Source organism: Candoia aspera, chromosome 4, assembly GCF_035149785.1.
Source record: "Candoia aspera isolate rCanAsp1 chromosome 4, rCanAsp1.hap2, whole genome shotgun sequence".
Classification (NCBI taxonomy): domain Eukaryota; kingdom Metazoa; phylum Chordata; class Lepidosauria; order Squamata; family Boidae; genus Candoia; species Candoia aspera.
Genome location: NC_086156.1, coordinates 114,297,802 through 114,368,278, shown reverse-complemented (window position 1 = coordinate 114,368,278; position 70,477 = coordinate 114,297,802). Strand labels below are relative to the sequence as shown.

General features: G+C 41.2%; 2 protein-coding genes across 2 annotated transcripts; both read left to right on the top strand.

Annotated features, from left to right (window-relative positions):
- The first annotated feature begins 35,248 nt into the window (after window positions 1–35,248).
- On the top strand, window positions 35,249–57,085 carry LOC134497208 (vomeronasal type-2 receptor 26-like). The gene is made up of 8 exons (XM_063302881.1): window positions 35,249–35,539; window positions 36,581–37,021; window positions 37,267–37,494; window positions 37,871–37,997; window positions 39,374–40,267; window positions 46,049–46,068; window positions 50,275–50,340; window positions 56,879–57,085. The coding sequence occupies exons 1-8, from the start codon at window positions 35,249–35,251 to the stop codon at window positions 57,083–57,085; spliced, it is 2,274 nt and encodes a 757-aa protein (XP_063158951.1).
- An 8,519-nt stretch (window positions 57,086–65,604) lies between these two features.
- On the top strand, window positions 65,605–69,806 carry LOC134497207 (vomeronasal type-2 receptor 26-like). The gene is made up of 4 exons (XM_063302880.1): window positions 65,605–66,405; window positions 67,367–67,594; window positions 67,951–68,077; window positions 68,908–69,806. Exons 1-4 carry the CDS (start codon window positions 65,605–65,607, stop codon window positions 69,804–69,806), a joined length of 2,055 nt encoding a protein of 684 aa, XP_063158950.1.
- The last annotated feature ends 671 nt before the right edge of the window (window positions 69,807–70,477 follow it).

Here is a 70,477-nt window from a genome sequence, read left to right as displayed (position 1 = left end):
AAGCTCACCCCTCTGTAATCATTTTAACAGGCAACTATAATTAGATCCCAATTAATTGCACTCAGCCCTGATATTAAACTGGTATTAAACTCTTATAAGCACAAGACCACCACAGAGAAGGGAGAAAAAAATGTTATTTCTTCCACTTCTTCATCTTGTCCTTGGGACGTTTTGTGTTTAAAATTGATTTATCTGTCATGGTCAAGCTCTGTGGGGAAATCTCCATATAAGGCTCACTTATGGGTTGTTTGTTTGTTTTTTAGCCAATAAACAATGGATTTGGGAGACCTAGTTTTAAATTCATGGTCAATTGTTGGAGCCTTCTGCATCATTTTGGGGAGGCCACTAGCTCTTAATTTAACCACATCAAAGAGTAGTTTCCATAGAAACAAAATAAAGGGAGAATTATTACATATGCCTGATGGTTTAAATGCAAATGCATGAGAGAGAAACCTGGTAATTTCACTTAGAAATGTGGTTATGATTAAATATAGTAAAGAACATTAAAATAATGTTGTTTACACATTAGAGTAAACACATGCAGCAACCAGGGTTAGAATTGATAAAGAAGATTTTGCCTTTTAGGATTAACTATCAACAGTAAAGGTGTTGGCAGATTTTTGGGAAAGCCTTTGGCCCAGGAGAGATCAGAAAAGTCACACACCAGGCATTTCTATAAAAATAATTTTATTTACAGAAAGCAAAACATATTTAAAAGCTTCTGCATTCTTTCAGGCTCTCAGTGACAGCAGCTACATGCCTACACAGAAGGGAAACAGAGCCTAAAACAAGTCGAGGCAAGTTGTTCCCCCCAGGTACAAAAATTAACATTCAAAAAGGGGACAGTTGAATTCAACCTCTTCACCGGCAAAAATGATTAGTTACCATAGTAACTTTAATCTGTAGTAGAAAACATTAACAAAAGGAACCAGCACTCAACAATTATGCTGCAGGCTATCATTTGGTAGGGTAGCAATGAAATTTTCAGAAAAAAATATTCAAATGTTTCAGAGATACCTCCTACCATATTGCAGATGTTCTGACTCTTTATAAGATTCCACAATTAAGAAACCAAGTTAAGATTTCTCACAAACAACTTTCACCTCTTGACATTCTTATTGTAAAGCTGTGTATTGGGAGAAAGGAAGGTAACCAAGAAAAACAACTTGGTTAAAAATCACCTATTTTCAGTCTGAAAAGAGAAATTTCTGATTGAGTCACTCTCCTGGATCTATGCTTCTCTTTTGGAAATATCTCTTGCTTTGATGGGCCCAGCAGGAGAAAAAAAACTCATAATACAGATTATGTTTCCTGTGATGGGTGAAAGTTTTCCACTATTGAGGTTAAACATGTTCGGATGGCAGAGATGCTTATTTGAATCACTCTCTCTGTCAGATTCGTATCTCCCTGAACTCACGCTCAGTTCTTGGTGGAATGGCACATCTGTGTGGTGCTTTGTCATGGCTGTCTTCTGAGATTTCTTTGTGAACTCCCATCTACAGTAAATGGGATCTTTAAATGGCCTTGGATTCCTTTTTCAAGATCAGGGGTCATTCTTCTGGTTTTTTAAACTGACACTTCAGGCAAAATTTGTTGGAGTCCCTGTTTGATTTTATAAGTGGCTACTAAACACTTCAGTGGTTAAAGAACACCGGAACATTATTCTTCTTTGAGCAAAAAAAGGTGCCTTCAGTTCCATACTAAGCTGAGTAAAGGCATCAAGATTTTCTATTGCCATGCATTATAATACTTCTTTCCGTAGTGGAGAATAGATGTAGCCCAGTGTCCAGGTATTTCTATCACATCATGATCCTTCCAAGAAGGAAAGATACTCATTATTCCAATCTTTCTTTTAGCTCACTTATGGCTGGGCATATGCACACATATATACTCCAAAAAGCCAGCCGGGTCCTTTCATCTATGTACGTTCAGAAAGAAGTTGTACCATAGGAGGCAGGAGTTGAGCAAATTAGAAAAAAAAGTGTGATAACAATCTGATGATGATGGTGGTGGTGGTGATGATAACCAAGACAGCAAGCTGTTTTGTTTTGTTTTTAAATGGGCTTTTATGGTGTCACAATGCTTTGCATATGCAAGTCCAAACAGGCTTAATAAAAACCCATGAGCAAAGCCTGCAGTGAGTTTGGAGAGATGGATCTAGTCATCTGTCGGAACCATCTGCCAATCACAGCCATGTTATGTAAATCTATTTTTTTTTCTTGTTTGGGGAGGGAGGTGTCACATAAATTACCATGAATTAATGGAGGGGTCGTGGTATGGCAAAATGTGAGAATCACCAGTCATTTTCGACCATCTGCTAGCGTCATCCGAACATTGCGTGTTCCAAAATATCATCCATGTGGGTGGGAGACACGAGAAGACCTGCTAAATCAGTCCTGAGGAAAACCTCCACTTCATGCAACATTTCTTCTCTGCTTGCATTTCCTCCTCTTTCTCCGGCCTCTGATGGTAGAACAGACATACCTGCATTTTTTCCTGTCAGCCTGCAGCCGTTACAGGACTTGTGCCTTCAGTGTTATGCCTGATGCCTGCATAATGCATGATAAAGACATTCACTGTAGGTCCCTTTGGAGGTCAGTGAAATGTTGGGGGTGAAAACTCTGATTCTTCTTCAAGATGGTGGGAGAGTCCAGAGTTGTGCCATGTGCAGCTCTTGCAGCTGCAGGAGACAGGGCCATCCAGGGACGCAGGGTCCAAACCGTTTTCCCTGACGAGACCTGGAGGCTTCTGAAGAGCTTCCCTCGGTACTTTAAAGTACTTTATTTGCAGATACTGCAAATCTCGCTGCAAGGTTGTTATTTGCATCCCTACTTGCTTCTCAGGTATCTCGTGATTTCAGTCTGCACATGAAACTCACTTTTCCGCCATGTCCTTTGCAATCTAATTTCTTATTTTGTTAAAACGAAAAATTATTGATCAGGACCTACAAAATACTATTAACTCCTGTAACTGCCTGGACAAGTCCCTGCAGTTTTATTGTTTTATTCACGGCTTTATCACACATTGGCCTTAGAGCAAATAGAGGACCTACGTGGCATTCTCAGAAATAAAGTTAATGATAAATGCTGGGGCTTTGCGTTTTATCTTATCTTATTCCTTTTTCATTCCATTCCATTCCATTCCAGATTTCACTTCACTTCACTTCACTTCACTTCACTTCACCTATTTCTATTTCTATTATTTCTATTATTTCTATTATTTCTATTATTTCTATTATTTCTATTTCTATTTCTATTTTAAAATAAATGTTCCAACATACAACACCTTTGCCTAATATAGAGTGGAGGGGAGCTGTGTCAATTTGTCAATCTCAGGTTCACATAATAGCATTACATGATCCAGGAATCTGTGTTAAGAAAAACATCCACATGGTTTCAGTTTGAATTCATCTAGCAGGTGTGAATTGGTTTGAATTTTCTCCATGCTTTGCGTTTTGAAATGTCTGTTTTTCATCTTGGGACATGCACTCCAAAAATACGGGGATAAAATTCAAATCCTTGCAATGTAGTCATAGAGAGGATTATTAAAAAAAAAAAGAACAGAAACAGGACCAAAGATCGATAATTGCCTCATCAGAAATGCTAGATGTGAGGAAGGGGGAGATTGGGAGAACTACCACGGGGGCCTTCCAGCCTTTGTTTTTCAGCCATTCCTCTGGGAGTGTGTCATGTGCGCCGTTTCAATGTATTTGATGCATCGTAACGTTTCGCATGTCATTAATTGGATGCGTGTTTCCTTTATCTAGGGAGGATGGGAACGATTATATTTTGGCTTTGCTTTGGAATGTATTTGTGTTATCTACTGCGCTCAAGGTTACTTTCCCAGGCTAGCAACTCTGACGATTGCTAGCACCTGTGGCGGGCGGGGCTGTTACGAGGGAGGCGGGATACGTTTGAAGCAAGGGTTTAAGTTTGTATTTGGCGCGCTTTTGCTCATTCTCAGCTTTCTTTGTATTTGTCTTTAGTACTCTAATAAATCAGATTTCATTTAGCATCCTCTTGTGAGTCTGAGTATTTGGGGCTAGGGCAATCATTACATAAAGCTGAGAATCTCAGTTCCTAACTCCGCTGGCCCCTGTCCAGGAAAGACAAGCGTCTAACTTGTGAGGGAGAGAGCCCGCGATGACCGAACCCGACATCGTGATGATGGAGGAAGGGGAACCGGACTCGACCGTGAGGCCGTCCGGCCGACCGTCCCAAGGTGGGGAGCTGTCCGCCATCAGAGAGGAGGCGAGCTCCGGGTCGGAGAGCGAAGCCGGGGGGCTGAAAACGGCCCCGGAGACCACTGTGAATTCTCCGGGCGAGCTGCTCACCTGGGATGAGACCCGAGGAGATGCCACAGCAGCGGGGGGCCCATCCTGGAGGCAGAGATACCCCTTATCCCCCAACGTGGTGCAGGTGCAGCCAACGGAGGGCTCACCCACTCCGGATCGGATCCGAGTGCTGGAGTCGAAAATGGATTCGTTGGAGGCTATCCTGAAACAGCTGAGCTTGGATGTAACCTCGATGCGAGAGCTCCGGGAAGAATCCAGCCAGAGGCATTCAACCCCTTCCTCCCAGGGGCTGACCCCGGAACGGCGACGGGTGGTGCGGAGGCGCGAAGGGGACCAGTCGGTCCAGATGGAAATCGCAGCATCGCCCGGGCGATCGCCCCGGGGCCCCGTGCCGCCCCGAGTCAGGGAAGCACCAGCCGCAGCAGCACCGGTGGTGGGGCGCAGCCCGGCGGGAGGCGGCATGCGAGACTTCCCTGTCAAGTTTGATGGGGACCCGACCAAACTCTCGTTCTTCCTGACGAATGCGAAAGCCTATATGGAGGAATGGGGGGCGGTTTTCCAATCGGAGAAGGCAAGAATCATCACCATTGCCACCAAACTGAAGGGGAGGGCGGCAGACTGGTATGTCCAGATGTGCCAGTCGGAAGCGCCTGAACTGGAAAATCTCGAGGAGTTCCTCTGGGCGTTGAAGCAACACTTCGAGGACCCCTTAGCAAAGGAGAGAGCAAAGCGAGCCCTGAAGGAACTCAAGCAGGGGTCCCGATCAGTGGCCGATTATGCTTTGGAGTTTAAAGCGCTAGCTGGGAAGGTGGATGACTGGTCCCAAGCAACCATTATCGAGCTCTTCAAAGATGGCTTGAATACAGAGGTGCTGCGCTGGTCCCTGGGGAGGGACGACCCATACACGTTGTATGAGTGGATCCTGCTAGCAGGAAGGGCTGAACATGCCCAAGAGATCTTTGCCCAGCGGAAGACCGCCAAGTCGGGGCGGGAGGTGAAGCCCAGCCGCCCATCGATCACCGGGGGGAAACCGGGACAACGACCCTGGGACGAGGAGCGGGAGAAGCGGTACGCCAAAGGCTTGTGTCTGAGATGTGGTAAGGAGGGGCATCGAGTGGCAGCATGCCCGAAGGCAAAGGTGGAGGAACGGCCCGGAAAACCGCCGGCGAAGTCCCCTGCGTTGCCGAGGAAACAGAAAGCTGCGGTGGCTGAGACCGAGGGAGACGATGTGATGTTCTACGAAATTGAAGGGGAGACCGAAATCCCGCAGCCGGCGGGAAACGCCAGCCACCTGCTCTAAAGGGCGCCGCTGGGCAGGTGGTAGAGGACGGGCGCGAGCCTCCATCGGTGAGTGGCACTTACCGCATACTCATGGTGAAATTGAAATTGGGTTCCCAAGTCAAGACGGTGGAAGTATGGGCCATGATTGATTCGGGGTGTTCCCGGTGTCTGATGCACCCCGACGTGGTGGCAGCTTTGGAACTCCCCACTTTCCCTCTACACAGACCCATCGCATTTACTCAATTGGATGGGTCCATGGCAGGGGGCAAACCGGTCACCCATTTTACAGGGCGGGTAGCCTTGCAACTGGGCAGTCACCAGGAAGGGTTGTCTTTTGTTGTGGCTCCCGTAGGAGGGCCATTGGTGGTGTTGGGGGTACCATGGTTGGTGCAGCAAAACCCCCAAATAAACTGGGTTTACCGGACCATCACATTTAGGGATGGGTTTTATCAAGCGGCAGAGGGGAAGGGTGCCCCAGAGGAGATGGTGGGGGTTGCGGCAGCTGCGACTCCGCCTTACCCGGCCTCTCCTCTGGAAGGCTTGCCGGCCGAGTACAGGATGTTTGCTGATGTATTCGGTGAAAAGGAAGCTGACCAGTTGCCCCCCCATCGAAAGACGGACTGTGCCATAGAACTGCTGCCCAACACTCAATTGCCTAAACCAAAAATTTATTCCATGACGCAAAAGGAACTGACTCTATTGCGGGAATTTGTGGACAAAAATTTGGCGCGCGGATTCATTGAGCCGGCGAATTCACCCGTGGGGGCGCCGGTTCTTTTTCGCCCAAAAAAGGATGGGACATTGAGACTTTGTACGGATTTCCGCGGATTAAATGCCGTCTCAATTTCCAACAAATATCCCTTGCCATTGATAAAGGACATGTTGTCACATCTGGCCAAAGGCAAGATCTTCTCTAAACTGGATTTAAGAGAAGCCTACTATCGTGTACGAATCAAGGAGGGTGATGAGTGGAAAACTGCATTCAATTGCCCGTTGGGAGCCTTCCAGTATAAGGTGTTACCGTTTGGGTTGGCTGGGGCCCCTGGGGTATTTATGCAGTTAATCAATGAAGTTTTGCATGAACATCTGTTTAAAGGTGTACTGGTGTATTTGGATGATGTGTTGATTTATACGGAAACCATGAAAGAGCATGTAGCTCTGGTAAAGAAAGTCTTGTGTAAACTCAGATCTGCTGAATTGTATGCAAAGCTATCGAAATGTGCCTTTCATCAGACCCAAATTGACTACTTGGGGTATAGGATTTCTGATAAAGGTATAGAAATGGACCCTGCCAAGGTGCAGGCTATCATGGACTGGGAGAGTCCCCGTACCCGCAGGCAACTTCAAAGTTTCTTGGGGTTCAGCAACTACTACAGATTATTCATAAGGGGGTTCGCTGAGATTGCCTTGCCCCTAACGGACCTGCTTCGAACAAAAGGGGTGGGGGATACTAGGAGAGTCAAGAATCCCGGAGCGCTGTTGAGGTGGACGCCTGCTTGTCAAACGGCGTTTGAGCGGCTGAAAGCAGCTTTCGTCAAAGAGCCCATTTTACAACACCCTGATCCCTCAAAGCCTTTTGTTGTACAGGCAGATGCCTCCGATTATTCTATTGGTGCATTGTTGATGCAAAAAGACGAGGCAGGATGCCTCAAGCCCTGTGCCTATCTATCCCGCAAGTTCTCTGAGACTGAGAGGCGTTGGCATGTTTGGGAAAAGGAGGCATTTGCAGTGAAAGCTGCATTGGAAGCTTGGCAGCATCTGTTGGAAGGGGCAAATCATCCCTTCGAGGTATGGACTGATCATAAAAACTTGGAGGTACTTAGTACCCCTCGAAAACTGAGCCCTAAACAGGTTCGTTGGGCTCAATTTTTCAATCGATTCAATTTTCAGTTCAAATTTATTCCAGGGAAAAAGAACTTCTTGGCTGATGCCTTGTCAAGGCAACCTCAAGACTCTGGGGCGGCGCCAGATGTGGTAAGCACCCTATGGTCGGCGCCCCAATTGGGCATGCAGGCTGTGACGCGAAGCCAAACGCGCGCGCAGCAACCGCCCACCACAAGCGCTGCTCAGCCAAGCACTTTGTCAATTCCCTCCCAGTTGCAACAAAAGTTTTTAAAAGAATTAAAAACGGATACTTGGTTGCTTGCGAATAAGGACAATGTTACTTTTGACAGAGGCTTCGCTTGGAAATCCGACCGCCTCTACGTTCCTGAAAACCTCCGAAAGGATGTGTTAACACGTTCACACGATGACAAACTCGCAGGTCACTTCGGGTTTGTCAAAACCTTGCACCTCGTTCGGAGGCAATTCTGGTGGCCCACATTACGTAAAGATGTCAAAGACTACATTGCTTCCTGCACTGTCTGTGCAATGTCCAAGCGCAAGGTGGGCAAACCCCAAGGGCTGCTGCAGCCGGTAGCAGCCCCCTCTTCCCCTTGGGAAGAAATCTCCATGGATTTTATTGTAGAGCTACCACCCAGCCAACGCAAAACGGTCATTTGGGTGGTCAAAGATTATTTCTCCAAACAAGCTCACTTTATCCCCTGCGTGTCCATTCCGTCAGCGCGTCAATTGGCCCGCCTATTCCTTGTACACGTGTACAGGCTACACGGATGTCCCTCCCGCTTGATTTCGGACAGAGGTACACAATTTACCTCGCAGTTTTGGCGGGCGTTTCTCAAGCTGTTAGGCACGAAGCAAGCCCTCTCCACGGCTTGGCATCCTCAGACGGACGGGGCCACTGAGGCGGTTAACTCTACTCTAGAGCAGTACCTTCGCGCTTTTGTGAATTATCAGCAGGACAATTGGGTAGACCTTTTACCATTTGCTGAAGTGGCTTACAACAATGCAGTGCATCAAAGCACTGGACAAACCCCGTTTCGGGTGGCGCTGGGTAAAGACTTTGTACCTATCACTGATCTCCCACAACCTCCTGCAGGTGCAGTCACTACAGATGATTGGTCAACACAACTGGCTGACTCTTGGCCAATGATTCAAAAGGCATTGGCTGATGCACAGGCAGATTATAAACTGTATGCTGATCGGAAGCGAGCCCCACAACCTGTGTTCCAAGTTGGGGACTCGGTATACCTTTCTACCAAGTTTATCAAGTCTGCACAACCTTCAAAGAAACTGGCGCCTAAATTTGTGGGTCCTTTTCCGATTGTCGCTCAGATTAACCCTGTGACTTTTAAACTTGACTTGCCTCATAACCTTAAACGCTTACACCCTGTTTTTCATTGCAGCTTACTCAAACCGACTATTCCTTCTGATCGCTGGCATCGGCAACCTCCACCAGCAACACTTTGAAGTTAAAGAAATTTTGGACTCTAGACGCCTTCGCAATACTTTGCAATATTTAGTTCGTTGGAAGCATTTCCCTCATCCTGAGTGGGTCGCTGCTCCAGATGTAGCTTCCCCGGTTCTGGTGGCCCGTTTCCACTCCACTTATCCCTCGAAACCAGGTCCCTAAGTGTATTTTAGGAGGGCGGTATGTCATGTGCGCCGTTTCAATGTATTTGATGCATCGTAACGTTTCGCATGTCATTAATTGGATGCGTGTTTCCTTTATCTAGGGAGGATGGGAACGATTATATTTTGGCTTTGCTTTGGAATGTATTTGTGTTATCTACTGCGCTCAAGGTTACTTTCCCAGGCTAGCAACTCTGACGATTGCTAGCACCTGTGGCGGGCGGGGCTGTTATGAGGGAGGCGGGATACGTTTGAAGCAAGGGTTTAAGTTTGTATTTGGCGCGCTTTTGCTCATTCTCAGCTTTCTTTGTATTTGTCTTTAGTACTCTAATAAATCAGATTTCATTTAGCATCCTCTTGTGAGTCTGAGTATTTGGGGCTAGGGCAATCATTACAGAGTGCTAATAACTCTATCATTAAGTCATGTTACAGTATGTAATTTCAACACAGAAAGCCGGTCTGGCTGGTGGCAATTCTGCTAGGACGTGTGCCAATTGGTTGGTTGATAGGCCTAGAAATAGGAATCTTCAGGTCTGCTGGCCAGAAGGGTAAACACAGAAGTATAACTAAGGCACAATGCTGCAGACGTCTTATGACACTGTTGTCTCTTTCCCAGGAGAATGGCCCTGTAATCTGGCTTTAGATGTTTCCTCAGCCTCAGCTTTGAAAGCAAGAACGCTTCCAGGCCTTTGACAGTTGGACTCCCCAAGAGACCTTCTCACAAAGTCCTCTTTTCACAGCTGAGAAAGTCTCCTGCACTTCCTGACATGTTAACAGAATTGCTTCAATAACATTAGAGTGGCTCATAGAAATCAACACACACACACACACATACACACAAACACACACATTTGATTTATATCTCTGGAATCACAACTGACTTTTTCCTGCTGCTGAAAATGTGCATCTGTAGCTAGGACCGGCACTCCCAGCATTGCATAATAGAAAGTGGGATAAAATAATAATAATAATAATAATAATAATAATAATAATAATAATAAAAATGGTGTTCAAAGATTTAATGGTTAAATCTTTGAACACCATTTTCTGAGGTGTTCAAAGATTTAAGTGGAAGTATTAAATCAAAACCTTGCCAGGGTGAAGAAATGCACAGTGTTAAAGATAACACACACACACAAACAGACACATATACATTTATAAATTTAACCTTCAAAATATCTCTGTCTATGTATGTCTATATGCTTCTGTGTGTGTGTGTGTGTATTTATAGTATAAACATCTGTTTGTGCATGTGTGTACCTAGCTTTGTAGAGTACACGTGTGAACATACACACACATATACTCTAAAAAGCCAGGTCCTTTCATCTATGTTCATTCATAAAGAAGTTGTACCATTTTGGTTCCTATATGTTATCCAGATCAGCAAGTTGTCAAAACAACATAACTGTAGCCACCTCTTCACCTGTACTTCACCTGCAGAATTCTGGGTAAATTAAGGAAGTTGATCGACACGGCATGAGGAAGCTACGGCTCACCCCATTCCTAATGTGCAGCCACATCTGGGCAGCCAATCTGAAGGAAAACTGCATCACTCTATCCCAAAGCAAGCCCCTCCCCTTTTGGTGGGAATCGTGATGTCCCATGCATATACAAGAGAGGAGGAGCTTACAGAATAATGGAACTTTGGTCATTTTGAGAAAGAAGCAGGACCTTGCAGATAGCCATACTGATCTCACTGGATGGGCCACTGCCCAAGGTAGGTTGTTGGAGAAAGCAGGTCACTTTTCATGGTTGTCCAAAAAACAGCAAAAAAGAGAGGAAACAGAGTAACAGGGAGATGAGAAGAATATGAGGGAGAGCCTGGTTATTAGCTTTGACTATGGGTGTATGTCTGTCCTTAATAACCAGTCCAAGACACCTAGGCTGTCGTGAGTGAGGAGCAAAGAGCAAATGAGGCTAAAATGACCCCTAAAGGTTCTTCAAATGCCAGAAAGCTGATCAACATATTGTTGTCTGTAACTCACCCCCTAGAATGCATGCAGTATATAGACACCCATTTGGAATACCTATTTTTAATTTTCTATTACTCCATATTATGGGCTGATCCTATACTTATCTCTTCTCTGTTAATACCTTCCAATATACTCTTGTGGGTGTCACTGGAAGAAGGAAAAGGAAAAGGAGAATATAGAAATGATTCATTTAATTTTGTGCTCCGTCTTATAGCTTTGGCCATTTAGTGTAATGCTGGAAGTTGGATTCCAAATAACAGGTGGAGCTAAGACAGAAACTAAATGTGGATAGATTTCAATTACATTTATACACTGGTTTCCCTTTGGATCATGTATGTAAAATAATTTCATTAAAATCACTTCTACATCTTGGAAACAGAAAAAATGAACAATCCTGTACATTAAGAATCATATTTAACTACATATATTTAAAGTTTGTTTAAACTGAAATAATCCTACATGTATTACTTAGATATTCATCTTCTTAATTTGAACAGAAATAAATATTGACAGAATGTAATTCCTTTTTATTAACTGGTCCCTGTTGTTCAGTTCTGGCCTCAGCACAATGATGTAGCATTTGGGGAAAAAGATACATCCCAGTAAGGCAGCATTGGAGGACAAGATGGAGAAGATCTCCACAGCCACCATGGCTTTCCCTGTCGTGCTCAGGTAGCTTGGCACAAAGGACACCCACATGCTGCAAAAAGCCAACATGCTGAAGGTGATGAACTTGGCTTCATTAAAGCTGTCAGGCAAATTACATGCAAAGTATGACACAATGAAGCTGGCAAGAGCCAAGAAGCCCAGGTAGCCCAGGACAAAATAGAACATGAGGATGGAGCCTTCATTGCATTGCAAAAGCATGGTTTCCATAAAGGAGTGCATGTCTAACTCCAGAAATGGAGGAGAGGTTGCCAACCACACGGAACAAATGATGGCTTGGAAAAGAGGGCAGGAAAGAAGAATCAAAAGGGCCAGTCTTTTCCCTACCCATTTCCTTATCTGAGATCCTGGCTTGGTGGCCATGAAAGCCACAACAACAGTGATGGTTTTGGCCAAGACACAAGAAACAGCCAATGAGCAGATGATGCCAAAAGTTGGTTGCCGGAGAAGGCAGGTGACTTTCCCAGGTTGGCTGAGGAAGAAAAAGGGAGAGAGAAAGCAGAGCAAAAGAGACACCAGGAGGGTGTAGGTGAGGTCCCGGTTGTTGGCTTTCACTATGGAAGTGTCCTTGTGCTTAATAAAAGTTCCAAGAATCCAGGCTGTTATCAAGCAAAAAGCAACAGCAGCTGATGCCAGAGAGATCCCTAAAGGTTCTTCATAGGAGAGGAAACTTGTTTTTTTGGTGATGCAATGATCTTGCTCCTTGCTTGGATACTGATCTTCAGGACATTTGAAACAATCTTCCATCTCTACATTAGAAATCAAAAGAAATTTCAGGCAGTGACCAACAAAGTCAAACTGTAGTATATTTGGTGTTCATTCTGAGTTAAATCTATCCCTATATTTCAATGTTATACTGAAATATAATATTTACTCAATATCATAATTTCAATATTTCAATATGTCTCAGGAGCACAGTAAGGCACAAGCAGTAACTATTCCCATCCCCCCGCCCCGAGCAAGGCTGCAGAGCCAAGTCTTCAGGTTCTTCCAGAAGGGAGGCATGATGGGGTGAGCCTCACTTCCTGGGTGAGTCTTAATATTAGCCTGTGGGGGCAAGGGGATTTGAGATTTGAGTCTTCAAAATGGAAACATTTCAGATTTTGGAATTTTGAGAGGACTCTGAAAGTGCAGAGGAAAAAAAGTGCCAATTCCAAAAAAAGAATTGGCAGATGGAAATGTGGGATTTAGGAGCAGCAGAAGATTATGATAGAACTGGCTGTGTGGGGAGAAACCAGTATCCATCATCAAGACACCCTGAATTTTCTACTTCTGGAAGAGTAAGTTAGCATAAAGCATTGAACAAAGGAGAACCCATCTCAGATATTACTATTCAAATATTTCCTCCTCCTGTTCATTTTCTAGTGTTTTCCTCATCTCAGATGATATGTAACAAGGGTTCCAGAAGGCTCCTACTGAAATATTGGACACAAATGCCAAATCAAAAGGAATTTCTGTGAGAATGCCAGGATTTTGCAACTTTACATGGTCTTTATATATTTCTGAGATCATTTGTCAGTGACATTCATATAGTTCCCTTGACTTCATCTGAGGAAACATGTCTTTATCCATAAAGTACTCTAGTTATATGCCCATCATATAGTTACTTTCCTTAGCTGTGAGGGAAATATTTCTTCTAAGCCCATGTCACAATCAAATGGAGAACTTCACAACTGACCCGACTTATCCAAAATCTTTCCTTCTGGACATGGAACACAATCATAACAGCAGAATGGTTTCCCTTCCATCCTTCTCTTCCAAAAAAACAGGGTAACAGTACTCATTGCATAGAGAAATAGGAAGAACCTGCCAACAATATGAAAGAGAGCCCAGAAGGAGATCCAAAGTCTGTTGTGTTTAGATACATGAGAACAAGAATAACCATTAAAATATTTAAACAATTTAAGCCATAAAAATTGATAGGACAAGTAGGAATGTTTGGGGAAAAGTTGAATGAATTATAGTTTTTAAAGGAAAATAGAACTAAGAAATATGCTGAAGTATAATTGTGCATCATATTACTTTGAAAATATTAATACAGTGTTAATAGAATGTCCCCATGTTTAGACAAGTGAATGTTGGCATAATCATAAAAACAATAATAATAAAAAACAATAAAAGAAATAATAATAAAAAAGCCAGCTTTCCAATGATCCATCCCAAAAGAGGATGTCTTGAAATTTTTCTTGATCATACCTGGTTGAAACCAGGGTGCCGGAGAACCCTTTTTTTCATGAAGGACCAATTCTTTTCCTTTTGCAGCATTAGGATCTAGCCTTCCAACTTTAACCCTCTGAAAGGACCTGTTTGGAAAAGTGATCAGGTTGATAACATCAAATCCTCCTGTTACTTCCCTTTTGTCATTAAAGAAGACTCCTTCTCCAGCTGAGTTGTTAAAAGAAATGCCTTGGAGAAATGGGTGGAGCTGTTCAGAAAAAGAAAGTGAGGTGGGGGGAGACAGAGAAGAAAATAACATGGTCATACTTGGAGGAAAGAGTTCAGTACAGGTTACTCTGGATTCATTTGGCTGGGTGTACAAATTGGGTAAGAGCAATGTTTTCACCGCAGCTACTTAAAGCATACATATGCAGTGCTGAAATATCTTGGCCAATTTTGCCATCCTAATCAAGTTGTACTAAATTCTTCATGGAAAGGAAAGTGTAGTGAGGTTACCTGCCAGGGCTGGAGATCTGTGAGTCAAACCAATTTTCCCACCACCCTTTTGCCCTGGTTTGGTCCCTTTGAGAGTAAGGCCTGCAAAGAATGAGCCACAGCGAAGACACCATTGTAGATACTATAACTATGACCAGTCATTTCCATTTCAAAGAGAGGCCCAGGAAGTCTCTCCAGGGTCTCCTCCCCAGTGCATTGCCCAAGGTCCATTGTTGGCAATCCTGAATTAGGAAAGAAACAGTCAAATGCTTGCTCCCAAAAATCCTTTATAAATCCATCTCTTTTCCTCAAGTAAGGTTTTATGGACTGAACAAACGCCTTGAATCCCAGAACCTCATTTGATGGAATTTGAAAGGAAATGGCCCCATTGAACAACTGGAGGTTCCAAGTCTTCTGAACTCCTGTTAGGATAAAATCAAATTGACTAGTCATGATCCAAACCTTTCTAAAGGATATATTTGCTTTCAATACAGGATCCAACAAAAAAATGGCACCTGTGAGCCATACAAGCAACAGAGATTCTCCATAGATGACAAATGTCTTTGTCTTTCTGTCTGTGTAATGTCTATAAAGAGTAAACATGATACCACTAAATATATTCAAGTCATCAGTAGAGGGTATTCCTGGGACTTGTTGTAGGAAAGCTGAACAGATTCCATTGCATGAAAGCAAAAGCTGCATTTTCTGCAAAAATTGTTCTCCACTCTCACCCTCAGAAGCAAAGAGCCCAACCCACTTCCATCCAAACTGGTGTAGCAATCGGACAATCCCAATGAAAAGAGGAGCCTCATTTGGGGCCATAGAGTAAAGTGATGAGAATTGACTGTTATGAAACTCTTCTGGTGGATATGAACCATACGTAAGCTGAAAGAAAGTCAAGTTAAACTGATAAGTCGGTCTAAGCCCAAGTATCTTCTCTCTGTAGCTCTTTAGGGAACAGCTGAAAAATAATATTGCCCCTATACTACCAGTTCCTCTGTGTATCAGAAGATAATGCAATTACTGCAGTACTCATTCATTCAGAGAATCTATTAGGGAAGATGTTTGAGTAGAAACAGAGAAAGTAGGATGGAAATCCATGATGCTTATGCTTGCTGAGTGATTTCAAGTTACTCACTAAGTCGTGGTTTGGTGATAGTGGGTGAGTGCACTTGTGTGCTTTTTTGTCAGTTTTGACTCCTGAAGACTGCCTGGGCCAGTCAGCGAAGTTTTCCTGGCAAGACTTCAGAAGGGTGTTGCCATTTCCTTCTTCTTCCCAAGTCTGAGAGAGAGTGGTTGGCCCAAGATCACCCAGCTGGCTTTGTGCCTAATGTGGGACTAGAACTCATTTTCTCCCAGTTTCTAGCCTGATGTGTTGACCACAACACATCAGGCAAACTGGCTCGACTTTGGCGGTGTTATATGGGATAAAATGTAGTTCCCCATGTATGTATATGTATATTCTTTGGGCTTTAAATATCAACAGAAGACTTGGTTAATTTTCCCTATCCACAGAACAACCTGAGGAATCTTGTAGACATCTATAATGCCTGCAATATGGGAAGAAGTATCAGATCCAAGTCCTCCAATGATGGCCATGAGGTTCTTAGGAATGCCACATTCGTAGTTGGGGAGAAATCTATTTGATTTGAAAAGCAGGTCCAGGGTGGTTCGGTAGGTCATTCTTGGGTCATAGTAGCTGTCTGATACATGGAGACCAAGTGTGACATTGGACAAGATTTGTGGATTCCCATTGATCTCCTTTAGAGCAAATTCTAAGGAAAGCACATGCTGGTAGTATTTTGTGATCATGCTGTAAATAAAGAAAGCCTTTGAGAAAGCAAGTCTTCCATAAAAATTGAATAGGTTAAATTGATTTGCATTGTATCATTCTTATTTTATGTAGTAGAGGAACTTCATGGTTGAAAAGTTTCATTTTCAATCTCTACCTATCTATATCTACCTACCTACCTACTTATCACCTCTGTATGTGGTTTCTTCATGATTCAGATAATATTTAGGAATTCTAATGCAGTTTCATATTTTACTTTATATAGTTGAGGCAGAAATGCAATTATTGGGGGTTTTCTCCAGTTATTTCTTGTTTTCATGATGAATGCAATCCCAAATTTGCAGAGACATTTGAAGCAGGGTGGTATCTTTGACAGAAAGCATTGACAGAAATCTATGAAGTAGGAAGAAAAAACTAGCTTCTACCAAGATGCAGCCTACTAGGAGGTACCCGAAGAAGAGAGTATATGCTTGGGGAACAAAGACAGAAAGGATGAACCTAAGATTGTTCATGGAAATTAATAAAAAAATCAGAGGAGAGAAGAGATCAGTATAGAACCCAGAGGAATTGCAGACACACTTTCTATCACCTACTGATCTGCGCATCTGAACTGAAATCTTCAACAAGGACTTCCTAATCTAGTTATTTACAGTATTAACAATGCTAAAACAGTTTTTTAAATTGTTCCTCATAGTTTCATGATATTTTTAAAAAGCAGAATGATCATTTATAATGGGAGAACAGCATTTTCACCTGGTAAAGCATTAGAAGCAATACAGAAACTGAGGAAATAGAGTGGATAAGGTCTTCATCTCTTTTGAGCATTTTGTTCCTCACAGAAACAAAAGGTGTGATCTGCAAAAGCCAAGAAATGGCAAAGTCCCATTAGGTGAGGATAGATATTTGCTTATTTTATATTCTCTAATATCCTATATGATGGATATCCATCAAACCAATCTTCATTGAAAACAGGTACAGTCTGAAAAACCATCCCTCCGATTAAGAGATTGGCTGGCTGGTGCAATTCATGCAGAACAGGGAAAGGATTAACCACCAAGCAATTTGGTGCATTTACTTTGATCACGGGAAACATCAGAAGGAAAAACATATGTGCTTCACAAAGGGTAAAAATTGAGACAGTCTCCTGGATTTCAACAATGGCCTATTCCAAACGCAGCTGTTGAGAGAAAAGCATCAATCTAAACTTGAATGTCTCTCTTCTTACTTACAACTCCCCAGAACTGGGTTTAGATTTTGACTCTTTTCAGACTTGCTTTCTATTTTTCACATCGTTCTGTAAAGCCTTCAGAGGCTTGAGTAGGTGAACAAATTATAGTGATTTGCCCAATTCCAGGAAGTCTAAATTGTCCATTCTATTATTTTTTATCCGGAATTCAAAACAACAGTCATTTCCCATAGGAAGGATACTTTTAATTAATTCTAATATCTTACTTCAAATCCATCTGGACCATTAGTCTGTTTATAACTTTATAAATAGAATGAAATTTGGTCCACCTAACTATCAGTCTCCCTTGCTATGTGGGAATAATAAGTATCAAGTGGTTTAAACAGTCTCTAAATATGAAAGCCTTGTTTGGCACAGAGTTGTGGGTCATGGTACTGTAACTGAAACTCTCCCCATGACCCGAGTTCGATCCCAGCGGAAGCTAGATTCTTGGATAGCCAGCTCAGTTCGATTCAGCCATCCATCCTTCAGCAGTTGGTAAAATGAGCACCCAGCTTGCTGGGGAAGGTGACAACTGGGGAAGGGAATGGCAAACCACCCCTCTATAGTCTGCCAAGAAAATGTTGTGAAAGCAGCATCCCCACATAACTTGGAGCTTGGACAGGGGACATTTCAGCTTTCAGATATGTCAATGGATAGATGATAGATAGATCAATGATAAGAGATAGATAGGTATATAGATATAGATAGATTGTTGAGGGAGAGATAGAAGTGACATGCAAATAGAGAGACAGATGGATGTCAGCCCTTCAGGGTAGGCTAAGCCTGGAAAGAGACCCCCCAGGGACTATTTGGACTCTATTTTATTGTTGTAAGGTTTAATAATAGTATCTTGAAATTCTGCCAGAATTTCCTTTGTCCTCTCTTATACCATAAACCACTGGTTCTCAAACATTTTGGTCCTTTGACATTCTAAAAAATGCTTGAGGTCCCTGAAGAGCCTTGTTTTATTTGGGTTGTATCTATCGATATTTCCTGTCTTAGAAATTATAATGGAGAAATTGTAAATATTTATTTGTTTGACTTCATGGATTCCCTGAAAGGCTCTCAGGGTGACCCAGGTTTCCCCAGCCCACACTTGGAGAAAAGCTGCCATAGAGTATCAAGTATGGTTGCTTTGAGTCTTTCTTACACCTCCTTCTATTTCAGGATGAGATTTTGTTCCTTGTCTCATATCTGTTAGTGGCTCCTGCATTCCTTTGCTAACAATATCTTTGCCTCCCACTACAATAATTAGTATTGGGTTCATTGGATTCAGAACTGAAAGTACTAAAAAGGTGTGGATTCCCAAAGTGCAGCTCCTGGGCATATGATGTGCATAGTCATCTAGGAACCAGTTAGAGGGCTGCAGTCAGAGAGACAGATCCAAAGAATGAGCATTACAGGAATCCTGCACTGAGATTTCCAGCATGGGATCTATCACTTGCTAATCTGAATTCTAGCCATTCAGAAATTCTAGGTCTTGTCGCAAAACAGATTTCTTCCTCATCTGCATTAAAACCTTAGGACCTGGATTAGGACAACATTAACCATGCTTTTGGTGCTGGACATGTTTGTAAGGCAGTGGTCCTATTTCGGATGCTCTCACAAAATAGCTACTAAGAAGGGACTTTCACATTCATAGATGGTCATATCTGGACAAAAAACATCCATTTAAATAAATGCAGATTGTTGATTGTCTTCTCCCCATCAACCACTATAGAGACCAAGGTAGTACTGAATATCCTTACGCACGTTTACTTTTGGTTTGTATGACTGTTTGTTGTTTATTCGTTTAGTCGCTTCCGACTCTTCGTGACTTCATGGACCAGCCCACGCCAGAGCTTCCTGTCGGTCGTCAACACCCCCAGCTCCCCCAGGGACGAGTCCGTCACCTCTAGAATATCATCCATCCATCTTGCCCTTGGTCGGCCCCTCTTCCTTTTGCCTTCCACTCTCCCTAGCATCAGCATCTTCTCCAGGGTGTCCTGTCTTCTCATTATGTGGCCAAAGTATTTCAGTTTGGCCTTTAATATCATTCCCTCAAGTGAGCAGTCTGGCTTTATTTCCTGGAGGATGGACTGGTTGGATCTTCTGGCAGTCCAAGGCACTCTCAGAATTTTCCTCCAACACCACAGTTCAAAAGCATCGATCTTCCTTCGCTCAGCCTTCCTTATGGTCCAGCTCTCGCAGCCATATGTTACTACAGGGAACACCATTGCTTTAACTATGCGGGCCTTTGTTGTCAGTGTGATGTCTCTGCTCTTAACTATTTTATCGAGATTTGTCATTGCTCTTCTCCCAAGGATTAAGCGTCTTCTGAATTCCTGACTGCAGTCAGCATCTGCAGTAATCTTTGCACCTAGGAATACAAAGTCTTTCACTGCTTCTACATTTTCTCCCTCTATTTGCCAGTTATCAATCAAGCTGGTTGCCATAATCTTGGTTTTTTTGAGGTTTAGCTGCAAGCCAGCTTTTGCACTTTCTTCTTTCACCTTCATCATAAGGCTCCTCAGTTCCTCTTCACTTTCAGCCATCAAAGTGGTATCATCTGCATATCTGAGATTGTTAATGTTTCTTCCAGAGATTTTAACTCCAGCCTTGGATTCCTCAAGACCAGCTTGTCGCATGATGTGTTCTGCATACAAGTTGAATAGGTAGGGTGAGAGGATACAGCCCTGCCGTACTCCTTTCCCAATCTTAAACCAGCCCGTTGTTCCGTGGTCTGTTCTTACTGTTGCTACTTGGTCGTTATACAGATTCTTCAGGAGGCATACAAGATGACTTGGTATCCCCATACCGCTAAGAACTTGCCACAATTTGTTATGGTCCACACAGTCAAAGGCTTTAGAATAGTCAATAAAACAGAAATAGATGTTTTTCTGAAACTCCCTGGCTTTTTCCATTATCCAGCGGATATTGGCAATTTGGTCTCTAGTTCCTCTGCCTTTTCTAAACCCAGCCTGTACATCTGGCAATTCTCGCTCCATGAACTGCTGAAGTCTACCTTGCAGGATCTTGAGCATTACCTTACTGGCATGTGAAATGAGTGCCACTGTTCGATAGTTTGAACATTCTTTAGTGTTTCCCTTTTTTGGTATGGGGATATAAGTTGATTTTTTCCAATCTGATGGCCATTCTTGTTTTTTCCAAATTTGCTGGCATATAGCATGCATTACCTTGACAGCATCATCTTGCAAGATTTTGAACAGTTCAGCTGGGATGCCGTCTTCTCCTGCTGCCTTGTTATTAGCAATGCTTCTTAAGGCCCACTCAACCTCACTCTTCAGGATGTCTGGCTCTAGCTCACTGACCACATCGTCAAAGCTATCCCCGATATTGTTATCCTTCCTATACAGGTCTTCTGTATATTCTTGCCACCTTTTCTTGATCTCTTCTTCTTCTGTTAGGTCCTTGCCATCTTTGTTTTTGATCATACCCATTTTTGCCTGGAATTTACCTCCAATGTTTCTAATTTTCTGGAAGAGGTCTCTTGTCCTTCCTATTCTATTGTCTTCTTCCACTTCCGCGCATTGCTTGTTTAAAAATAATTCCTTATCTCTTCTGGCTAACCTCTGGAATTTTGCATTTAATTGGGCATATCTCCCCCTATCGCTGTTGCCTTTTGCTTTCCTTCTTTCTTGGGCTACTTCTAGTGTCTCAGCAGACAGCCATTTTGCCTTCTTGGTTTTCTCTTTCTTTGGGATGTATTTTGTTGCCGCCTCCTGAACAATGTTGAGAACTTCTGTCCAGAGTTCTTCCGGGACCCTATCTACTAAGTCCAGTCCCTTAAATCTATTCTTCACCTCCACTGCATATTCCTGAGGAATATTCGTGAGCTCATATCTAGCTGATCTGTGGGTCTTCCCTAATCTCTTGAGTCTGATCCTAAATTGTGCAAGAAGAAGTTCATGGTCTGAACTACAGTCAGCTCCAGGCCTAGTTTTTACCGACTGTACAGATGTCCGCCACCTTTGGCTGCAAAGGATGTAATCAATCTGATTTCGGTGTTGTCCATCTGGTGAAGTCCATGTGTAAAGCCGTCTCTTAGGTTGTTGGAAGAGAGTGTTTGTTATGCAGAGTGAATTGTCTTGGCAAAATTCTATCAGCCTATGTCCTGCTTCGTTTTGTTCTCCCAGGCCATACTTACCTGTAATTCGAGGTGTCATTTGACTGCCCACCTTAGCATTCCAGTCTCCTGTGATGAAAATAACATCTCTTTTAGGCGTGTTGTCCAGTAGGTGCTGCAGATCCTCATAGAACTGCTCTACTTCAGCTTCTTCAGCATTTGTGGTTGGGGCGTATATTTGGATCACTGTGATGTTAGATGGCTTGCCCTGAATTCGAATTGAGATCATTCTGTCGTTTTTGGGGTTGTATCCAAGCACTGCTTTAGCCACTTTACTATTAATTATGAAGGCTACTCCATTTCTTCTGTGGTCCTCTTGTCCACAGTAGTAGATCTGGTGGTCATTTGATGTGAAGTGGCCCATTCCAGTCCATTTCAGTTCACTGACGCCCAGAATGTCTATCTTTAATCTTGACATCTCACCAATAACCACATCCAATTTGCCCCGGCTCATAGATCTTACATTCCAGGTTCCAATGGTGTGTTGACCCTTAGAACATCGGATTCGCCGTTCACCACCAGCACCGTCGGCCGCTAACCGTCCTTTCGGCTTTGAGCTAGCTGCGTCATCACGACTGGGGCTAGTTGAGCTCATCCTCTGTTCCTCCCCAGTAGCATTTTGACCATCTTCCGACCTGGGGGTCTCATCTTCCGATGGTATACCGACATATCTCTGGTTGTACTGATCCATTTAGTTTTCACGGCAAGAATACTGGGGTGGGTTGCCATTACCTTCCCCAGGGATCGCATTTAGTCTGACCTCTCTGTCATGACCTTCCCGTCTTGGGTGGCCCTTCACGGTTTAGCTCATGGCATCATTGAAGTGCTCAAGCTCCAGCACCACGACAAGGTAACGATCCTTTGCGGAGTTGTATGACTAGTTGTTCTATTTTTAAACATCACTTGGGTCATGACCACATACTGTTTTCAGGAAAAGTCTGTGAAGATAAAGGACAATGCTTTATTTTGTTTGTTTTGACAAAGTAAAGTTATCCCAAAATGCTCCTCCTCCTGGGCATATAGTTTCTCTCTGTGTGTGTCTCCGTGTGCATGATTTAATTATTTTGTTTTATTAGTTGACTCCTGCTGTTTAGTTGCGGCCTCAGCACAATGATGAAGCATTTCGGGGGGGAAAATACATCCCAGATAAAGCAGCATTGGAGGACAAGATGGAGAAGACCTCCACAGCCACCATGGCTTTTCCTCTGGTGCTCAAGAGAGATTGGCACAAAGGAGACCCATATCCTGCAAATGGCCAACATGCTGAAGGTGATGAACTTGGCTTCATTAAAGCTGCCAGGTAAATTGTGAGCAACGAAAGCCATGATGAAGCTTTTAAGTGCCAAGAGCCCCTTATAGACTGGGAGAGAATAACACGTGAAAGCTGACCCTTCAGTACATTGTAGAATAATTTCTTCAATAGCTGAAATCAAGCCTCACTCAGAAAAAGGGGGAGAGTTTGCTAGTCATACCATAAAAAAGTCTTTGAAGAAGACAACCAAAACTTCTGTTGGAGTCTCTCGGAGAGCAGAGAAAATGACCGCAGCAAAGACCAAAGAACTGGTGAGTAGACTTGTTCTTTGAAATCTCCCTGGACAAGGAGAGGATGGGCGATCACCCACATGTATTCCAGATGGCTGCTTCTCGCGAGGAGACTGCAGGACAGGAAGACAAAGGGATCCATATTAAGCTCACAACCACAGTGGAGCCCTTTAAAGGACACTTTTGCTAACATTGCTTCTAATCACTTTCAGAAATTGCTTATCTAACCATCTTATAGCTCTCCATGGAGATCTTTGGAATGACAAGTTTGAAAAGCCACCTGGTGAGTCCATTTTCATTGCTGAACAAAAGAAAAATTAAGTATATGCTTAAGAAATTAAAGAATTTGAAATAAATGGCAAAAGGTAAATAAGATTTTGGACCAAGAAAGTTATGAATTAATTCAGGGTCCAGGCAAATTTGGGAAGTTGAAACTTTTTGGAAGTTGTTGTTGTTTATTCGTTTAGTTGCTTCCGACTCTTCGTGACTTCATGGACCAGCCCACGCCAGAGCTTCCTGTCGGTCGTCAACACCCCCAGCTCCCCCAGGGACGAGTCCGTCACCTCTAGAATATCATCCATCCATCTTGCCCTTGGTCGGCCCCTCTTCCTTTTGCCTTCCACTCTCCCTAGCATCAGCATATTCTCCAGGGTGTCCTGTCTTCTCATTATGTGGCCAAAGTATTTCAGTTTTGCCTTTAATATCATTCCCTCAAGTGAGCAGTCTGGCTTTACTTCCTGGAGGATGGACTGGTTTGATCTTCTTGCAGTCCCAGGCACTCTCAGAATTTTCCTCCAACACCACAGTTCAAAAGCATCGATCTTCCTTCGCTCAGCCTTCCTTATGGTCCAGCTCTCGCAGCCATATGTTACTACGGGGAACACCATTGCTTTAACTATGCGGACCTTTGTTGTCAGTGTGATGTCTCTACTCTTAACTATTTTATCAAGATTTGTCATTGCTCTTCTCCCAAGCATTAAGCGTCTTCTGATTTCCTGACTGCAGTCAGCATCTGCAGTAATCTTTGCACCTAGGAATACAAAGTCTTTCACTGCTTCTACATTTTCTCCCTCTATTTGCCAGTTATCAATCAAGCTGGTTGCCATAATCTTGGTTTTTTTGAGGTTTAGCTGCAAACCAGCTTTTGCACTTTCTTCTTTCAACTTCATCATAAGGCTCCTCAGTTCCTCTTCGCTTTCAGCCATCAAAGTGGTATCATCTGCATATCTGAGATTGTTAATGTTTCTCCCAGAGATTTTAACTCCAACCTTGGATTCCTCAAGCCCAGCTTGTCGCATGATGTGTTCTGCATACAAGTTGAATAGGTAGGGTGAGAGTATACAGCCCTGCCGTACTCCTTTCCCAATCCTAAACCAGTCAGTTGTTCCGTGGTCTGTACTTACTGTTGCTACTTGGTCGTTATACAGATTCTTCAGGAGGCATACAAGATGACTTGGTATCCCCATACCGCTAAGAACTTGCCACAATTTGTTATGATCCACACAGTCAAAGGCTTTAGAATAGTCAATAAAACAGAAATAGATGTTTTTCTGAAACTCCCTGGCTTTTTCCATTATCCAGCGGATATTGGCAATTTGGTCTCTGGTTCCTCTGCCTTTTCTAAACCCAGCTTGTACATCTGGCAATTCTCGCTCCATGAACTGCTGAAGTCTACCTTGCAGGATCTTGAGCATTACCTTACTGGCATGCGAAATGAGTGCCACTGTTCGATAGTTTGAACATTCTTTAGTGTTTCCCTTTTTTGGTATCGGGATATAAATTGATTTTTTCCAATCTGATGGCCATTCTTGTGTTTTCCAAATTTGCTGGCATATAGCATGCATTACCTTGACAGCATCATCTTGCAAGATTTTGAACAGTTCCGCTGGGATGCCGTCTCCTGCTGCCTTGTTATTAGCAATGCTTCTTAAGGCCCACTCAACCTCACTCATCAGGGTGTCTGGCTCTAGCTCACTGACCACATCGTCAAAGCTATCCCCGATATTGTTATCCTTCCTATACAGGTCTTCTGTATATTCTTGCCACCTTTTCTTGATCTCTTCTTCTTCTGTTAGGTCCTTGCCATCTTTGTTTTTGATCATACCCATTTTTGCCTGGAATTTACCTCCAATGTTTCTAATTTTCTGGAAGAGGTCTCTTGTCCTTCCTATTCTATTGTCTTCTTCCACTTCCGCGCATTGCTTGTTTAAAAATAATTCCTTATCTCTTCTGGCTAACCTCTGGAATTTTGCATTTAATTGGGCATATCTCCCCCTATCGCTGTTGCCTTTTGCTTTCCTTCTTTCTTGGGCTACTTCTAGTGTCTCAGCAGACAGCCATTTTGCCTTCTTGGTTTTCTCTTTCTTTGGGATGTATTTTGTTGCCGCCTCCTGAACAATGTTGAGAACTTCTGTCCAGAGTTCTTCCGGGACCCTATCTACTAAGTCCAGTCCCTTAAATCTATTCTTCACCTCCACGGCATATTCCTTAGGAATATTAGTGAGCTCATATCTAGCTGATCTGTGGGTCTTCCCTAATCTCTTGAGTCTGATCCTAAATTGTGCAAGAAGAAGTTCATGGTCTGAACTACAGTCAGCTCCAGGCCTAGTTTTTACCGACTGTACAGATGTCCGCCACCTTTGGCTGCAAAGGATGTAATCAATCTGATTTCGGTGTTGTCCATCTGGTGAAGTCCATGTGTAAAGCCGTCTCTTAGGTTGTTGGAAGAGAGTGTTTGTTATGCAGAGTGAATTGTCTTGGCAAAATTCTATCAGCCTATGTCCTGCTTCGTTTTGTTCTCCCAGGCCATACTTACCTGTAATTCGAGGTGTCATTTGACTGCCCACCTTAGCATTCCAGTCTCCTGTGATGAAAATAACATCTCTTTTAGGCGTGTTGTCCAGTAGGTGCTGCAGATCCTCATAGAACTGCTCTACTTCAGCTTCTTCAGCATTTGTGGTTGGGGCGTATATTTGGATCACTGTGATGTTAGATGGCTTGCCCTGAATTCGAATTGAGATCATTCTGTCGTTTTTGGGGTTGTATCCAAGCACTGCTTTAGCCACTTTACTATTAATTATGAAGGCTACTCCATTTCTTCTGTGGTCCTCTTGTCCACAGTAGTAGATCTGGTGGTCATTTGATGTGAAGTGGCCCATTCCAGTCCATTTCAGTTCACTGACGCCCAGAATGTCTATCTTTAATCTTGACATCTCACCAATAACCACATCCAATTTGCCCCGGCTCATAGATCTTACATTCCAGGTTCCAATGGTGTGTTGACCCTTAGAACATCGGATTCGCCGTTCACCACCAGCACCGTCGGCCGCTAACCGTCCTTTCGGCTTTGAGCTAGCTGCGTCATCACGACTGGGGCTAGTTGAGCTCATCCTCTGTTCCTCCCCAGTAGCATTTTGACCATCTTCCGACCTGGGGGTCTCATCTTCCGATGGTATACCGACATATCTCTGGTTGTACTGATCCATTTAGTTTTCACGGCAAGAATACTGGGGTGGGTTGCCATTACCTTCCCCAGGGATCGCATTTAGTCTGACCTCTCTGTCATGACCTTCCCGTCTTGGGTGGCCCTTCACGGTTTAGCTCATGGCATCATTGAAGTGCTCAAGCTCCAGCACCACGACAAGGTAACGATCCTTTGCGGAGTTGTATGACTAGTTGTTCTATTTTTAAACATCACTTGGGTCATGACCACATACTGTTTTCAGGAAAAGTCTGTGAAGATAAAGGACAATGCTTTATTTTGTTTGTTTTGACAAAGTAAAGTTATCCCAAAATGCTCCTCCTCCTGGGCATATAGTTTCTCTCTGTGTGTGTCTCCGTGTGCATGATTTAATTATTTTGTTTTATTAGTTGACTCCTGCTGTTTAGTTGCGGCCTCAGCACAATGATGAAGCATTTCGGGGGGGAAAATACATCCCAGATAAAGCAGCATTGGAGGACAAGATGGAGAAGACCTCCACAGCCACCATGGCTTTTCCTCTGGTGCTCAAGAGAGATTGGCACAAAGGAGACCCATATCCTGCAAATGGCCAACATGCTGAAGGTGATGAACTTGGCTTCATTAAAGCTGCCAGGTAAATTGTGAGCAACGAAAGCCATGATGAAGCTTTTAAGTGCCAAGAGCCCCTTATAGACTGGGAGAGAATAACACGTGAAAGCTGACCCTTCAGTACATTGTAGAATAATTTCTTCAATAGCTGAAATCAAGCCTCACTCAGAAAAAGGGGGAGAGTTTGCTAGTCATACCATAAAAAAGTCTTTGAAGAAGACAACCAAAACTTCTGTTGGAGTCTCTCGGAGAGCAGAGAAAATGACCGCAGCAAAGACCAAAGAACTGGTGAGTAGACTTGTTCTTTGAAATCTCCCTGGACAAGGAGAGGATGGGCGATCACCCACATGTATTCCAGATGGCTGCTTCTCGCGAGGAGACTGCAGGACAGGAAGACAAAGGGATCCATATTAAGCTCACAACCACAGTGGAGCCCTTTAAAGGACACTTTTGCTAACATTGCTTCTAATCACTTTCAGAAATTGCTTATCTAACCATCTTATAGCTCTCCATGGAGATCTTTGGAATGACAAGTTTGAAAAGCCACCTGGTGAGTCCATTTTCATTGCTGAACAAAAGAAAAATTAAGTATATGCTTAAGAAATTAAAGAATTTGAAATAAATGGCAAAAGGTAAATAAGATTTTGGACCAAGAAAGTTATGAATTAATTCAGGGTCCAGGCAAATTTGGGAAGTTGAAACTTTTTGGAAGTTGTTGTTGTTTATTCGTTTAGTTGCTTCCGACTCTTCGTGACTTCATGGACCAGCCCACGCCAGAGCTTCCTGTCGGTCGTCAACACCCCCAGCTCCCCCAGGGACGAGTCCGTCACCTCTAGAATATCATCCATCCATCTTGCCCTTGGTCGGCCCCTCTTCCTTTTGCCTTCCACTCTCCCTAGCATCAGCATATTCTCCAGGGTGTCCTGTCTTCTCATTATGTGGCCAAAGTATTTCAGTTTTGCCTTTAATATCATTCCCTCAAGTGAGCAGTCTGGCTTTACTTCCTGGAGGATGGACTGGTTTGATCTTCTTGCAGTCCCAGGCACTCTCAGAATTTTCCTCCAACACCACAGTTCAAAAGCATCGATCTTCCTTCGCTCAGCCTTCCTTATGGTCCAGCTCTCGCAGCCATATGTTACTACGGGGAACACCATTGCTTTAACTATGCGGACCTTTGTTGTCAGTGTGATGTCTCTACTCTTAACTATTTTATCAAGATTTGTCATTGCTCTTCTCCCAAGCATTAAGCGTCTTCTGATTTCCTGACTGCAGTCAGCATCTGCAGTAATCTTTGCACCTAGGAATACAAAGTCTTTCACTGCTTCTACATTTTCTCCCTCTATTTGCCAGTTATCAATCAAGCTGGTTGCCATAATCTTGGTTTTTTTGAGGTTTAGCTGCAAACCAGCTTTTGCACTTTCTTCTTTCAACTTCATCATAAGGCTCCTCAGTTCCTCTTCGCTTTCAGCCATCAAAGTGGTATCATCTGCATATCTGAGATTGTTAATGTTTCTCCCAGAGATTTTAACTCCAACCTTGGATTCCTCAAGCCCAGCTTGTCGCATGATGTGTTCTGCATACAAGTTGAATAGGTAGGGTGAGAGTATACAGCCCTGCCGTACTCCTTTCCCAATCCTAAACCAGTCAGTTGTTCCGTGGTCTGTACTTACTGTTGCTACTTGGTCGTTATACAGATTCTTCAGGAGGCATACAAGATGACTTGGTATCCCCATACCGCTAAGAACTTGCCACAATTTGTTATGATCCACACAGTCAAAGGCTTTAGAATAGTCAATAAAACAGAAATAGATGTTTTTCTGAAACTCCCTGGCTTTTTCCATTATCCAGCGGATATTGGCAATTTGGTCTCTGGTTCCTCTGCCTTTTCTAAACCCAGCTTGTACATCTGGCAATTCTCGCTCCATGAACTGCTGAAGTCTACCTTGCAGGATCTTGAGCATTACCTTACTGGCATGCGAAATGAGTGCCACTGTTCGATAGTTTGAACATTCTTTAGTGTTTCCCTTTTTTGGTATCGGGATATAAATTGATTTTTTCCAATCTGATGGCCATTCTTGTGTTTTCCAAATTTGCTGGCATATAGCATGCATTACCTTGACAGCATCATCTTGCAAGATTTTGAACAGTTCCGCTGGGATGCCGTCTCCTGCTGCCTTGTTATTAGCAATGCTTCTTAAGGCCCACTCAACCTCACTCATCAGGGTGTCTGGCTCTAGCTCACTGACCACATCGTCAAAGCTATCCCCGATATTGTTATCCTTCCTATACAGGTCTTCTGTATATTCTTGCCACCTTTTCTTGATCTCTTCTTCTTCTGTTAGGTCCTTGCCATCTTTGTTTTTGATCATACCCATTTTTGCCTGGAATTTACCTCCAATGTTTCTAATTTTCTGGAAGAGGTCTCTTGTCCTTCCTATTCTATTGTCTTCTTCCACTTCCGCGCATTGCTTGTTTAAAAATAATTCCTTATCTCTTCTGGCTAACCTCTGGAATTTTGCATTTAATTGGGCATATCTCCCCCTATCGCTGTTGCCTTTTGCTTTCCTTCTTTCTTGGGCTACTTCTAGTGTCTCAGCAGACAGCCATTTTGCCTTCTTGGTTTTCTCTTTCTTTGGGATGTATTTTGTTGCCGCCTCCTGAACAATGTTGAGAACTTCTGTCCAGAGTTCTTCCGGGACCCTATCTACTAAGTCCAGTCCCTTAAATCTATTCTTCACCTCCACGGCATATTCCTTAGGAATATTAGTGAGCTCATATCTAGCTGATCTGTGGGTCTTCCCTAATCTCTTGAGTCTGATCCTAAATTGTGCAAGAAGAAGTTCGTGAACGGAACTACAGTCAGCTCCAGGCCTTGTTTTTACTGACTGTATAGATGTCTGCCACCTTTGTCTGCAAAGGATGTAGTCAATCCGATTTCGGTGTTGTCCATCTGGTGAAGTCCTTGTATAAAGCCATCACTTAGGTTGTTGGAAGAGAGTGTTTGTTATGCAGAGTGAGTTGTCTTGGCAACATTCTATCAGCCTATGTCCTGCTTCATTTTGTTCTCCCAGGCCATGCTTACCTGTAATTCGAGGTGTCATTTGACTGCCCACCTTAGCATTCCAGTCTCCCGTGATGAAAATAACATCTCTTTTAGGCATGTTGTCCAGTAGGCGCTGCAGATCCTCATAGAACTGCTCTACTTCAGCTTCTTCAGCATCTGTGGTTGGGGCGTATATTTGGATCACTGTGATGTTAGATGGCTTGCCCTGAATTCGAATTGAGATCATTCTGTTGTTTTTTGGATTGCATCCAAGCACTGCTTTAGCCACTTTACTATTAATTATGAAGGCTACTCCATTTCTTCTGTGGTCCTCTTGTCCACAGTAGTAGATCTGGTGGTCATTTGATGTGAAGTGGCCCATTCCGGTCCATTTCAGTTCACTGATGCCCAAAATGTCTATCTTTAATCTTGACATCTCACCAGTAACCACATCTAATTCGCCCTGGCTCATAGATCTTACATTCCAGGTTCCAATGGTGTGTTGATCCTTAGAACATCGGATTCGCCGTTCACCACCAACACCGTCGGCCGCTAGCCGTCCTTTTGGCTTTGAGCTAGCTGCGTCATCACGTCTGGGGCTAGTTGAATTCATCCTCTGTTCCTCCCCAGTAGCATTTTGACCATCTTCTGACCTGGGGGTCTCATCTTCTGATGGTATAGCGACATATCTCTGGTTGTACTGATCCATTTAGTTTTCATGGCAAGAATGCTGGGGTGGGTTGCCATTACCTTCCCCAGGGATCGCATTTAGTCTGACCTCTCTGTCATGACCTTCGCGTCCTCAGTGGCCCTTCACGGTTTAGCTCATGGCATCATTGAGGTGCTCAAGCTCCAGCACCACGACAAGGTAACAATCTGAATTTTCTGATTGGGAGAATTTAACTTAATTTCATCATTCAGCTTGACATTTACCTGCTCAATTCCTGAAATTGTTGTCTTGTAGATAAAAATATGATCAGATGACAGGTCTACTATGTACATAGTATCAATATATATTTAGTGAGGTGTTCATTTTCCACCTCTTTAATTCAAGAGCCTTCTCCAGGTAGCATATAAGCAAAGTAGCAAACCAGCAATAAAATCTAATCAAATTCCAATTACTTAGGTTGGGGGCTGACACACCATAGCTGATAGTGAGTTGTGTTACTCTAGTGCTACAATGAAAACAGCAGTCTACTTTTCATCCTCCAGATTATTTTCCAAGTTAGAAATAGTACTGAAAATATTCCAGTATCTCAGGGTAGACTTAAGTGACTGCATGTATGTCAGTTGTAGCTAGAAAAGACTTGATCTAGATTCAGATTAGTTTTTAAAATTGTTTTAAGGTATAAATCTTTTAAAAGTTAAAGTTTGAATGAGGAAGAAGGCCTGATAAGTCGGAAGGGAAGTATCTACTGTCACACTGCTACTGATGGGCACCACGTAGGCAATTCCAGATTTAGCAGAAGTCTATGAACCCAGTTTAGAATTGTTCTGTTCAGTCTATGAGGCAGCCAGACAGACTTATTATCAAACACTTTTTATTAAGTAACTATTTACAATAAATAAGTCCTTATGGTCAAGAGATAGACAGGTTCTGATCAAGACCAACTGGGTAATAATGAGGAAACTGGCATGGTTGCAGGAGGAGGCTGTAGTAAAACAGTGCAGCAGGATTCACTGACGGAGGCTGGAAGGCTGGAAGAAGCTACGTGGCACTACTGAAGCTGGAGATGAATGCCCATCCATGATGATGATAATAATAATAATAATAATAATAATAATAATTTATTAACTATTATTATTATTTATTAAAGTATAAAAAATCATGCCTCATTCAGAGATTGTGGTTTAAAAATCTCTTCCCAGTTGTGCTCCCACCTTATCATTTCTGCTTTTCAAATTACACTCAAATATTATTTAATTCATTAAATAATTTTCACATTAGTTTTATGTCATGTAGGATTTATGATAAATATTTTGGTAGGTAGGTAGGTAGGTAGGTAGGTAGGTAGGTAGGTAGGTAGGTAGATAGATAGATAGATAGATAGATAGATAGATAGATAGATAGATAGATAGATAGATAGATGCTGGCAAGCTGAAAACTAAGCATTGGCCTTTATCTTCACAGATTTTTCCTGAAAACAGAATGTGGTCATGGCCCAAGGCATGTTTAAAATTCGAACAACTAGTCATATAAACCAAAAGTAAAAGTGCTTAAGGATATTAAGTACTACCTTGGTCTCTATAGTGGTTGATGGGGAGAAGATGATCAACAATTTGCATTTATTTAAATGGATGTTTTTTGTCCAGATACGACCACCCTGAGAAACCATCTATGAATGTGAAAGTCCCTTCTTAGTAGCTATTTTGTGAGAGCATCCAAATAAGGACTTCAGACTTACAAACATGTCCAGCACTGAAAGCTTGTTGACTTTGGCCTAATCCAGCTCCTAAGGTTTTAATGTAGATGAGGAAGAAATCTGTCCTGGGTCAAGACCTGTAATATCTAAATGGCTAGAATTCAGATTAGCTGGTGATAGATCCCATGCTGGAAACCTAAGTGTAGGATTCCTCTAATGCTCTTTCTCTGGAACTGTCTTTCTGAGTGCAGTCCTCCAATTGGTTGCTAGATGACTAAGACCATCAGAGATATTGTTAGCAAAGGAATGCAAGAAGCATTGACAGATAAGTATCAAAACCTCATCCTAAAATAGAAGGAGGTGTAAGAAAAACTCAAATCAATCTTGCTTGATATTCTATGGCAGCAGTTCTCAAAGTGTGGTCTGGGGCCCCAAGGGTCCCTGAGACCCTTTCAGTGGGTCTGTGAAGTTGAAGTAAGTCCAGGAGGTGGCCCTCCTCTACAGTAGCCCCTACCCCCCGGAACACTTGTCTCCGGAGATGAGGTTACCCCCATTGCTCCTGGCCTTCTGATGGAATTTGAAGACCTGGCTCTGCCACCGGGCTTGAGGCGGGCTGGGGAGTCATCATGTTTGGGGATGGCTAGTGCCCTAAAATGCTCCTCCAAGCAAGGAATGAATTGAATCATAGCCATCTGGACTTTATTTTTATATATTCCTTGGTTATTTGTAATTGCATTTTATAGAGAGTATTTTTATATATTATGACTTTATGGTATGCTTATTGTTTTGTTGACCATTTTGTTGTAAACCGCCCAGAATCCCTCTGGTAGGAGGAGATGGGCCACCCAAATTAGATAGATAAATAAATAAATAAAATGAATAAAATGTATAGGGACCACTGCTCTATGGTATAAGAGAGGACAAAGGAAATTCTGGCAGGATTCCAAGATTCTATCATTAAACCTTACAACAATAAAATAGAGTTCTAACAGTCCTTGTGATTTCTCTTTCCAAGCTTAGCCTACCCTGAAGGGCTGACCTCCATCTGTCTCTCTACTTGCATGTCAGTTCTATCTGTCTCTCATCAATCTATCTATATCTAAATCTATCCGCCTATGTATCTATCACTTATCATCTATCGATCTATCAATCTATTGATCTATCAATCATCTATCCATTGACATATTTAGAGACTGTTCAAACCACTTGATACTTATTATTCCCACATAGCAAGGGAGACTGATAATTAGGTGGACCAACTTTAATTCTACTTATAAAGTTATAAACAGACTAACGGTCCAGATGGATTTGAAGTGAGATATTGGAATTAATTAAAAGAATCCTTCACATGGGGAATGACTGTTGTTTTGAATTCTGGATAAAAAATAATAGAATGGACAATTTAGACTTCCTGGAATTGAGCAAATCACTATAATTTTTTCACCTACTCAAGCGTCTGAAGGCTTTACAGAAAGATGTGAAAAACAGAGAGCAAGTCTGAAATGAGTCAAAATCTAAACCCAGTTCTGGGGAGTTCTGAGTAAGAAGAGAGACATTCAAGTTTAGATTGATGCTTTTCTCTCAACAGCTGTGTTGGGAATAGGCCATTGTTGAAATCCAGGAGACTGACTCAATTTTTACCCTTTGTGAAGCACATATGTTTTTCCTTCTGATGTTTCCCGTGATCAAAGTAAATGCACCAAATTGCTTGGTGGTTAATCCTTTCCCTGTTCTGCATGAATTGTACCAGCCAGCCGATCTCTTAATTGGAGGGATGGTTTCTCAGACTGTACCTGTTTTCAATGAAGATTGGTTTGATGAATACCCATCACATAGGATATTAGAGAATATAAAGTAAGCAAATATCTATCCTCACCTAATGGGACCTTGCCGTTTCTTGGCTTTTGCAGATCACACCTTTTGTTTCTGTGAGGAACAAAATGCTCAAAAGAGATGAAGACCTTCTTATCCACTCTATTTCCTCAGTTTCTGTATTGCTTCTAATGCTTTACCAGGTGAAAATGCTGTTCTCCCATTATAAATGATCATTCTGCTTTTTAAAAATATCATGAAACTATGAGGAACAATTTAAAAAACTGTTTTAGCATTGTTAATACTGTAAATAACTAGATTAGGAAGTCCTTGTTGAAGATTTCAGTTCAGATGCACAGATCAGTAGGTGATAGAAAGTGTGTCTGCAATTCCTCTGGGTTCTATACTGATCTCTTCTCTCCTCTGATTTTTTTATTAATTTCCATGAACAATCTTAGGTTCATCCTTTCTGTCTTTGTTCCCCAAGCATATACTCTCTTCTTCGGGTACCTCCTAGTAGGCTGCATCTTGGTAGAAGCTAGTTTTTTCTTCCTACTTCATAGATTTCTGTCAATGCTTTCTGTCAAAGATACCACCCTGCTTCAAATGTGTCTGCAAATTTGGGATTGCACTCATCATGAAAACAAGAAATAACTGGAGAAAACCCCCAATAATTGCATTTCTGCCTCAACTATATAAAGTAAAATATGAAACTGCATTAGAATTCCTAAATATTATCTGAATCATGAAGAAACCACATACAGAGGTGATAAGTAGGTAGGTAGGTAGATATAGATAGGTAGAGATTGAAAATGAAACTTTTCAACCATGAAGTTCCTCTACTACATAAAATAAGAATGATACAATGCAAATCAATTTAACCTATTCAATTTTTATGGAAGACTTGCTTTCTCAAAGGCTTTCTTTATTTACAGCATGATCACAAAATACTACCAGCATGTGCTTTCCTTAGAATTTGCTCTAAAGGAGATCAATGGGAATCCACAAATCTTGTCCAATGTCACACTTGGTCTCCATGTATCAGACAGCTACTATGACCCAAGAATGACCTATCGAACCACCCTGGACCTGCTTTTCAAATCAAATAGATTTCTCCCCAACTACGAATGTGGCATCCCTAAGAACCTCATGGCCATCGTTGGAGGACTTGGATCTGATACTTCTTCCCATATTGCAGGCATTATAGATGTCTACAAGATTCCTCAGGTTGGTCTGTGGAAGAGGGAAATTAACAAAGTCTTCTGTTTGTATTTATACTCCAAAAATATAGCTAGAGTTCTGTATTTTATACCCCATAATACTGTCAAAGTAGAGCCAGTTTGGTATAGTGGTCAACACATCAGGCTAGAAACTGGGAGAACATGATTTCTAGTCCAACCTTAGGAACAAAGCCAGTTGGGTGACCTCTGGCCAGTCCCTCTCTCTCAGCCCTGGGAAGAAGAAGGCAATGCAACCCACTTTTGCAGTCTTCCCAGGGAAACATCATGGACTGGTCCAGGCAGTCTTCAGGAGTCAAAACTGACAAAAAAACACACAAGTGCACTCACACACTCTCACCAAAGCTAGACTTAGTGAGTAACTGAAAATCACTCAGCCAGCATAAGCATCATGGATTTCCATCCTACTTTCCCTGTTTCTACTCAAACATCTTCCCTAATAGATTCTCTGAATGGATGAGTACTGCAGTAATTGCATTATCTTCTGATACACAGAGGAACTGGTAGTATAGGGGCAATATTATTTTTCAACTGTTCCCTAAAGAGCTACAGAGAGAAGATACTTGGGCTTAGACCGACTTATCAGTTTAACTTGACTTTCTTTCAGCTTACGTATGGTTCATATCCACCAGAAGAGTTTCATAACAGCCAATTCTCATCACTTTACTCTACAGCCCCAAATGAGGCTCCTCTATTCATTGGGATTGTACGATTGCTACACCAGTTTGGATGGAAGTGGGTTGGGCTCTTTGCTTCTGAGAGTGAGAGTGGAGAACATTTTTTGCAGAAAATGAAGCTTTTGCTTTCACAGAATGGAATCTGTTCAGCTTTCTTACAACATGTCCCAGGAATACCCACTTATGAAGACTTGGATAAATTTAACGGTATCATGTTTACTCTTTATAGACATTACAATGAGAGAAAGACGAACACATTTGTCATCTATGGAGAATCTCTGTTGCTTGTGTGGCTCTCATGTGTCATTTATTTGTTGGATCCTGTATTGAGAGCAAATATATCCTTTAGAAAGGTTTGGATCATGACTAGTCAATTTGATTTTATCCTAACAGGAGTTCAGAAGACTTGGAACCTCCAGTTGTTCAATGGGGCCATTTCCTTTCAAATTCCATCAAATGAGGTTCTGGGATTCAAGGAGTTTGTTCAGTCCATAAAACCTTATTTGAGGCAAGGAGATGGATTTATAAAGGATTTTTGGGAGCAAGCATTTGACTGTTTCTTTCCTAATTCAGGATTGCCAACAATGGACATTGGGCAATGCACTGGGGACGAGACCCTGGAGAGTCTTCCTGGACCTCTCTTTGAAATGGAAATGACTGGTCATAGTTATAGTATCTACAATGGTGTCTTCGCTGTGGCTCATTCTTTGCAAGCCTTACTATCAAAGGGACCAAATCAGGGCAAAAGGGTTGTGGGAAAATTGGTTCAACTCACAGATCTCCAGCCTTGGCAGGTAACCTCTCTCCACTTTCCTTTCCATGAAGAATTTAGAACAACTTGATTAGGATGGCAAAATTGGCCAAGATATTTCAGCACTGCATATGTATGCTTCAAGCTATGGTGAAAACATTGCTCTTACCCAATTTGTACACCCAGCCAAATGAATCCAGAGTAACCTGTACTGAACTCTTTTCTCCAAGTACTACCATGTTATTTTCTTCTCTGTCTCCCCCCACCTCACTTTCTTTTTCTAAACAGCTCCACCCATTTCTTCAAGGCATTTCTTTTAACAACTCAGCTGGAGAAGGAGTCTTCTTTAATGACAAAAGGGAAGTGACAGGAGGATTTGATGTTATCAACCTGATCACTTTTCCGAACAGGTCCTTTCAGAGGGTTAAAGTTGGAAGGCTAGATCCTAATGCTGCAAAAGGAAAAGAATTGGTCCTTGATGAAAATAGGGTTCTCTGGCACCCAGGTTTCAACCAGGTACAGTCAAGAAAATGTCAAGACATCCTCTTTTGGGATGGATCATTGGAAAGCTGGCTTTTTTATTATTATTATTTTTTTTATATTTTTTATGATCATGCCAACATTCACTTGTCTAAACATGGGGGCATTCTATTAACACTGTATGAATATATTCAAAGTAGTATGATACATCATTATACTTCAACATATGACTTAGTTATATTTTCCTTTAAAAACTATAATTCATTCAATTTTTCCCCAAACATTCCTACTTGTCCTATCAATTTTTATGGCATAAATTGTTTACATATTTTAATGGTTATTCTTGTTCTCATGTATGTAAACACAACAAACTTTGGATCTCCTTCTTGGCTCTCTTTCATATTGTTGGCAGGTTCTTCCCATTTCTCTGTGTAATGAGTACTGTTACCCAGGATCTTGGAAGAGAAGGATGGAAGGGAAACCGTTCTGCTGCTATGATTGTGTTCCATGTCCAGAAGGGAAGATTTCAGATCAGATGGGTCAGTTCAGATATAATAACAGTAACAGTAACAACTTTATTGATTAGTCAGTCAACCATATCAAAAAGTTGGGCATCAGCCACAATAAAATATAGTACCATAATCAGATAAAATGCAATAATATAAGATCAAATATACTAAGGTGACATAAAATACGATTGGTGTAGTAGTTAAGGTGCTGGGCTAGAAACCAGGAGACTGTGAGTTCTAGTCCTGCCTTTGCATGAAAGCCGGCTGGGTGACCTTGGGCCAGTCACTCTCTCTCAGCCCAACTCACCTCACAGGGTTGTTGTTGTGGGGAAAATACGAGGAGGTAGGAGTATTAGGTATGTTCGCCACCTTGATTTCTTTGTAAAAATAATAAAGGCGGGAGAGAAAAAAAATAAAAATAATAGAGTAAGGTAAAACAGAGATAAAAGAGTAAGATAAGAGTGTAAAATACAATAAAGCAAGTAATGAAATACAAAAACAGTATATGTTTTGGTGAATTAATCACCTTTACATGCCACCCCAATGTGTTCTATAAATTGTGTTCTCAGTTCAAGAGCCCTAACTATAAACTTAACAGTTCTACTGACCACATATGTATTTGTGCCATCAAGGAAGTAGCATAGTTGTTTGCAGTTCTGATATAGGCTTGAACAATTTTTTTCCTCAGGACTAAGACAGTGCTATGATGGGCATATAACTAGAGTATTTTATTAATAAGGGCATGTTTCATCAGGTGAAGTCCAGGGAACCATGTGAATCTCCCTGACAAATGATCTCAATGTATATATAAAGACCATGTTCAGTTACAAAATTCTGGCATTCTCACAGGAATTCCTTATGAGATGGAATCTGTGCCCAACATTTCAGTAGAAGCCTTCTGGAACCCTTGTTACATATTGTCTAAGAAGAGGAAAACACTAGAAAATGAACAGGAGGAGGAAATATTTGAATAGTGATTTCTGAGAGGGGTTCTCCATTGTTCAAGGCTTTATGCTAACTTACACTTCCAGAAGTAGAAACGTCAAAGTGTCTTGATTATGGATGCTGGTTTCTCCCCACACTGCCAGTTCTATCAAAATCTTCTGCTGCTGCTCCTAAATCCCACATTTCCATCTGCCAATTCCTTTTTTTTTTTTTTTTTCAGTTCTAAACTTTCAGAGTCCTCTCAAAATTCTGAAATCTGAAAAATCTGCATTTTGAAGACTCAAATCTGGCAAAAAATTGAAATCATCATCATCATCATCATCACTATTATTACTATTATTACTATTATTTCAGTATAATATTGCAATCTGGGAATAGATTTAACTGAGAACGAGCAGCAAGTATAGTACAGTTTGACTTTGTTAGTCACTGCCTGAGATTTCTTTTGATTTCTAATGTAGAGATGGAAGATTGTTTCAAATGTCCTGAAGATCAGTATCCAAGCAAGGAGCAAGATCATTGCATCACCAAAAAAACAAGTTTCCTCTCTTATGAAGAACCTTTAGGGATCTCCTTGGCATCAGCTGCTGTTGCTTTTTGCTTGATAACAGCCTGGATACTTGGAACTTTTATTAAGCACAAGGACACCCCCATAGTGAAAGCCAACAACCGGGACCTCACCTACATCCTCCTGGTGTCTCTTTTGCTCTGCTTTCTCACTCCCTTTTTCTTCCTCAGCCAACCTGGGAAAGTCACCTGCCTTCTCCGGCAACCAACTTTTGGCATCATCTTCTCAGTGGCTGTTTCTTGTGTCTTGGCTAAAACCATCACTGTTGTTGTGGCTTTCATGGCCACCAAGCCAGGATCTCAGATGAGGAAATGGGTAGGGAAAAGACTGGCCCTTTTGATTCTTCTTTCCGGCTCTCTTTTCCAAGCCATCATTTGTACTGTGTGGCTGGCAACCTCTCCTCCATTTCTGGAGTTAGACATGCACTCCCTTATGGAAACCATGATTTTGCAGTGCACTGAAGGCTCCATCCTCATGTTCTATTGTGTCCTGGGCTACCTGGGCTTCTTGGCTCTTGCCAGCTTCATTGTGGCATACCTTGCCCATAATTTGCCCAACAGCTTTAATGAAGCCAAGTTCATCACCTTCAGCATGTTGGCTTTTTGCAGCGTGTGGGTGTCCTTTGTGCCAAGCTACCTGAGCACAACAGGGAAAGCCATGGTGGCTGTGGAGATCTTCTCCATCTTGTCCTCCAGTGCTGCCTTATTGGGATGTATCTTTTTCCCCAAATGCTACATCATTGTGCTGAGGCCAGAACTGAACAACAGGGACCAATTAATACAAAGAAATTAAATTCTGTAAATATCTCTTTCTGTTCAAATTAAGAAGATGAGTATCTTAGTTTTACATGTAGGACTATTTCAGTTTAAGCAGACTTTAAATATATGCAGTTAAATATGATTCTTAATGTACAGGGTTGTTTATTTTTTCTGTTTCCAAGATGTAGAAGTGATTTTTATGAAATTATTTTACATACATGATCCAAAGGGAAACCAGTGTATAAATGTAATTGAAATCTATCCAAATTTAGTTTCTGTCTTAGCTCCACCCGTTATTTGGAATCCAAATTCCAGCATTACACTAAGTGTCCAAAGCTATAAGATAGAGCACAACATTAAATGAATCATTTCTATATTCTCCTTCTCTTTTTCCTTCTTCCAATGATACCCTCAAATGTATATAGGAAGATATTAACAGAGAAGTGATCCTGTAACTATAGGATCAGCCCAGGCTGTGAGACTTGAGAAATAGAAAGTTAAAAGGGGGTATTCCAAACAGGTTGCATTTATCTTCTAGGTGGTGAGTCACAGACCAAAAATATTTATTTATTTATTTATTTATTTATTTATTTATTTATCTATCAAATTTATTCATCAAATTCATATGGCCGCCGATCTCACGCATGACTGACTCTGGGCGGCATACATTAAAACTAATATATACAGTATATATACACACACACAGTACTGTGCAAAAGTCTTAGGCCAACATTAGATTTGTTGTTTTAACAATGGTATAATAACCATATATAATTATTTCTCAGAGCCCAATCCTATGCATGTCTACTCAGAAGTAAGTCCCATTATACTCAATGAGTGGAGATGTTTATTTCTGGTGAGTAGGATAGGATTACACCTGCTGAATACAATGGGCTGACTTCTGAGTAAGGTAAATAACACCGTTTTCAAACACCTCTAACAATAGGGCTTTAACCCAGGTAAGTGTGGATAGGATGTAAAACCTCTTAAAATGAGGGTGTGGCATGATTTAACATCTATACATCTGAATGGTGATCAAAAGGAAGCTTCACTGTATATACCATCCCAGAGATGGGGGGTATCTCTTCTGTAATAAAAAAAATGAATGTTTTAAAGCACAGAACAAAAAACATGGAAACTCCCTCCATTGAGGACATGTTCTTTTTTTTTTTTCCTTTCCAACCCAACAGGATTTGTGTAGAAATTATGTAAAGGAGGAGGGCCATTGTTGGTGAGCATAACAATTTTGAAAAGTGAACAGAATGGAAAATTGAAATTAGATCAGGGAAGGGCAACTCCAACCAAACTACTTTCAGGTTCAAAAATGGGCCAGATATCAGGGTGGTGACCATGGATTTAAAAAAAAATTCCCCTAATGAATCCTGGTATGGGAGAGATCAGTCCACTGCACAGTAGCTTGGTAACTCCATGACCACATCATCTTAAACCTCCATCTTGTCTCCCTCCCAGTCATATGACCCAGAGTCCATGATCACCTCCATGCTTAGAGGATTCCATTACAGCCACTTATTCTGGACCACCACTGTCTGCTGACTTTGGGGATGAAACCTCTCTTCCGGTTGCTGCTGCTGCTCTATGGGCAACTCCTGTGTAAATCCAACTTGCTAACAGGCCAGCAGTCATTCACCCTTGGCCACTTTACCATCTGAACTCTGGCCATGATCCTGTCTTGAGTTTCTCAAACAACTCCTTCTTAGACCCTGGAAAACTCCCCAACTAGGGAGGTGTCACCAGCTTTCTCTCCAACCCCTGGAGTGCCCTGTCCATCAAGCCTGCCAGCATTCAATATCCCTCCCATTCCTGCCCAGACATCTCCCAGGCAGATTGCATGTGTTATAGAAACTGAACACTGGAGGCAGGTGGTAAAATTGTTCCAGTTCATGGATGTTCAGTCAGAGCACAGCATGTTAAACTAGCTGAAATCTCATGAAATCACCTTCAATGAAATTCCTGCATTCACTCATATGAGAGTGAAAGATTTGTAGGGGTAGTTCACTCAGGTCAAGGACATGGCAGATGCAGAATTCTGAACATCAATATCAATTTTGGTATTGATTCATATTTGTACTTTCTGCCAGAAAATAAGGATGACCACCCCCAAAGGGCTTATTGTCTTATTTCTCATTCCTTAATATATAAAAACCTTCCCTCTTCTCTATTTAACCACTCTTTTCATCTGACATGGAAAATGGGAGCCCTGTTCCATTGTATGAAATGAACATGAATTTCAACAATTAAGACTATTTTGTATTGCCAATTTCCCTTATACCATTTTTACTGGCAATGGCTCATTAAATAAATAAATAAATAAATAAATAAATAAATAAATAACAATCAGTGTCTTATTATCTCCCCAAACACAAGTTAACGGTCTCCTACAGGAATTCCCTTATTTTCTTAGCTAGCCCAAAACATCAAAGGCTGTGCAGAAGACAATTTAATTTCAACAAAAATCAAAATATAAGTATCAGTTTGTTTATAGAGTAACTCTTGAATCACAGGGAGATTGGCACAAGGGGCCAAAATGGCTTTGTCAGATTCATTGCAACAACTTCCCTCCCTCCTGTCTCATCTGCCAGAATATCTCTTCAAAGCCTGGTGATATTCAAGACAAAAATTTGTATTCCCATGGATCTTAAAATAGAAAATGATGGATTTTCTCATGAGGTTCTTTCTCAGATATAAATTTTGGATTAACCATTGGATTAATATATATTTCACTATTTATACAATAGAACACAAAGTAATTTTCTCCATAAACAGAGTCATGATGTTGCTCCTCCTGGTGTTCCTGGTGAAGAAGATAGTTACTCTCAGCTGCCCTGCAAGTGGTGCCTTCCCTGTTCCACAGGAGTTGTACCAGCCTGGTGACCTTGTCATTGGTGGGACGGTGTCTCACATTGTTTATCACTTTTATGAAATAAAGTTTAAGGAACATCCTTCTCTAAAACCTTATGACTTACCACTATAAGGTTTTTGGATATAAGTCTTCATTGTGTTTCAAATGTATCTGCTGTGGGAGAAGATTTTTTTTTTCTTTTTTTTGGCATGGTGTTAAAAGTCTTTCTCATGAAATGTATGAAACTTTGGTGCAATAACTCTTTTGAAGAACATTTAGTGAGTTTAAGGTAAATAAAAGAAAATGTTCTGCAGTATCACTCCTCACAAAATGTACAGAAAGCAAGTGAGTGAAAATTGCTGAATCTGTTTGTATTCAATTTTAGGCTAAATTGATAGAAAATAAATCTGCTAGCTTGGAAAGAATGTTACTAATTGTATTTGTTGTAGCACATCTTTGTTGCCAATCATGGAAACACTGTGTAAAAAGAATGTTTGAACTCTGTACAAATTATTTACAGTAGTATCTTAGGAAAGCTATTTGCTTTGCAACTTCTATCAAAGACAGAAATGTCCATTATTGATATTCAAATGATACCACACTAAAAGAATTGTAGAATTACTTTTTCAGTGGGTGTATTTAACCTATTTGCAGTATAATAACCACATTCTATCAGGACGTCCTTGCCTTGGCCTTTGCTGTGAAGGAGATCAATGAGGACACCCAGATCTTACCCAACATCACTCTTGGGTTCCACATCTATGACAGTTACAACAGTCCAAGGATTACCCATCGCACCACTCTGGACCTTCTTTTCAAATCCAACAAATTTGTCCCTAACTACACATGTGATTGCCAGAAAAAAGCTCATGGCCATCACTGGAGCACTTGGCCCTGTTACTTCATCTTTTATGGAAGAAACTATAAATGTCTACAAGATTCCACAGGTAGTTTGGGCAAGGGGTGAGAAGTAAACTTAGACTTTTTTGTAATTAATATTAGAGATTAGTTTTTTGCCATGCCTTCTGCAAGACTTCAATGAAGTACAACCTCCCCCCGCCCCCTTTGCATTTTCCCCCAGAATTCAATAAATTGGCTTAAGGTAATCCAATTCAAAAAATCAAAATCTTTTATTATGATCATAGATTAGACAATTAAAATTTAAAACTAAATTACAGAACAAAATTAAACTTCTTTGAGGGGGTCAGCTGACATTGTATATTGACCACCACCAGGTAATAGGTGGAAACTCTCCTTGCTATGTGTTGGTTGGTATCTGATAATTATAGTTTAGTATAAGACTTAATAGTTTTGCCTGGGCATTGGTTGAAGATTGGTGCTATATGCTACTTTGGGAGATCTCTATAATCATTGCAGGAAAGGATGACATGCTTGGCAACTCTTTCTGTATCTCCAGAATCTCATGGAGATAGTCTTTGATGGATAGGTGTTTTATTATATCTGCCATAGAGAAGGGCAGAAGGTAATCCAATATGTCTAGCTATAAAGAATCCTTTCCTTAGGATGGGAAGAGTTAACACACTCAGAATGCAAGCAGGTTTCCAAGATGTTCAAGGTGACAAGGATCCTGGGACTCTTCTAATGCTGGGAAAGCACCAGGAAAGAGTAAAGAGGTGAGGAAGCACAGCAGGATGGAGAGAAGAAGAATGTAGGTGAGATCCCAGTTGTTGGCTTTGATGATGGGACTGTCTCTGTGTTTAATAAAGGACCAAAAGACAAAGGTTGTGATCAATGAGAAGGAAAGGGAAATGGAAGCTAATGCGATGCCCAGAGGTTCGGCACACGATAGGAAAGTTATCGTTTTAGGGATACATCCATCTTGGTCCTTGTTTGCATATTGATCATCAGGGCATTGGAAACAGTCATCCACATCTGAAAAATAGAGATAACCTTTTGATGTCTACTCTCATTTTTCACAAGCCTGTTCAAACGAAGATGTAAGGAGCTAAGAGTTCAAAGTGTGGTCAAGGGTAATACATTTATATTCATGAAACATGAATGGGGGAAAGCCTATTAGCACCTAAATATGACCTGGGCTATTCCTGTGTGTTTGTGTGTGTGTGTGTGCATGCGTGTGTGTTTATAGACACAAACACACACATACACACATACACACATATACACACACACACAAACATACATACATACATACATACATGTATGGCATCTTTCTGAATATTGGAGTGATAGATTTCTTTCGGTAATCCCTTATCCGAGTTCAAGCCACCCACGACGGATGGCCCATTAAGCAAAGGGTAATCAAACAAATTCTCTTTGTAAATGGAAAACCCACTCACTCCTTCTGCATTTCTATCCATATGACAAAGAAGAGTGCTCCAATAAGGAAAGTGTAATCAAATGAAATAGGTAGCATTAGCATAAATTTCATAATAGACAAATGTACTTTTACTGTGTTCAGAAACAAATAGCTTCAGTTTTTGCTTATTTAATGTAATTTAATGTAATTTAATGTAATGTAATTTAATTTAAGTGGCTAAATTCTTATAGGGGATTTATTGCATTCTTTTGTTTTTGTTGTTTATTCGTATAGTTGCTTCTGACTCTTCGTGACTTCATGGACCAGCCCACGCCAGAGCTTCCTGTTGGTCGTCAACACCAACAGCTCCCCCAGGGACGAGTCCGTCACCAATAGAATATCATCCATCCATCTTGCCCTTGGTCGGCCCCTCTTCCTTTTGCCCTCCACTCTCCCTAGGATCAGCATCTTCTCCAGGGTTTCCTGTCTTCTCATTATGTGGCGAAAGTATTTCAGTTTTGCCTTTAATATCATTCCCTCAAGTGAGCAGTCTGGCTTTATTTCCTGGAGGATGGACTGATTTGATCTTCTTGCAGTCCAAGGCACTCTCAGAATTTTCCTCCAACACCACAGTTCAAAAGCATTGATCTTCCTTCTCTCAGCCTTCCTTACGGTCCAGCTCTCGCAGCCATATGTTACTAGGGGGAACACCATTGCTTTAACTATGCAGACCTTTGTTGTCAGTGTGATGTCTCTGCTCTTAACTATTTTATCGAGATTGGTCATTGCTCTTCTCCCAAGGATTAAGTGTCTTCTGATTTCCTGACTGCAGTCAGCATCTGCAGTCATCTTTGCACCTAGGAATACAATGTCTTTCACTGCCTCTACATTTTCTCCCTCTATTTGCCAGTTATCAATCAAGCTGGTTGCCATAATCTTGGTTTTTTTGAGGTTTAGCTGCAAGCCAGCTTTTGCACTTTCTTCTATCACCTTCATCACAAGGCTCTTCAGTTCCTCTTCACTTTCAGCCATCAAAGTGGTATCATCTGCATATCTGAGATTGTTAATGTTTCTCCCAGCGATTTTAACTCCAGCCTTGGATTCCTCAAGCACAGCATGTTGCATGATATGTTCTGCGTACAAGTTGAATAGGTAGGGTGAGAGTATACAGCCCTGCCGTACTCCTTTCCCAATCTTAAACCAGTCCATTGTTCCATGGTCTCTTCTTAGTGTTGCTACTTGGTTGTTATACAGAATCTTCAGGAGGCAGACAAGATGACTTGGTATCCCCATACCACTAAGAACTTGCCACAATTTGTTATAGTCCACACAGTCAAAGGCTCTGGGAATAGTGAAAAAAACAGAAATATATGTTTTTCTGAAACTCCCTGGCTTTTTCCATTATCAAGCGTTTATTGCAATTTGGTCCCTAGTTCCTCTGCCTTTTCTAAACCCAGCTTGTAGATCTGGCAATTCTCGCTCCATGAATTGCTGGAGTCTACCTTGCAGGATCTTGAGCATTACCTTACTGGCATGTGAAATGATTGCCACTGTTTGATACTTTGAACATTCTTTAGTGTTTCCCTTTTTTGGTATGGGGATATAAGTTGATTTTTTTCGAATCTGATGGCCATTCTTGTGTTTTCCAAATTTGCTGGCATATAGCATGCATTACCTTGACAGCATCATCTTGCAAGATTTTGAACAGTTCACCTGGGATGCCGTCGTCTCCTGCTGCCTTGTTATTAGCAATGCTTCTTAAGGCCCAGCCAACCTCATTCTTCAGGATGTCTGGCTCTAGCTCACTGACCACACCGTCAAAGCTATCCCCGATATTGTTATCCTTCCTATACAGGTCTTCTGTATATTCTTGCCACCTTTCCTTGATCTCTTCTTTTTCTGTCAGGTCCTTGCCATCATACACATTTTTGCCTGGAATTTACCTCCAATGTTTCTAATTTTCTGGAAGAGGACTCTTGTCCTTCCTATTTCATTGTCTTCTTCCACTTCCACACATTGCTTGTTTAAAAATAATTCCTTATCTCTTCGGCCTGACCTCTGGAATTTTGTTGCATCTAATTGGGCAGATCTCCCGCTATCACTGTTGCCCCTTTTCTTTCCTCCTTTCTTGGGCTACTTCTAGTGTCTCAGCAGACAGCCATTGTGCCTTCTTGGTTTTCTCTTTCTTTGGGATGTATTTTGTTGCCACCTCCTGAACAATGTTGCGGACTTTTGTCCATAGTTCTTCCGGGACCCTATCTACTAAGTCCAGTCCCTTAAATCGATTCTTCACCTCCGCTGCATATTCCTTAGGAATATTACTGAGCTCATATCTAGCTGATCTGTGGGTCTTCCCTAAGCTCTTTAGTCTGATTATAAATTGTGCAATAAGAAGTTTGTGATCTGAACTACAGTCAGCCTCAGGTCTTATTTTTAGCGGCTGTATAGATGTCCGCCACCTTTGGCTACAAAGGATGTAGTCAATCTGATTTTGATATTGTCCATCTGGTGAAGTCCATGTATAAAGCCATCTCATAAGTTGTTGGAAGAGAGTGTTTGTTATGCAGAGTGAGTTGTCTTGGCAAAATTCTATCAGCCTATGTCCTGCTTCGTTTTGTTCTCCCAGGCCATACTTACCTGTAATTCCAGGTGTCATTTGACTGCCCACCTTAGCATTCCAGTCTCCCGTGATGAAAATAACGTCTCTTTTAGGCATGTTGTCCAGTAGGTGCTGCAGATCCTCATAGAACTGCTCTACTTCAGCTTCTTCAGCATCTGTGGTTGGGCCATATATTTAAATCACTGTGATGTTAGATGGCTTGCCCTGAATTCGAATTGAGATCATTCTATCATTTTTTTGGATTGTATCCAAGCACTGCTTTAGCCACTTCACTATTAATTATGAAGGCTTCTCTATTTCTTCTGTGGTCCTCTAGTCCACCGTAGTAGATCTGGTGGTCATCTGATGTGAAGTGGCCCATTCCAGTCCATTTCAGTTCACTGACCCCCAAATATATATGCTTAATCTTGACATCTGACCAATAAGCACATCCAGTTTGCCCTGGCTCATAGATCTTACATTCCAGGTTCCAATGGTGTGTTGATCCTTAGAACATCGGATTCGCCGTTCACCACCAGCACCGTCGGCCGCTAACCATCCTTTCAGCTTTGAGCTAGCTGCGTCATCACGTCTGGGGCTGTTTGAACTCATCCTCTGTTCCTCCCCAGTACATTTTGACCATCTTCCAACCTGGGGTCTCATCTTCCGATGGTATACCGACATATCTCTGGTTCTACCTATCCATTTAGTTTTCATGGCAAGAATACCAGGCTGGGTTGCCATTACCTTCCCCAGGGATCGCATTTAGTCTGACCTCTCTGTCATGACCTTCCCGTGTTGGGTGGCCCTTCATGGTTTAGCTCATGGCATCATTGAGGTGCCGAAGCTCCAGCACCACGACAAGGTAACGATCCTTTGCTGAAGTGTTGCATTCCAGTTCTTCTTAATTTTTATTTAGGAAAAAGATTTTAATAAACTATACATGATGTAAAGATTTGTATATATCATAGCCTACCCATGGTGTTAGAAATCTTCCCCTCTGGGCACGGAACACAATCATAGCAGCAGAATTTCTCTCCTTCCTTTTTTTTCTTCTGATTTCCGGGATGACAGTGTGCATTACCAAGAGAAAATGGAAGGACCTAGTCATAAATGTGAAAGGAGTGTCAGCCTTCCCAGGGAGACCGGACAGAACACAGGACCAGATGAGCTGATTCTCCTTTACTGTAAGGCTACATCAAATCCGAAAGTGCAAGTCTCCCACCATCTCTTTTTACCCCCTGATACATTTGAGAGTTTGCTTTCTGAGTTTCTCTCTCTGCCTGTTGTGCAGCTCAGGGTCCCCCAACCCAGCATCTGATCGTTCCCCAGGAAGCATCACTTCCTCCCTGCCTGTCTCCCAAGGTCATTCCTGCATGCCATTGCAGGGCTGTCAATAGGATTTTGAAAAGGGAGGGAGGGAGTCTCACTCCAAACTAAAAATTTTGATTTCTTGACCCAGATAAAGAGGACTAGAATCTTGGTGCTTAGCAAAGAAAATTTATTTAGGGGACATAGCAAATTTGGACTATACTTAGCAGCTTCAGAATATAGATAATATTTTTAAGAAGTAATAAATAGAGAGCCAGTTTGGTATAGTGCTTAAGGTGCTGAGTTAGGAACAAGGAGACTGAGAGTTTTAGTCCCGCCATAAGCATGAAAGCCAGCTGGGTGACCTTGGGCCAGTCCCTCTCTCTCAGCCCAAGAGCCAATCAGGCGCGGTATGAGAGTTCTAGTCCCGCCTTAGGCATGAAAGCCTGCTGGGTGACCTTGGGCCAGTCACTCTCTCTCAGCCCAAGAGCCAATCAGGTGCGGTATGAGAGTTCTAGTCCCGCCTTAGGCACGAAAGCCTGTTGGGTGACCTTGGGCCAGTCACTCTCTCTCAGCCCAAGAGCCAATCGGCGCGGTATGAGAGTTCTAGTTCCGCCTTAGGCACGAAAGCCGGCTGGGTGACCTTGGGCCAGTCCCTCTCTCTTAGCCCAGGTCCCCTCACAGGTTGGCTGTTGTGGGGAAAATAGGAGGAGGAAGGGGTATTATTACGTAAGTTCACCGCCTTGAGTTCTTTATAGAAGTAATAAAGGCAGGACACGAAATGAAATGAAATACCTGTCTAGGGTATTACTTTGGAACATACCATAGTCCATATTGAACTTTCCCTCTGAGTTGGAAAGAACCCTCTGACACAAGAGTAAGAGATCTGATATAATATCTCCTGATTCTCTCCCTAGTGGGCCCCTTTTGAGTCATGATAGGGAAGTCCTCAGAATCATAATCTTTCCTGCTGGCTCTTTCTCCACAGGGTAAAAAAGACATAGGAATCGGAGACTTCCCAGCCCAGTTCCACATTTCCAAATTCCACGCACAGGTGAGAAGAATTTCCCTCCCATTAGGGGCTTTCCTTTCACTTGGTTTCTGATGGCCTCTTGCCAGAAGGAATTTTGGAGATGGCAACCTGCTTGAAACAGCAGCGTTGCCTGGTAGACCATGCTAGAACTTTCCTCCTCATTTCTAGCTTGCAGGTACAACAAAAAGGATGGTAAAAAAGGGGCATCTAATAAGATAAGCCCAAACTCCCACCTGATTAAAATCCCGATGCCAGACAATCTGATCTTCATTAAAGATTATAATTTTTCCCCCTGGAGCATCTGGATCCAGCATTCCCACTTTCACTCTCTGGAAGGAGCTGTTGGGAAAAGTGACTATGTTCATGAGGTCAAATCCACCTTTCACCTCCCCTTTATCATTAAAGGACACAAGTTCTCCAGCCGAGTTGTTAAATGAAATGCCTTGAACAAATGGGTGGAGCTGATGAAAAGAAAATACAGAACAAGGTAATTAAGGAAGAGTTGAAGGATTGGAAAAGAACTTACATTAAAAGTATTTCTTCCTGCTGATCATGACAGAACAAAGAGCTTTTTGGACCTAGGAGTAGGAGTGGTCACAATGAAATATAAAAAGCTTTTCCAGCTTCAGATAAGTGCTGTGCTGTGACCTCCCCAAATCTCACTACAAAAGGACTTGCATTTCTACACATGATCACGAAGAGAAGACTGAAAGGATTTCTGGTTGTGTACTCATCAGTTTGTTGTGAATAAGTTACCTGCCAGGATTGGAGAATTGGAAGTTCAGACCTACGATCACCCACCATAGTTCGGTGCCTGGATCTGTATAAGGAGAGGTCATGCCAGGAATGAGCCACGGCATAAACCCCATTATAGATACTGTAGCTGTGGCCCGTCATGCTCATTTCAAACTGAGATCCCGGAAGGGTCTCCAGGTTCTCCTCCCCAGTGCATGGATCACCATCCCCCATGAACTTTTCTGGACCTGGGAAGGAACAGTCAAAGGCATCCTCCCAGAAATCCTGACGAAAACCATCTTCTTTGTTAGTATTAGGTTTTACGGTGTGAAGAAAATCTTTAAAGCCCAGAATGTCTTTTGAGTGAGTAGTAAAAGACAGAGATCCATAAAATAATTCAAGATCCCAGCTCTTTTGAAAACCTATTAGTATGAAGTCTGTCTCAGATGTCATGATCCATACCTTACGAAATGTCATCTTCTCAATATAGTCAGGATCTTGTAGATATAAAACAGTTCTGAGCCATGAAATTGTCAAAGATGCTCCATAGATTAGAAACACAGTTATGTTCTCATTGGTAAAATGCATATAAATATCTGCACCAAGGCCAGCATATTCATGCGTTTTATCCAAACGAGCTATTTGTGGGATTCGTTGTATAAATGCTGAACACATTCCTTTCTCAGAAAGTAAAGGCTTGATAGTTTGCAAGAAATGATATCCACTGTTATTATCAACAGCAAAAATCCCAATCCATGACCATCTAAAGTACTGAAGCAGTTGGATAATCCCCACAAATTGACTGTCTTCATTGGGAACCATGGAGTAAAAGGAAAATAGTCAAGGGTTATGGTTCTTCTCTGAGACAGATGAGCCATAGGAGAACTAAAAGTCATGCACGGTGTACAAGATGAGTGAGGATCAATAGAAATAGGAAATTAAATGAAGGAACATTTCATTTCGTTTATTCCAATATCTTATTCATAACTTTTATGAAATACGTGAATATGATATAATTTTATGCATGTTTATTTTGATCAATCATATCTGGGCTTTCCCCACCTTTCTGACTGCAAATGTATTCGTAGACTGATTAGAATGTAGCGGATCCCCAGTCTCCACCCTCTGAAGTGTCTTACCTGTGGAATCTTATAGACACCTGCAATATCGGCGATAGAAGAGGACGTCTCAGAGCCAAGTCCTCCAATGATGGCTATGAGATGTTTATTCCTATCACATTTATAGCTGGGCACAAATCTCTGGGATTTGAAGAGCAGGTCCAAAAGTGTCCGATGGGTCATCCTTGCATCATTATAGCTGTCATAGATGTGGAAGCCAAGGGTTGTATTGGACAAGAGCTGGGGATCTTTGTTGATCTCCTCTATAGCAAATGCCAAGACAAGGAGGTGCTGGTAGAACTTTGTCAACACACTAGAAATAGAATCAATTGTCTCTTTAAGAAGTTAACGTCAAACTGCACAATACCTTTCCATCAAGATTCTGTTCTAACTTAAAGTTGACAAGGATGTGTCTGTGCAGACACTTTCCTTTCCACAATAAATACAACTTAGGGTACGGGTAAATGACACCATTTGGGCTCTCCAATTATTTGGATAACCATGCAGCGTTCTCTTGGCAAGAGGAAGGAAAGGGCCTCCTATCAGGACATTGTGCCTCTATTGGAAAAGGAGATTGATTCTCTTTCTCCACACCATTTTCAGATCGCCTTAGAATCCATTAATATTTTGGCTGACTTGAAAAAGGGATATGTCAGATTCCAAACAAAGACATAAGAATCAATGGATGTTCTTCCTATTGTTCTATTCTATGTGAAATATCATTGCAAATTCTTCTCAAATTATCTGAACATTCCCCCTACCCCACCCTGTCAATACATTTAAGGCAGATCTATTCCGTACGTCTGCTGACACATACACATTGCTCATCTTTTGCTGAAATAGAGTTTGCCCATTTTCTTTATCATTATATGAGAACAAACTCCATAACTGTCCTAGAGGCAAACACTAGTCAATATTTTGAACTTCTTAATTTAACATGCATCACTTATACTTTTTATCTTTGAAAAATGAGAGACCTTATGGAGTGAGTAGAAATAAAGTCTTATTGTGGAACCTCAAAGAGATTCTGGGAAGGATCCTCCTGGAATGAAATTTCATTGTAAAAGTATAAGGTATATGAAACCATCCCACCAATGATGAGATCGCCAGGCTGAAACCACTCATGTGGAACAGGGAAGGCATCACCCTCTTGGCACGGCAGATTAGCTTCTTTGCCCCAAATAGGAAGCAACGGGTGCAATGAAATCAGAAGAAATAACATTTGATGAATAACAGGTTTACTTTTTCTTTCTATGTATAGATTTTGAGAGCCAGTTTGGGTTCTAACCCTGACTTGGCACAAAGCCAGCTGGGTAACCTGGGGCAGTCACTTTCTCTCAGCCTTACGAAGAATGCAATGAGAAACCACTTCTAAAAACCCTTGCCACAAAAACTTCAGGGACTTGTCCAAGCAATTTCTGAGAATCGGACACAATTGAACGGATTAAAAAAAATGTGTTGATTAAAAGTTGTCTGACTCACAGAGTATCCAATGGCTTAGTCCGATGTTTGTCAAGAGGATGGGAAAGACGAATGCTTGTATCATCAGGGTTATTAAACTAGGACTTGACATCTAGCAGAGATTGCCAGCAGCCTGTCTTTCAATCTGCATCATGAGATTGAAAGGAGAGAGACATGGCCTTCTCTCTTTCTTTCCCCAACTCCATTGTGCAGTTGATATTTATAAAGGCTCCAGACTGGTTGCCTGAATGTTTACCACTTTATTCTGTCTTTTGTAAATCCATTGGGACTTGGGCTACTTGAATTTACATGGATTTGACCAATTCCAGGGGCAGTTGGTTAATTCTTAAGGCTTAACATTCTTTGCTGGTAAATATTTTGAGGTTTGGGAACAAAGTCCCATCTGCTTCTTGTGTCTGAGCAAGTAGAAAAATATGGGTTAGTCTAGTCACATTTTTTATGCTCGGGGTACAGATAATGTGGGAGTTCTAGATCAACAGATTCTTCACCAACCTCACAGCTTCAAATTTTTCAAAGAAATGTTAAGAGTTTTAGTTCAAATAAATGAAAGAGAAAGAGGTGGGGGAGGCTGAAGAGATGGGATTAGGTCTACGGAAAGCCTGAATCAGGCTAGTTGTATACAAAACAGCATTGCTTTGAGGCATGGCTTGAACCAAAACTGGCTTTAGATAAAAAATTGAGCTCTTGCTTTGAGTAGCCATGGCAAGAAGTGTCTCTCTCAATTTGAGGAAAAAGTGCAGAAATGGAAAATTAAGTGGTGGACTTAAAGTACTCACTTCCCCCTCCATCCTCCTGTTGGAATAGTCAATCTTTGTGGCAAAGTATTAGCATGATAAAGGCCAGGAATTGACTGAGAAATTGAGTATCATCTTTGGATATACGGCACGTATATGAGTAAGTGATGTCCTTCAGTGAGGGATGATTTTGGAGCCTTCGGCCCTCTGATCACAAGTCCCTTCTCCTTGTACATAAGTAACACAGAGAGTCCATCCTGCTGCCTTCTTGCTGCCGAGGTAGGCTGAAGCCAGCTCAAGGTAGGGATTTCCAAGGGAAAAGGGAGTCACCCTTCCTATGCAAATGTTCTGGCTGATTGGTGGCCTGCTGAGCAACACTTAGCCATTGCCGAACCCTCCCTTCCCTCTGGTCATCAGATTTTGTTCCCCCACAGTCACTTCTCATTTGATGCTTGAGATAATAGATCACTGCTTCGGTTCTTGTTAATGCTGCAGTTTTCCTCCTCCTCCTCCTCCTCCTCCTCCTCCTCCTCCTCCTCCTCCTCCTCCTCCTGCTCCTGCTCCTGCTCCTGCTCCTTGTGTCAGGAAAGCTAAAGTGTAAAACTGGAGTTGTAGCATACCTGGCCACCCAACCAGGGTCTCGGATGAGAACATGGGTGGGGAAGAAACTAGCATTTTCTTTTGTCTTTTTTGCTGTCTTCTTCCTTTTGCCTGGAATTTTTAGCCCCACCTAGAGTCTAATTTAAATCATAAGATCTCTACTCATTGTTTTCACTTACAGTAGACAAAATAATTTTGGTTCCCACAGAATGCTATTTCTTTTGTACAGTTTCTGCTAAGAACTTTTAGGAAAAATTTCAACATTCCACATTTGTCTGGACCCTTATTTGGTGTTTTACTTCCTTCATTCAATATCTTATTTCATTTTTTTGCTGTTGCTTTCAAGTCGTAACTTCTTAAGCTCATAGGTAATTTTTCTTTTGTTCAGAAATGAAGATAGACTCACCAGGTGGTTTTTCAAACTTGTCATTCCAAAGATCTCCAAAGAGAGCTTTAAGATGCTTAGATAAGCAATTTCTGAAAGTGGTTAGAGGCAAGGTTAGCCAACTTTGTGTCCTTTCAAAAGCTCCATGTTTGTGACCTTGATGATCCCTTTGTCTCCCAATACTCAAACCCATCAGGGGACCACTGTCCTGTGGTCTCTTCGTGAGGAGCAGCCATCTGCAGCACATGTGGGTGACCTCCTGGCCTCTCCTTGTCCAGAGAGGTTCCAAACAACTGGTCTACTCACCAGTTTGTTAGTCTTTGCCATGGTTGTTGTCTCCACTCTCCCAGAGACTCCACTGGAAGTCTTTTGGTTGTCTTTTTCAAATAAGCACTTGTATGGTGTGACTGGCAAACTCTCCTCCTTTTCCCAAGTTAGACTGGAGTTCAGCTCTTGAAGAAATTATTCTACAATGCAATGAGTGTCAACTTTCACATTTTATTCTGTCCTAGTCTATATATACTCCTGGCCTTCAGAAGCGTCATCGTGGCTTTATTTGAACACAATTTAACTGACAGCTTCAATGAAGCCAAGTTCATCACCTCCAGCATGTTAGTGTTTTGCAGTGTTTGGATATCCTTTCTTCCCACCTACTTGAGCTCCAAGGGGAAAGACATGGTGGCCGTGGAGGTCTTCTCCATTTTGACTTCCAGTGCTGGATTACTGGCTTTCATCTTTTTCCCTAAATGCTACATCATTGTGCTGAAACCTCATTTGAATGACAGAGAACAATTAATTAGGAGAAAATAATCTAGTCTCTGTTTTCTCTTGTAATTGTATTGTTGCATGACAGGGAAAGGCACCAACAAAATAAAAGTAAGTATTTACGAAATACATAAGTATGAGTTCATTCATTAAAAAAAATCTATTTATTTATTAAACCAATAATAAATTATCCCCATTTATAAAAATGAAGCAAAAAAGGCAGAAAACCTCACACCCACTCTCACTAATGATGTTCTCTAGTTGAATAATGAAACATTTGCAGTTAAACAAACAAGCTCAGAGAGCCCCAGGAACTCCACAAAAATCAATAAGTCAGGGTAATATGCTGCTATGGGCGCTGTAACAATTAAGGGGTATATATTAAATGGGAAAAATCCCTCCTCAAACACACTGCACTTTAGACTTTTTTTTTTTTAACTGTTCCTGGTAGGCTGTAGTTTAGCAGAACTAAAAGCCAGAACTTTTTGGATGTTCTGAGTCCGGAAGTGCTTTACTACTTACTACCCCATGGGGTGGGTAGGCAAAGCTGTTATCCTCTGTTCTTTTCTCACCTGCATGCAATATGGGCTGGTCTTCCAGGTCCCATCCTTTCCTTGCTGATATCTTTGGTGGACGGAGTCCCAGGGATGGAGTGATTGAGGTGCTCCGTGCTTTTGGTGGATCCTGGTAGCTCCAGCAGTTCTGGGGATATACCTTGTGAATTCTGGGGGCCTTGGCAGACTGGATGGCGACACGATGGCCCTGGTGGTGTGGAGGAACAGCCTAACAGTTCCCTGACCCCTGGTGGCTCAGCAGAACTCAGCAAACTCCAGCATAGCCAAGTCAGCTTCACAATGCAGCACCCTTGCAATGAGGAGCAGCAGACCTGGCGTCTTCTCTGGGCTGTGGGCCCCAGCAGTGGAGTGGCTGATGATAGGGGGCAATGAGTGTTTTGGACTTTAGGCCCTGGTGCCAGAACCCCCCTGGATGAAGATCTTGGAGGTGAGGGGGGCGGTGAGCCTTTATGGTTTCTGGCCCCTTACCGCAGCCCCTAAGACAGGGGAAGGGGGATTAAGAGGGGCTGGGTCAGCAGTTTCCAGCTGCAGAAGGGACACAATAACTGTGATGGGCATTGGTGTATAGGCCCCAGCGGTGGATATCTGTCCTGATTTTCTTAGCACCTACTTTCCCTTAGCTGTTAGTATTGCACACTCTCCAATTTCCTACTTTGCCCCCTGCTCTCCCCCAAAACACTTCTACTGGGACGTGATTTGGGCCAGGAACATGCTTTTGAATGTCACCCATACAAGGACTGCTCCAAGCCAGCTGTTCCATGTAGAAAATACAGTAGCTCTGCAAGGAACATTTGGCACATGCTGAGATACATACTGAATGCAGAGATGGGAGGATTCAGTGTGTGGGCTTCTCCAAGTTCTTATAAGTACTGATATGAGCCATTCAGCATCACCAGGAAAAATACCTAACAGATTTCAAAGAAGAAATGGAGAAATTAACAGAGAAGAAGCAACAGCCTACTAGATATCAAGTGAAACCTAAATCAAATTGCAGAATGAGTGGAAACGTGATGCATCCAAGCCCATGAGATGGAACTGACTTGTAACAAAGCATAGAAAATTATCTATCTATATCTATCTATCTATGTATCTATCATCTATCTATCTAATTGTTTTTAATCGATTGTTGTAAACCGCCCAGAGTCCCCCGATGGGAGGAGGTGGGCGGGGACAAATTAGATAGAGAGATAAATAAATAAATAAATAAATAAATAAATAAAATCTATCTATCTGTCTGTCTGTCTGTCTGTCTGTCAGGTTGAATCTCAAAGGGACTCCTTCATTTGTTCCAGAAAATGTCTGTTAAGAGGGATGTTCTTAGGTTTTAAGTGGAAAACCAAAGTTCTCTTGGCTTTGTGTAACTAACAGTAATAATAATTAATATGTATTGGACCACAGAGGTAATTTAGTCAAAGCCCCTGTTCAGACAGGATTTGCCAGAGAAAGTCTGTATATAAACTCAAAATATCTCATCATCAATATCACAGTATTTCTTTGTGATTTGGGGCAAGCAGTTTCTTTTTTTAAAAAAAAAATTATTAGAATTTTACAATACCATAAAAGCATAAAAATGAAAAAAAGAAAAGAAAAGAAAGAAGAAAGAAGTGAAAGAAAGAAAGAAAAGATAGCATGATGACTTCCACCCTTCTTGCTATTGAGTAATTACCATCTTACTCTTTCCCCTCCCTCTTTAACCCTTTTTATTCCCTAAATCTATAAATTGTCAGTTCAGTCAGTTCAGAAAAGGACACACTATTTTCAGCAAGGTAAGGCTTTATTAATTTGAGCTGCATCCACCTTTCTGACCAAAAGACATCTGATAGGTCTTCTTCATGAGCAACACCATGGGAGTCCAAATGTGGAAATTCTATGAGCTATTTTTTTCTCTCTAAGATAGGAGAAATAAAAGAAATCCTTACGCTGCATGTGTCTGTTTCTTTGTTTGTTTGTTTGTTTGGTGGGGGGTAGGCAGGTATACAAAAGTTATCAACAACAACGCAAGAAAAATGATTGTATCATCTACTTTAGATTTCAGAAACAATCTTCATTTGGATTGTGACTGGTCTATAAAGGCCTTCTTCCTTCTTGTTTAATTTCTTCCATTCATCACATTCAGGGAAAGATTTTGAACAATGCCTAACTGGATAAATCCTTGCATTTCTGTCTTTCAAGAGAATATTATTATATCTATCTATCTATCCACAGTATCTATCTATCCATATCTATCTATTGTGTATCTTCTTTCTTACTTTCTTTCTTTCTTTCTTTCTTTCTTTCTTTCTTTCTTTCTTTCTTTTCTTTCTTTCTTTCTTTCTTTTCTTTTTTTGAAACCCTAGTCAATTTCTGGATTTCTCCATAAACCTGTACTTTTCTCCCAGGCACTTATCATCCAATTAGTTATTTTATACATTGTCTCCACTTGAATGCTTCGGTATGATGCCTATGCCTGAATACTTCTGTAGTATATTCCTATGCTTCTAAACTTACCTTCTGAATATCCCTATACGATTTGTTTTTTCCTCTAATGATCATTCTCTATTCCTTTCAGTCATGTTAGATTTTCTTCTCACAAAATTCATTAAAAAGTGCACAATACTTCTATGGTTCCATCTCTCTCCCTCTCTCTCTCTCTTTCGCTCTCTCTCATCCACCATGCGATATATTCTTCTAAAACGATTTCTGTGGGTCTGTCTTTACTCTGATCTTTCTATGCTGAGAACCTGATCACATCAATGTAATTTTTCCTGGATTGAAGTGTGGAAATTTTACCCATTTACTAATGCAATTTAATAACTGTTTCTCTGTGTGTATGAATTTAAAATTGTGCCTGGAATTAAAAAAAAAAACTGTATGAAAAATAAGTTATTCTTGCTAATATGTTGCAATAAATGCAATTTGTGTGCATATTTTCCAAAAGAGATGTTTGCAAACAACTTCACCTAACGTAACTGTGCCTACTTTCACCTAGATATGTTTTTGGGAATGTTTTTCTTTAATTTATGCTTTTTGCATGCAATTGACCTAATAAATATATTTTATGCATTTTTAAAGCAGAAAACTGTCCCAGAGTTAGAAAAAGGCATTTTTGTATGTGCATATGTTGAGAAGATGCAAATTTGGCCTTCAGTTCTATAGAAATAATTTGTTCTAAAATTGTAAACCGTAGGAGAGATATTTCTTAATCAATTACATTGCTGAAAACATTCTGAGACCCTGACTGTCAAGAACATTTTCCATAGCATGAAACTCTGCACAAGTATATAAAAAAAGATACAAAGAAAAAAAAATCAGATGGTCTTTCCAGCAGAAAGTACCACACGGTATGATAATTTCATCTATTCCAGAATTTTCTGCAAAATAATTAATTAACTCCATTGGCAGAATGGTGACAAAATCCTACCAGCATGTTCTTGCCTTGGTATATGCTGTGAAGGAGATCAGTGAGAATCCACAAATATTGCCCAATGTCATACTTGGCTTCCACATCTGTGACAATTAGCACAATCCAAGGATGACCTATAGAGCCACTTTGGACCTTCTCTTCAATTCTCAAAAATTTGTCCCCAGATATAAATGTGGCAGCAGGAAAACCCTCCTGGGTGTCATTGGGGGACTTGGGACTGACACCTCCTTCCATACTGCAGACATTGTAAGTCTATACAAACTTCCCCAGGTAGGATATGGGTTATGATGTTGATAAATCCAATAGTCATTCTGAGTGTCAATTTTTGCCTCTGGAGAAGGGAGGGAGGTGGCCAGTAAATAAATGAATCCTCCAGTGCTGCCTTACTGGGATGTATCTTCTCCCCAAAATGCTTCTTCATTCTGCTGAGGCCAGAACTTAACAGCAGGCACCAACTAATTAAACAAAATAATTAAATCATGCACACACATAGACACACACACAAAGAGAGAAACTGGATGTCCAGGAGGAGCACTTTGGGATAATTTTACTTTGTTTGTCTTTTAAGATTAATCCCAGTTTTTTATTTTTTATTTTGAAACAGATGTTCAGTGCAATGCTCATACATTTTGGGTCTCAATTCGACTTCCAAACATCACATCAGATTCCAACCCATAAAAACCTCCTGACCTACTAAAGTCTTTTTTTTAAAATTACTTTATAAAAAATCATGCCTCATTCCTAGATTGTGGTTTAAAATCTCTTCCCAGTTGTACTCCCACCTTATCATTCCTGCTTTTCAAAATATGCTCAAAGATTATTTAACTCATTAAATGATTTTCACATTAGTTTTATGTCATGTAGGATTTATGATACATATTTAGATAGATAGATAGATAGATAGATAGATAGATAGATAGATAGATAGATAGATAGATAGGAGGCTGGCAAGCTGAAAACCTTAGCATTGGCCTTTATCTTCACAGATTTTTCCTGAAAACAGAATGTGGTCATGGCCCAAGGCATGTTTAGAAATAGAGCATCTCGTCTTATCAACCAAAAGGAAAAGTGCTTAAGAATATTCAGTACTACCTTGGTCTCTATAGTGGTTGATGGGGAGAAGATGATCAACAATTTGCATTTATTTAAATGGATGTTTTTTGTCCAGATAGGACCATCTGGAGAAACAATCTATGAATGTGAAAGTCCCTTCATCGTATCTATTTTGTGAGAGCGTCCAAATAAGGCCCTCAGCCTTGCAAACATGTCCAGCACTGGAAGCTTGTTGACTTTGGCCTAATCCAGCTCCTAATATTTTAATGCAGATGATGAAGAAAACAGTTTTGGGTCAAGACCTGGAATATCTAAATGGCTAGAATTCAGACTAGCTGGTGACAGATCCTCTGCTGGAAATCTCAGGGTAGGATTCCTGTAACGTTCTTTTTCTGAAACTGTCTTTCTGAGTGCAGTCTTCTACCTGGTTGCTAGATGACTATGGCCATCATATGCCCAGGAGCTGTACTTTGGGAATCCACACCTTTGTAGTATTTTGGATTCCGAATCCAAGGAACCCAATACTAGCTCATGTGGAGGGAGGCAGAGTTCTTGCTAGCAAAGGAATGCAGGAGCAATTATGAGACAACTAAGAAACCTCATTCTGACAGAGAAGGAGGTATAAGAAAGACTCAAAACCAGCATGATTGATACTCTATGGCAGCAGTTCTCAACATGTGGTCTGAGGACACCTGTGGATCGCTGAGACCCTTTCAGGGGATCCATGAAGTCAAATAAATAAATATTTACAATGTTTCCAATTTAATTTCTAATACAGGAAATATTGATAGATACAACCCACATAAAGGAAAGCTCTTTGGGGTCCTCAGTCATTTATAAAAATGTCAAGGACCAAAATGTTTGGGAGCCACTGCCCTATGGTATAAGAGAGGACAAAGGAAATTCTGGCAGGATTTCAAGATTCTCTTATTAAACCTTGCAACAATAAAATAGAGTTCTAAAAGTCTCCTTCCTGGCTTAGCCTACCCTGAAAGGCTGACATCCATCTGTCTCTCTATTGCATGTCAGTTCTCTATCTGTCATCTATCTATGTCTGTCTGTCTGTCTGTCTGTCTGTCTGTCTGTCTGTCAGTCTATCTATCTATCTATCTATCTATCTATCTATCTATCTAATTTCTATCTATATCTATCTATCTATCTAATCTATCATCTACCTATCATATCCATCTCTCATTTCTCTGTTTGATTGGCTGTTCTCTCTCTCTTTCCCTCTCTCTTATCTATCTATCTATCATCTATCCATTGACATATTTAGAGACTCTTTTAACCACTTGATACTTAATATTCCCACAAAGCTTGGGAGACTGATAGTTAGGTGGACCAACTTTAATTCTAGTTACAAATTTAAAAACAGAGTAACAGTCCAGATGGATTTGAAGTAAGATATTGGAATTAATTAAAATAATTATTTCATGGGAAATGAATGTTGTTTTGCATTCTGGATTAAAAAAAATAGATTGGACAATTTAGACTTCCTGGAATTGGGCAAATCACTATAATTTGTTCACCTACTCAAGCCTCTGAAGGCTTTACAGAAAGATGTGAAAAACAGAAAGCAAGTCTGGAATGAGTCAAAATCTAAACCCAGTTCTGTGGAGATCTGGGATAGTAAGGAGAGACCAACATTGCTATTCAGGTTTGTTTCTTCTGCTGTCTTTTGCTGCTCTTAATCAGAAAACACTTCAGATTTCAGATTTTCTTAGTCAGTATTGAAACATGCAATTGTTTCCCTGTTGAAGTTCAGTTTAGATAGATGCTTTTATCTCAAAAGGTGCATCTGGAATCATCCATTTTTGAAATCCAGTAGGCTGTCTCGACTTTTCCACTTTGTGCTGCAGATATGTTCTTCCTTCTGATGTTTCCCGTGATCAAAGTGAATACGCTGAATTGCTTGGTGGCTAATCCTTTTCCAGTTCTGCATGAATGGTACCAGCCAGGGGATCTCTTAATTGGAGGGATGGTTTCGCAGATTATACATGTTTCCAATGAACACTGGTTTGATGAATACCCATCACATAGGATATTTGAGATTACAAAGTAAGCAAATATCCAGACTCATCTAATGGGACCTTGCCCCTCCTTGGCTCTTACAGATCACAACCCTTGTTTCTGTGAGTAACCAAATGATCCAAGCAGATGAGAACCTTCTTAGCCACTCTTTTTCCTCAGTTTCTGCATTAGTTCTAATGCTCTACCAAGTGTGAATGCTGCTCTCCCACTATAAATGATCCTTTTATTTTAAAAAGATGTCATGAAACTGTGAGGAGCAATTTAGAAACCTGTTTTAGCTTTGCTAATAAATACAGTAGCTAGATTATGAAGACATTGTTGAAGATTTCAGATGAACAGATCACAAAGGCAGTAGGCTACAGAAAGGGCATCTGGAATTCCTGTGGGTTCTATACTGATCCCTTCTATCCTCTGATTTTTAATACATTTTCATGAGCAGTCTTAGGCTCATCCTTTCTGTCTTTGTCCCACAAGCATATACTCTCTTCTTGGTTTACCTCCTAGTAGGATGCATCTTGCCAGGTGCTAGGATTTTCTTCCTACCTCATCGATTTCTCTCAATACTGCTTCTTTTCTGCTAAAGTCACAACCCTTCTTCAATTTTCTTTGCAGAATTTTAGCCCACTCATCATGAACACAAGAAATAACTGGAAAAAAATAAGCAAGAATTGCTTCTCTGTCTCCACTAGATAAAATTAAATATGAAACTTCTTTAGAATTCCTAAAGTTGGATCATGAAGAAAGCACAGATAGGGATGGATGGATAGATCTGAAAATGTTCAACCGTGATGTTCCTCTACTATATAAAATAAGAATGATACAGTGAACATCCATTTAACCAATCCCATTTTTTATGGAAGATTGAGAAGCATCTGCAGGAAACAGCACAAAAATGCAATTTTAACTCAACCTCTATTGAGACACCTAAAAACAAGACTATCCAATTGTGCATTCAGAACAGAATGGGTCAGGACTGAGCAAAGCTGAAAGAAAAATAATCTCCAAGGAAACATTAGGTTCCACTCAGTAGAAACAGGGCAATATCTGGTCCGTTCATTTTTGCCTTAAAACCCAACCATTTATGAAGTTGTATGTTTTATGAGGAAATTTTCAGATCTCATGGAAGGAATAATAGAATGGCTACTTCCCAAAACAGACTTACCATTTAGTGTTGTGTTATGCTATGTAATTCTCAAATATCAGCATGACACAAGAAGTAGACCCTCCATTCACAGGGAGAAAGTATCATTATGTTTTATATGACACCACTTCATTCACTGTAGACTTGCTTTCTCAAAGGCTTTCTTTATTTGCAGCATGATCACAAAATTCTACCAGCATGTCCTCTCCTTAGAATTTGCTCTAAAGGAGATCAATGGGAATCCACAACTCCTGGCCAATGTCACACTTGGTCTCCATGTATCAGACAGCTACTATGATCCAAGAATGACCTATCGGACCACCCTGGACCTGCTTTTCAAATCGAATAGATTTCTCCCCAACTATGAATGTGGCATCGCTAAGAACCTCATGGCCATCATTGGAGGACTTGGATGTGATACCTCTTCCCATATTGCAGGCATTATAGATGTTTACAAGATTCCTCAGGTTGGTCTGTGGGTGGGGAAAGTTAACCAACTCTTCTGTTTATACTTAAAGCCCAAAGAATATAGATGGAGTTCTTTTTTTTATCCCCCATTACTATTGCCAAAGGGAGAGCCAGTTTTGTGTAGTGGTTAAGGCATCAGGCTAGAAAGTGGGAGACCACGAGGTCTAGTTCCATCTTAGGCAGAAGACCAGTTGGGTGGCCTTGGGTCAGTCCCTCTCTCTCAGCCCTGGGAAGAAGAAGGCAATGGCAAACCACTTCTGCAATCTTGCCAGGAAACCTTCACAGACTGGTCCAGGCAGTCTTCAGCAGTAAACACTGACTCAAAAGCACACACATGCGCTCGCACACTATCACCAAAACAAGACTTAGGGAATACCTGAAAACCACTCAACCAGCATAAGGATCATGCATTTCAATACTACCTTGAAGCTGGCTGAACTTGGGCCAGTCCCTCTGTCAGTCCTAGGAAGAAAATTTATTGAGTAACTGTAAATCATGATCGGATAAGCGATGATGGATCTGAATCCTACTTTCCCTGCTTCAAATCAGGCATCTTTCCTAATAGATTCTCTAAATGAGTGAGTACCCCAGTAATTGCATTATCTTCTGATAAACAGAGGAACTGGGAGTACAGGAGCAATCTTCTTCTTTTTCAACAGTACCCTAAAGAGGTACAGAGAGAAGGGCACTTAGCCTAACTTATCACTTTAACATATTTTAATTTTCTCTCAGCTTACATATGGTTCCTATCCACCAGAAGAATTTTATACCAGTCGGTTCTCATCACTTTACTCCATGGCCCCAAATGAGGCTCCGCTGTATGTTGGGATTCTCCAATTGTTACAGCATTTTGGATGGAAGTGGGTTGGGCTGTTGGCTTCTGAGAGTGAGAGCGGAAAACAATTTTTGCAGAAAATGCAGCTTTTGCTTTCAGAGAATGGAATCTGTTCAGCTTTCCTACAACAAGTCCCAGGAATACCCAATATTGATGACTTGGATAAATTTAGTGGTATACTGTTTACCCTTTATAGACATTACGAAGACAGCAGGACAAACACATTTGTCATCTATGGAGAATCTCTGTTGCTTGTATGGCTCTCAGGTGTCATATTTACGCTGGACACTACATTTAAAGAAAATATATCTTTTAGAAAGGTTTGGATCATGACTAGTCAATTTGATTTTATCCTAACAGGATTTCAAAAGTCTTGGAACCTCCAGTTGTTCAATGGGGCCATTTCCTTTCAAATTCCTTCAAATGAGGTTCTGGGATTCAAGGCATTTGTTCAGTCCATAAAACCTTCTTTGAGGCCCAGAGATGGATTTATAAAGGAATTTTGGGAGCAAGCATTTGACTGTTTCTTCCCTAATTCAGGATTGCCAACAATGGACCTTGGACAGTGCACTGGGGAGGAGAACCTGGAGAAACTTCCTGGACCTCTCTTTGAAATGGAAATGACTGGTCATAGTTATAGTATCTACAATGGTGTCTTCGCTGTGGCTCATTCTTTGCAGGCCTTACTATCAAAGGGACCAAACCAGGGCAAAAGGGTGGTGGGAAACATGGTTCGAGTCACAGATCTCCAGCCTTGGCAGGTAACCTCTCTACACTTTCCTCTCTGTGAAGAAGTTAGTACAAATTGTTTCTTGTTTTTTGTTTTTTTAAATCCATTCAATTGTGTCCGATTCTCGGAGACTCCCTGGAGAAGTCCCTGCAATACTCTTGGCAAAGATTTTGGAAGTTGTTTGCAATTTCGTCCTTCCTATGGCTGAGAGAAAGTGACTGGCTCAAGGTCACCCTGCCGGCTTTGTGCCAAAGGTGGGACTAGAACTCGGTCTCCTGGTTTCTAACTTGATGCACCAAACTGGCTCTCACAACTTGATTAGGATGGCAAAATAGGCTAGGATTAAACACTAGATATGTATGCTTCAGATATCTCCAGCCTTGGCAGGTAACCTCTCTACACTTTCCTCTCTGTGAAGAAGTTAGTACAAATTGTTGTTTGTTGTTTGTTTGTTTTTAATCCATTCAATTGTGTCCGATTCTCGGAGACTCCCTGGAGAAGTCCCTGCAATATTCTTGGCAAAGATTTTGGAAGTTGTTTGCAATTTCGTCCTTCCTATGGCTGAGAGAAAGTGACTGGCTCAAGGTCACCCTGCCGGCTTTGTGCCAAAGGTGGGACTAGAACTCGGTCTCCTGGTTTCTAACTTGTTGCACCAAACTGGCTCTCACAACTTGATTCGAATGGCAAAATAGGCTAGGATTAAACACTAGATATGTATGCTTCAGATATCTCCAGCCTTGGCAGGTAACCTCTTTACACTTTCCTTTCCATGAAGAATTTAGTACAACTTGATTAGGATGGCAAAATTGGCTAAGATATTTCAGCACTAGGTAGGTATGCTTCAAGGAGCTAGGGTGAAAACATTGTTCTTACCCAAATTGTACACCCAGCCAAATGAATCCAGAGTAACCAGTACTGAACTCTTTCCTCCAAGTATGACCATGTTATTTTCTTCTCTGTCTCCCCCCACCTCACTTTCTTTTTCCAAACAGCTCCACCCATTTCTCCAAGGCATTTCTTTTAACAACTCAGCTGGAGAAGGAGTCTTCTTTAATGACAAAAGGGAAGTAACAGGAGGATTTGATGTTATCAACATGATCACTTTTCCTAACAGGTCATTTCAGAGAGTTAAAGTTGGAAGGCTAGATCCTAATGCTGCAAAAGGAAAAAAAATGGTCATTGATGAAAATAGGCTTCTCTGGCACCCCGGTTTCAACCAGGTATGGTCAAGAAAATCTCAATAAATCCTCTTTTGGGAGGGACCAACTCAGAATTGTCTTTTTATAGAAAAAACAAAACTTTCCACATGATCATGCCAACATTCATTTGTCTCAAACATGGGGTCATTCTGTAACACTGTATTAATCTTTTGAAAAACTATGATACATAATTATACTTGAACATATGTCTTTGTTATATTTTCCTTTAAAAACTATAATTCATTTTTTGCCCAAACATTCCTACTTGCCTTATCACTTTTTATGGAATAAATAGTTAAAATGGTTTAAAGTTCTCATGTACATAAGAACAACAAACTTGGGATCTCTTTCTGAGCTCTGCTTCATGTTGTCAGCAGGTTCTTCCCATTTCTCTCTGTAATGAGTACTGTTACCCAGGAACCTGGAAGAGAAGGATGGAAGGGAGACCATCCTGCTGCTATGACTGTGTTCCATGTCCAGAGGGAAAGATTTCAGATAAGATGGGTCAGTTGTGCAGTTTTCCATTTGATCATGACATGGGCTTAAAAGAAATGTTTCCCTCAGAGCTAAGGAAAGTCACTATATGATGGGCATATAACTAAAGTATTGTATTAGTAAGGACATATTTCCTCAGATGAAATCCAGGGAGTCATGTGAATCTCCCTGACAAATGATCTGAAAAAAAATAAAGACTATGTTAAGTTGCAAAATTCTGGTATTCTCACAGGTATTCCTGATGAGTTGGCATTTGTGCCCAACATTTCAGAAGAAGCCTTCTGGAAGCCTAGTTTAGGATTCAGAGATGGGCATACTCCATGAGTTTGCCAGAAATGATACATTTTGGTCTAAGACGAGCAAAACACTAGAAAATGAACATGAGGGGGAAATGTTCTTTGAATAGTAATATCTTATTTTTACTAAGAATTTATAAATTGAAGGCTTTATGCTAACTTACTCTTCCACAAGTAGAAAATTCAAAGGGTTTTGATGAAGGATACTAGTTTATCCCCTCACAGTCAATACTATCAACATCTGCTGCTGCTGCTCCTAAATTCCACAGTTCAATCTGCCAATTCCTTTTTTTCCCCAGTTCTGGACATTCAGAGTACTGTTAAAATTTTGAAATCTCAAAAGTCTGCATTGTGAATACTCACTGTCCTTAACAGTTCAAATCCACTTTCCTCCTTTGGTCCTATATGATGATATTGTGTAAATATTATATTTCAGTATAATATTGCAATATAGAGATAGATTGTAGACAGAATGAACACCAAAGATACTACAGTTTGACTTGGTTGGTCAATGACTGAGATTTCTTTTGATTTCTAATGTAGAGATGGAAGATTGTTTCAAATGTCCTGAAGATCAGTATCCCAGCAAGGAGCAAGATTGTTGCATCACCAAAAAATCAAGTTTCCTGTCTTATGAAGAACCTTTAGGGATGTCCTTGGCATCAGCTGCTGTTGCTTTTTGCTTGATAACAGCCTGGATACTTGGAACGTTTATTAAGCACAAGGACACCCCCATAGTGAAAGCCAACAACCGGGACCTCACTTACACCCTCCTGGTGTCCCTTTTGCTCTGCTTTCTCTCTCCCTTTCTCTTCCTCAGCCAACCTGGGAAAGTGACCTGCCTCCTCCAGCAACCATCTTTTGGCCTCATCTTCTCAGTGGCTGTTTCTTGTGTCCTGGCCAAAACCATCACTGTGGTTGTGGCTTTCATGGCCACCAAGCCAGGATCTCAGATGAGGAAATGGGTAGGGAAAAGACTGGCCCTTTTGATTCTTTTTTCCTGCTCTCTTTTCCAAGCCATCCTTTGTTCTGTGTGGTTGGCAACCTCTCCTCCATTCCCTGAGTTAGACATGCACTCCTTTATGGAAACCATGCTTTTGCAATGCAGTGAAGGCTCCATCCTCATGTTCTATTTTGTCCTGGGCTACCTTGGCTTCTTGGCTCTTGCCAGCTTCATTGTGTCATACTTTGCACGTAATTTGCCTGACAGCTTTAATGAAGCCAAGTTCATCACCTTCAGCATGTTGGCTTTTTGCAGCGTGTGGGTGTCCTTTGTGCCAAGCTACCTGAGCACGACAGGGAAAGCCATGGTGGCTGTGGAGATCTTCTCCATCTTGTCCTCCAGTGCTGCCTTACTGGGATGTATCTTTTTCCCCAAATGCTACATCATTGTGCTGAGGCCCAAAATGAACAACAGGGAGCAATTAATAAAAAGGTATTAAATTGTGTAAAGATCTTTTTCTGTTCAAATTAAGAAGATGAGTTTCTAAGTAATTTATTTTTATTTATTTAGCAGATTTTTCCATCACCCATCTCAAACACGACTCTGGGTTCCTTACAATACATTAAAATAACAATGGTTCATATCAATTTTAAAAAAAATTAAAATATAAATATGCAATATAGACTCTAAAAATATATCATTATTATAAAATATATAATGTAGAAAGCTAAAACCCAAGATGGAAGATATTCAAATTCCCCAGGGCCATATTAAGGTGCCAGCCACCCCCTTCATGTCATACATGTAGGATTGTTTCAATTTAAACCAACTTTAAATATATGCAGTTAAATATGATTCTTCATGTACAGGATTGTTCATTCTTCTGCTTCCAAGAAGTAGACGTGATTTTAATGAAATTTATTTACATACATAATCCAAAATGAAACTAGTGTATAACTTTAATTGAAATCAATCCACATTTAGTTTCTGTCTTAGCTCCACCCGTTATTTGGAATCCAGCTTCCAGCATTACACTAAGTTGCCAAAGCTATAAGAGAGGACAAAATTAAATGAATTATTTCTATATTCTCCTTCTCCTTTTCCTTCTTCAAATGATACCCATGAGAGTATATTGGAAAGTATTAACAGAGAAGAGATAACTATAGAATC

What these genes read in the sequence shown, in the direction of transcription:
- LOC134497208 (XM_063302881.1), top strand. Translation starts at nt 35,249, where the DNA reads ATGATCACAAAATACTACCAGCATGTGCTTTCCTTAGAATTTGCTCTA. An exon ending in GAAGATTTCAGATCAGATGG is followed by an intron (nt 37,998 to 39,373) that starts GTCAGTTCAGAT and finishes TTTCTAATGTAG; the next exon opens with AGATGGAAGATTGTTTCAAA. An exon ending in GGTCCAGCTCTCGCAGCCAT is followed by an intron (nt 46,069 to 50,274) that starts ATGTTACTAGGG and finishes CTTTCTCCACAG; the next exon opens with GGTAAAAAAGACATAGGAAT.
- LOC134497207 (XM_063302880.1), top strand. Translation starts at nt 65,605, where the DNA reads ATGGCCCCAAATGAGGCTCCGCTGTATGTTGGGATTCTCCAATTGTTA. An exon ending in CAGATCTCCAGCCTTGGCAG is followed by an intron (nt 66,406 to 67,366) that starts GTAACCTCTCTA and finishes TTTTCCAAACAG; the next exon opens with CTCCACCCATTTCTCCAAGG. An exon ending in AAAGATTTCAGATAAGATGG is followed by an intron (nt 68,078 to 68,907) that starts GTCAGTTGTGCA and finishes TTTCTAATGTAG; the next exon opens with AGATGGAAGATTGTTTCAAA.